Raw genomic sequence first — 63,944 nt, forward strand, 5'->3', positions numbered from 1 at the left:
TCGTTGATGAAAACCAGGAAGGGGCATGGTCCAAGGACCGATCCCTGTGGAACGCCTGATTTGACGTCAGTGAAGTTTGACTGAGCCCCCTCAACTACAACTGCTTGGCATCTGTTGGCAAGGAAGTCAGAGATCCATTTGTTGATCTTGCCTCTTACACTGTAGTTGTTCTGTTTGTGCAGCAGTAGTGAGTGATTTACCTTGTCAAATGCCTTCGCAAAGTCTAGCACAAGGACGTCTGTTCTTCACCCTGATGCCATGCTTGAGGTGAGCTCTTCCACTAACTCAATGAGCTGTGTTTCGCAGGACCTCTGCTGTCTGAAGCCATGCTGCTGGGGACACAGGATTTTACTCTGTTCCAGGTGCTTCATGGTGGCATGTACTATGATGTGCTCCAGCACTTTGCAGGCAATGCAGGTCAGTGAGACTGGGCGGTAATTTGCCGGGTCATAGTGTTCGCCTTTTTTGTAGAAAGGCGTCACCAGGGCTTTTTTTCCAATCTGCGGGGACGCAACCAGTGTCCAGGGAGGATCTGTAGATGGTGGTGAGGATGGGGGCAATCTCAGAGGACAGCTCTTTCAAGAGCCTGGCGCTGATGTTGTCAGGTCCACTCGCTTTTGCTGGGTCTAGTTTCATCAGCAGTCGCCTAACACCCTCTTCCGTGATGTCTACAGAGTTCAGCACTGGGTAGTCTCCCTCAGCCATCTCGCACTTCTCTTGGAATTCTTCCCGCGAGTAGGTTTTTCCCTCGCTGAATGCGGACTGGAACTGGTTGTTGAGTGCGTCTGCTTTTTCTCTGGGCTCCATTGTCAGTTGTCCGTTCACCTTCAGAGGGGCTACACCGACGTTGGCAGCTTTCTGGTTCTTAATATAGCTCCAGAATCGCTTGTACTTTGGTGCATGTTCTGTGGGCTCCTCTGTCAGAGTGGCGTTGATGTAGTCCCAGTATGCTCGGCGCAGATGTCGTTGGGCTTCGCGCCTTCTTGCTTTAGCCTCAGCTTTGAGATCTTCGCCTTCTCCCTTTTCCCACTTTTTGTAGGCTCTGTTGCGGCGGTTAATTAGTCGGCGGAGCTCAGGAGTGATCCAAGGTTGGCTGTAGTTGGGCCTGGATTTCTTGGAGGGTATGTGGGTCTGGACTGCTTCGAGTAGCTCTGTTTTAAAGTGAGTCCACAGGCTCTCAGTGCTCGCAGTGTCCTTCATTCCACCAACTTCTTCCCTTATTTTCTCTACAGCTTCCTTCATGCTGTTCCAGTCTGCCTTGTTGTACAGGGTGATCGTTCTCTCCACTGTTTTCTTCCGCGGAGGGGCAATATTCAGCTCTGCGTAGACTACTTCATGGTCTGAAAAGGGTGGCATAGTTTCGACTCGCGAGATAAGTTGAGGAGTGTTAGGCATGATGATATCCAGTGTGTTCTCCCCTCTTGTGGGGACTGTCACCATCTGCTCCAGTCCATTTTCATCGATGATTCTGAGGAGTTGGTTGTGCAGGTCAACATATTTGGTATGGGGCTGTAGGGTCATTGTTGAGATCCCCTCCGATGAGAAGCATCGCGTTGGGAATGCTGGAAGCTCTCTGAACTGAAGTTTCAAACTCCTGTAGACTGGCCTTGTGGGAGACATCGGGTTTGTAATATGCACAGATATACAGAGTGCGTCGACCTTACAGTCTTAGTTTCGCCCATACTACTTCACAGTTTGTCTCCAGCTCTTTCACTCGGGTGCTATTGTAGCAGTCTTTGAGAAGAATCATGACACCTCCTCCATCCTTATTCCTATCGTTCCGATGCACTTTGTACCCATGTCTACTTGGCAGGAATTCAGAGTTCTTAATTTCTTCGGACAGGTGGGTCTCAGTTCCAATAACAATGTCTGGCTTGGTGCTATCTAACAGATATCCAAATTCAGCCTTCTTGCCTGTTACTGATTGGAAGTTAATGTTTAGTACTCTTAAGGGTTTGTTGAGTCTTTTGTCTCGCTGTGTAGCTCTTGTAGGAGTGGAAGCATGTTGAGGTCTGAAATCTACCTCTGCTGAGCTACTACATGAACCTGTTCTGGAAGGATCTGGTAGGGTGGAGAAAGACCAGTCTAGGCTGTTTGCGTTAGAATGAAGATCAAACACTAGCAGGTTGTTTTGGTGTCCACAAAAGTTGCAGAACCACTGGACATTTGGAGTTAGATTTGCGTACGTCTCAGAGTGGATATCTTCACAGCGTGCATGGTACCACAGTCCGCATGCCTCACAAGCAACACCTCTATCTTCCCATGTTACTGTGGCATCACATACACCACAGAGCCAATCAGTACTAGAATGCTCTGATGAATCAGCACTCGGGCCTGGGTTTGGTTCTGGTGCATATGACTGACTGAGGAGTAGCAAGGCCAGACACAAGAGGACAAGCTTTTGGCGATAGAGTGTGTGGTAACCTCGCTGTCTTGCTAAAGTTAGTGCATGAACCAACAGGGAGTAGCCGGTACAGTGTGTTCTACAAACTTCTTTCACTCGAAAACCTTGAATGTGCACATCTTGAGTAGTGCATGGTTTATCGCTACACACACACTTGTGAAGGAAAAGAGTGATCACAAGAATCCGGAGTGTGATGTTACACCGCATCATGTTTGGACTATCATCATTCTCAGTGTTTCAATGCAGTCAGATATTGAGATAGGGAAGTAGCTTTAAACTACCAACACTAAAAGTAAAACAGTGAAGTGTGACAATTCTAGGCTGGCTACATGAGGTTTAGCCCTTTAGGTTCTCCAGGTTCACAATGTTTCATCAACAACTAATCAACAACAACAACAACTAATAACGAACAACCAGTGTACTCCCTGATAGTTGGCAAGAGAGGTAAGCAGTGTATTCACAGTACCCACAATACAGAAGCAGGAACAAACATTACTGAAGCTTTTTCGTTCTCACGGTGCTCGTTCATTGTAACAATAACATGGCGGCCATTTTGACTCGTCACTGCTCACAACAAAAGTATCACGGATAGCTATTTTATGCTATAAAACAGTATTTTGAGACAGTCTAAGCACGAATTTGGATTTAAACAGACTTATCCAACATTCTACATCTATTATAGTAACCTAGGGGCTTAGACCCAACCCAAAAACTAATTAATTTTCATTACAGCAGAACACAAACACGTCTTCGTCAAGCACCAGCGCAGCTCCAACTCTGGTGTCGCACCTCTGAAAGTGGATGGTAAGCTTGTGACGGATCCCACCGCCAAGGCTGAGGCTCTCAACAAGCAGTTCCAGTCAGTGTTCAGCGAGGGGCGTGAGTACACAGATGTAGAGTTTCGCGCTAAATGCAAGATGTCTGACATCTCTCCCAGCTCAGCCCTCTCTGACATCTTGATTACTGAAGAAGGCATTCGCAAACTCCTCTCTAAACTTAACCCCCATAAAGCCTGCGGCCCTGACAAAATCAGTCCTCTCATCCTGAAAAACCTTGCCCCTGAAATATCTCCAGTCCTTACGATGATCTATCAGTCCTCTCTTGACACTGGTTATGTCCCTTCTGACTGGAGATATGCAAACGTTGCACCAATATACAAGAAAGGAGAACACTGCAACCCAGCTAATTACCGCCCAGTCTCTCTGACCTCTATCCCCTGCAAAATTCTGAAACATGTCATCGTCAGTGCTCTCATGTCTCACCTAGATTCCAACGAAATCTTATGTCAAGAACAACACGGCTTTCGCAAGCTTCAGTCCTGCGAGACACAACTACTCAATTTTACAGAAGAACTGTTTGGTACTGTAGAGAAAGGAAATCAGGCGGACGTCATCATTATGGACTTTGCGAAGGCCTTCGATAAAGTAAACCACAGCCTCCTCATCCACAAACTGAAACATTACGGCGTCCAAGGAAAGATCAACAAATGGATAGGAGCTTTCTTGAAAGACCGGCAACAATCAGTGGTAGTGGAGGGCACAGCTTCCAGCCAGGTCAGCGTGAAGTCTGGGGTCCCACAAGGCTCTGTTTTAGGGCCGGCGCTATTTTTGGCGTACATCAATGACTTGCCAGAAGAACTCTCCTCACTGACACGCATGTTTGCTGATGACACAGCTGTCTACCGTTTAAAGGCCTCCAAAACTGACCAAAATTTACTTCAGGAAGACCTCAAGAAGCTAGAAGCATGGGAGCACAGCTGGGACATGGCTTTCCATCCTGGAAAATGTACTATTCTTCCAGTTACAAAATCATCCTGTCCTGCAAAATCCGACTATACCCTCCACAACCCTATCCTAGAAACTGTCTCTACCTCAAAATACCTAGGCGTTACCATCACAAGTGATCTCAGCTGGGACCTGCACATCAACACCATTTGTGCAAAAGCCAATAAGACCCTCGGCTTCCTCAGAAGAAACCTGAAGATCCCAGCAGTGCGCCTCAAAGAAACAGCATATAAGACTTTCGTCAGACCAATCTAGGGGTACGCGTGCACCGTATGGGACCCGCATACCCAAGACAACATCAAGAAGATCGAAGCTGTCAAGAGACGAGCTGCACGGTTTGTGGTCAACCGGTACCACAACACATCTAGTGTCACCGCGATGATCGACAGACTGCAATGGCCGACTCTGCAGCACAGACGGAAGGTAGCTAGGCTTGCCATGCAGCACAGACGGAAGGTAGCTAGGCTTGCCATGCTACGAAAAATAATGGACGGAGAGGCGATCGTCGACAAAAGCTGCATCGTGCCAGCCCCACTCAGACAGAGAAGGAAACATTCCCGCCAGCTCAACCAGATCCGGTGTAAAACCCAATACAGGCAATATTCCTTCTTCCCCAGAACGATACGTGACTGGAACAACCTGCCTGAAACAGCTATAGCAGCAGACACCTTGGACACCTTTAAGTTTAGGGTGCCCCCCAGTCAGTAGTTAATTAGATAATAGGTCCCCTACCCCCCCTCCTCCCCACCCCCTCTCTTACCCCAATACTTTTGGTTGTTTTTTTTATAATTTATTTTTGGGGTCCTGCTGTCTTCGATCAGCAAGGGACCGGCTAGCTCGGAAGGGCGAAAAGTGAAGTGATAGTAGCCTGCCGGAGAACCCACTTAGAGTAGGACTAGGTTTTCATCCTCACTAATAGGTCTGTCGCTTTCTGTAGTTTGTTTTTCTTTCATCGCAACCCAACAAAAACGGCGTAAAAATCAAATTGATGATTGTGGCCGTCAACGCAGTGAAAGTGAAAGTGAAAGTCTTGCTATACCGGAAGCGGAACCCCTCGAACGCACGCATGATCATTTTGGTTTTTGGTAAAAATGTGTATTTAGACATAACAGCTTACTGCTTCCGGAGCACAGACATCACTGCCATGCCTGAAGAATATAACTCCACACGCGCGTAAACGTTGAAGGAGAGTGGAGTTTGGTGACAGGTTACTGGGTTTCTTTAACATCTGCGCCAGGTTTATCATCGGTAAGAGAAAATATTGTTTTCATTTTTTAATTATTATTGTAATTTTTATTGGTTTATTGCCGAAAGTGGAACTGAAAGGATCACTGCTGTCGGTAGATGAAAGTAGTGGTAGTACCAGTTGTGTTGTACGATCTGCTTCGGATCCACTAAGTCTGTGTTAATGCATACCCAGATTGTCTCTGGTTCTTGCATTTGGAATGAACTTGCACTTTCGCTTCGTCAGGTCTCCTCACTCGGCTCTTTCAAGTCTGACCTTTAAAACCCACCTCTTCCCAATATACTTAATTATATAGCCTCTCTCCCCCGCATCTTCCTTGTCTTCAGTTTTAGAGTTATGCATGTGTGTGAATGACTGGTGTGAAAGCGCTTTGATTTCTCTCTGCACAAGATTCAGCACTTTATGAATACTACCATTATTTTTATTATTTATTATGTTGGGACTGGCATTTGACTGCCAAGGCCTCACGGCCTTTTTTTTTTTAAATGACCCCTTCAATATCTGTCTACTTTTATTTGTGGGATACACATATGTTTTCTTTTACATGTGCTGTAATTCACTCGTCAAAGTCCAGTTTGACTGAGTTTAATCTCTGTAGGCTTCGAGATGCTTGCCCTGTCTTATTTTAAGTAACTGTATTTACAAAGTAATGTCACTGCACCATTGCTGGATGACCTTATCCCCTCAGCTGTTTTCCTTGATTGTCTTGATATCCTGCTTCACTTATGTTCTTAATGATTCACTTCTGACGTTCTGTCTGGTTGCTTTCCGTTTGGTTTTAAACATGCTGTTGTTCGTCCACTCATAAAGAAGCCTTCCTTAGAATTAGATCAGAACAATCTGGAAAACAAATTTCAGACCTGTCTCAAATGTGTCCTTCCTTTCCAAAATTTCAGAGAAAGTCATCCTCTCCTAGCTTCTTAAACACCAAGAGCAGAATGATCTTTTCGACCACCATCAGTCTGCTTACCAACAATGCAATAGTATCGAAACAGTGTTGCTGAAGATTGTAAACGACATTCTCTGTGATTTTGTTGAAGACAAAATTTCAGTTCTTGGTCTTTTAGGTCATACTGCAGCATTTGATACAATTGATCATACACATCTCATTGAAAAACTTGGATGTTCTTTTGGCATCCACAATCTTGCTCTTTCCTGGTTTCAGTCCTAATTAATGAATCAAACCCAGACTCTGTGTAAATCACTACTAAATAAATGGCAAAAAATTCTAACAAAACTGCTTTATAATGGTCATAGTGTCCCACAGGGATCATTCCTTGGCCCTAATCTGTTTGTTCTGTATGCTACCCCACTGTCTTATGTTACAAACACTAAAACAGTCACTGTCTCTCGAACAAGAGCTTCGCTGATGACACACAACTCTATCAGTTGACTTCTATTGCTGAAACTGATAAGCTGATGACACACATGCAAAAGTGTATAACAGACTTTGATGACCTTCAGCAAACTACAGCTAAATGATGAAAAGACTGAACTGATTCTGCTTGCCCCAAGAAATTTATGAACCACCAGTCTTTCCCTCATTCTCTCCTGGTAACTTGTAAGCAACATTGTTATTCCTGTCTCCCAATCAGTGCAGAGCCTCGGTGTGAGTCTTGACTTCAGCTACACATTTCAAACATTTGCAAATCAGCTGATCTTGAGTTGTGAATAATTAGTTCTGTTTGCCATTACCTGTCTATGGAAGCAACCAAAACATGAGTCTGTGAATTTGTTTAGTCTAGGATTGATTACTGCAACTCTGTTCGTGTCGGCATTCCAAAAACTTCATTTGATAAACTTCAAAGAGTTCAGAACAATGCTGCTCAGCTAATTTTCAGGTCCTCCAGATTTGAACATGTTACTCCTCTCTTCCACTTAATTCACAATTTCATATAGAATTTAATGCAAGCTTTCTGCTCTGACATTTTCTGCCCTCTCAAGCTGTGGTCCTCCCTACCTCACTGACCTCCTTGAAGTGTACATTTCAACTTATCACCTTCGTTCTGCTTCTGATACCACTGCCAGGCTTTTGAAACTCCCTGTTGTAAAGAAGAAGCAACAGGGTCAGAGATCTTTTTCTTTCCAGGTTTCATCAGTGTGGAACAAACTACCAGAAAATTTATGTCATTCTCTCTGATTGAAATCTTTTAAGTCTGCTCCGAAAACACATCTTTTCCAACAGCAGTAATTCTTCTTCTTTTTCTTTCTTTTTTTCCCCCCTGGTCTTTGTGTGCTCTGGTTTGGGGTACATGTTTTGCTTTGGAGAGGCTGTTTGTTGTTTGTGTATGGCACAATGCTGACAAGTGTCCATGCATTCGTGTGTGTATGCGTGCCTGAGTGTGTGTTACATTTACAAGGATGCGTTTTCTGGAGGGCACCATGGGTGGGGGGTGGTTCTGCATGACTGATTAACATCCAGTACTCAGCTTATCTCATCTGTTACTGTACTGATTGTGATCATGCCAGTCCTGCCATCTGGTAACAGTAACTTCTTGTTGAGTTTACACACTGAGTTGTGTTTTCATTACTTTGGTTGTGGTCTTTCCTGGTCACATTGTCTCTCAAAAATGTGACATTCATGAGAATGATTAACATTTATGAATGCTTTTGCCATTGCAAAATCACCATTTATTTTTTGTCATCACCATTTACTATTTGTCATTGACTTTTACCGACTGTGGTGTTGGACTTGTCTTGCCTAAACCAACAGCTTTATGCCCTGTCCCTGTATCCCTGCTATTGTTGCTATCCATAACTCATTGTTCTGTTAGAACTTTACAAGAGTCACTCGTGTAATTGGTGTTTATTGTCTCCTTCAGTAACGGGCTTTGGCCTAATCTGAATAAAACATTTTGCATTCACATTCCCTGCTGCAGTGACAATAATACATCATGTATTCAATGTATGCATAAATAAAACATTACCACCTATTGTAATCTATGTGTGCAGGCGATAGCCAGTTCAGAAGGACATGTATGCAACACACAGCCCCTACACCCATATGCTTTATGGACCCATGACAGCCAAACACAGAAGGCTGGACACATCATCAGCATATTCAGGGAGTCCAGTCATCAGTGGAGGGTACCTGAACTCACAGCAGCCACATGATGTGAGCTGTTTCGGACCCTCTGCTGCCAAACAGCTGAAGCTGAGAGATGCAAACAACGGCTTACAGTGCCAAAGGATTGATGCCAACCTGGAAAACATCAGGAAAAAAGCTTCTTGTTCTTGGGGAGCTGGACTTCTACCCTCTGCACCACATTGTCAGCCTGGAATTTTTCAAGCTCCACTTCCATACCTGCCGGTAAATGGTCCACTGCCGGCTGGTGGTAAAGGTTTTCTTGGGTCAGATGGAAAATCAAGTTACAATGAGTCAACCTCTTTAAAAAACCAGCTTTCTGCTTCCAAAACTGAGGTTATTTCAAATGATCATATGAAGCAAACAGCCAATGTATGTGAAAAACCAGTTGTTGTCTTGCCAGAACAGGAGGTAGATAGAATAACTTCGGAGTTGGATGCTGTGAAGAAAAAATTCTACATGTTGATGAATGATACAAAGCTTGACTCAAAGCATAGAAACAGACAAAAAACCATTGAAGAGCTTAAAAAAGAACGTGGTCGGTTACAGAATGAACTGAAAAGGGAAAAAGAACGTCAGCGTTTGGAGAATCTGCAGTTAAGTAAACAGCTAGAGCAGCAGTACAAAGTTTCTCTTGGGTCCAGCACAACTGATGTTGAAAAGAAACAGAGCCAGGTTTCTGCTAAAAGGAAAAGAAGTGACGGTTCTGTTCAAGGAGATGAAAGTGAACAAGCAAGGGTTGAAGAAGTCTTAGTTTCATTTTTACATGAATTTCAAAGAATAACTTGTCAAATAACACACCTGGATCGTAGAATTGATGAACTGGAAGAGAAGTCAGAAAACGAACAGTTAGCGGAGCAAGAACAACAAAAGGTGAATGTTTTGAAAAGCGAAAAAGCATCACTTGAGAAAAAACTTGACTCGGCTTTACACTCACGAAACAAACTACTGAAGGAGGCTGCAGAGCAAAGATTTGGCGTGGACCCATTTGTTGTATTGAACAAACTAGCTAAAAATATGAAAATGTGGAGAGAGGCAAGGCATACTGAACTGAACACTGCTCAAGATGAACCTCATGAAACGGATTCTTGTTTGCCATTGGGGTCCAAGCCAAAAGAATCTGATGTGATTATGATAAGTGATGATGATGGTGACGTGGAAATAGTAAGAGTCACTGACAACAAGAGCAGCAAACTCCCACTACATCAAGGACAGACAGCACCTCGTGAAAGCCGTCATCACCACAAGCAAAGAGCGGTCCGACACATTGGCCGGAGTGTGACCGAGAGTGGCCTGACTGCTCAGGCTGACCAGTCCTACTTCCTGCTGTCTGGACTGGCCAGTGTTCTCTTCGCTCGACAGCACCGAAAGAAGCTGAGCGTGCCTTGCACCGTCACAGAGACACAACCCACACCACCCACGCCACAGCCTGGACATGCGTGTGCCGTGAGTCATCTGATCGGACAGCTGAACAGCAAACTGAACCTGAGCGCGCAGCAGGAGGCCAGGGTGCAAAAGGCCTTGGAACAAAAGCAAGGTCACCCGACTCAGAAACGAGCAAGGATAAACATGTATGTGAAAGTGCATGGAGAGCAAAGATGAGGATCCGTAGGCTGGTGTCTGGGTCCTGACAAAACATGCAAAAGATTGAAGAATGTGATGCTATTTTCTGAAAGTTTTTTTGTTTTGTTATTGTTTAGTTGCGGGGGAGGGAGGTGAGGGGAGGGGAGTGCATGTTCCACTCTTTGGATGCAGGTTTTGATTTCTGGGGTTTTTTCATCATCACATTGCGGAAAGAGTACACTGAACTGTACTGCTGCGATTTTGGCAGTTTTGTAAAAGTTATTACTGATATTAGTTATTAGGTACACTGATATTAGTTATTAGGTACACTGATATTAGTTATTAGGTACACTGATTATGCACAAAATGGAGAACAAAGAATGTTTTGATATTCTAATTGCCTGAAGCAGACAAGAGAGTGTTTTGAATTGAATTTCTCACAATAAAGACTAAATTATTGTGTTTTTTTCCTTTGATCTTTTCCCATACTTGCCTCTTCTTTATTTACCACTCCCAGATTTTTAAAAATATTTTCCACATTCTTTATTCTTGCCAGTTACTAGTCCATACAACCTCTGAATGAAGAGTGTTTTGAAATGAATTAGCTTGATAAGGATATTGCCTTTTTCTTCTTTCGGCAGTCCAGTTTTGATTTTCATGTAAATATGGCACTTGCAATTGATTTGCTTGGGGATACAAATTAATTTAAGATTTTGGTTCCACCTACTGCTACTGTGGACTTGTATATATCAGTATGTTACATTTTTCTTCCACAGTCTTTTCCTTTTTTTGGAGGGGGGTGGGGTTATTTTAGGGTCATTGCTGATTTTTTAAATCTTCCATTTGTCTTTTTTTTTGGGGGGGGGGTGACCCAGACCGTCAGGGAAAGCCGTATTGGCAGATAAGCATTTTAATCATCCTGCCACCTTGCTCCTGGCACCACCCATATTTTATTTTATCATTTTTCTGTCTGCAAGTGCATTTGTTTTACTATCAAAGTGGATTTTTCTACAGAATTTAGCCAGGAACAACCCTTTTGTTGTCATGGGTTCTTTTTTGTGTGCTGAGTGTCATAAGTTATCTGTGTAGATATTATTTCATGACACTCACTGTTTGTTACTTTCTGTTAGTTTGTCGTACTGAAAGTGAACTTGTTAAATTGTGCATTTTAAATAAAGGTCACTGAGATAGATCAGTCAGTCAATCAGATGGTGGGATAGGAAAGAGAAAATGTTATATAATCCGTTCCTTCATGGCAGATCAGATCATCTTGATTCTGACTTGTAGAGAGAATCATTTATTATTGGCTTTACTCCATTTTGGAGTTCAACTCCTGTTAGAGTCATGTCAAAAGACATGACAGCAGAATAATATTGGTAAGGCGACAGAAGTAGTTATGTCATTGCCTTTAACAACAGTGTGGTTACCCCATTATCATTAACAATAGTAGATACCCCCTGTATCAGTAAGTTAAAAACAATGGTAGTAACCCATATAATTCCATTCCCAATGATAACTAGCCCTCCATCTCCCTCCCTTGATGAAAATCCAGAATAATATGAACTGATCTGGAGTTATAAACAAAATGGAACTGCTGCTTGATGCGTGTTTTCTTCATATAATTGGAAATGGTGTGGATTGAGATAATGTATATATGTGTGTATACAACATAACTGTTCATAGAACAGTGTTCCATATCGTTCAAATCCATAGGGAAGATTACTTTGTTCAGATTGTACAGCTCAAGTGCGAGTGTGACAAACTACCCATTGCCTTCAATAAGCACTATACCTCCAGGATGTGTGTGTGTGTGTGTGCGCACGCGCGCGCAGGGATGCGTGATAATGGTGTTTGTGAATATGATGTTTTATGTTCATTTTTGGGCACTTGAAGTACATGCATGACTGCATGTGGCACATCAGTTGGGAGATTAGGTGGGTTTTTTTGTGTTTTTTTTCTTTTTTTTATGCAATAGGCTTTTTCTTTCAAAAACCAGGTGGATTGCAACAATATTTTTTTATGGTACATTTTTTGTTGTAATGGATTCTTTCCCAAAAAATTCTGCATAGCTTTATCACTTACATTGCCTTTTTTTTAATTCTGTCTAGAAGCCTAAGAACAGAAATGCAGAGCAGCAGAATGAACACCGTGAGAGACATGCCTGACAGACATGAGGAAGATCAACCAAGTACAGAGCCACAGGAAAAACTAAGTACAGAGCCACAGGCTTCCATGGTTCTGTACTTGGTGTGTTGGTTTTCTTCATGTCTGTCAGGCACGTCTCTCACTGTTGTGGTGAAAGCTTTTACTCAAAAAATGTATTACATGATGTTCATTTTGGTTTGGTGCTCTGCAGGTTTCTGTCTTTAGACCCATCCTCTTCATCTCGTATATATAGATAGAAAGAAAGATAAATAAATAGATTTGAAGCCACTTCATCTCTTATAATGAAACAACAATGAGGCCAGGACAGCAAGGGATTAAACAACTGTAAAGAGTGGCAATACAAACCCAGTGTACCTTTTATTTACCTGTGTGCTAGCTGAATCAGTAGCATAAGCAGCATTGACTTGAAGTTGTGTACCTCATAAATGGAGAGTTACTACTCTTCATTGTTGTTTCATCTCTCATAGGTTGTCTGTCAGTCTCCAGAAATCATTTTACATAATATGCAAATGTATTGCCCTTGAGGCTCAGAAACATGTGATATATGCCTTTGTACTCTCTAAACAAGACCTTTGTACTTCATTCAAAGTTAGCTTTCCCAAATTAGAATACATTCTTGGCAGATTTTTCGAACGGTACAGAAGCCTGCTGCCAGGTTCATTCCAATGGCCAAAAAGCGAGATCATGTTACCCCACTCCTTCAGTCCCAGCACTGGCTTTCTGTCTGTTCTGGAATCAAAATACAGACTTTCCACTGCTTGTCATGCATTCCACTGTCATGCATTCCTGTCTGAGTCATCCTCAGTATGCATATTATTATGTCTGATCTGGTTCACATCTTGAGCTGAGGCAGACACCGTCCTTCATGGGAATGCCTGGGGCTTTCTCAGTACAAGTAGTATCCGACCTGGAAATTCTGTTCAACAAATTCCTCTTTTCTGTCACTGTTTTTGGCTTTTTCTTTCTTTCTTTCTTTTTTATTGCCTCTTCCTGTCTTATTTTCTGCCTTCCCAGTTCCTTTCAGTAATTTTTTTCCCAAGAAAGCCTTGAATGTTTGGTTTTTTGGCAGTTTTTTGTGGACATAATAATTGGGCATTCTTACAGTGTTGTATGATGCCTCTTTGTGCCTGGGAAGTGTGAGGTGCCCATTGCCAGTTTTGGGTTTTATATGCCTGTTCTTGTACATATTGTTTGTATCATGGTTATCATGGATAACCATGTTTGTGGTCGGGCTACTTTTTTCAATCCCCTGTTGAAAAGTGGACAGAATGGACTTGGTAGAGTCATGTCCTAGGTTCTCTGCATGAATGTGATTGTACTTGTGCCTAATTATCTTTACCAAGTTGATTTGTTGTTGTTTTATCCAGGCCCTGTGTGATCCTTTTTTTTTTCTTTCTTTCTTTTTCTGCCCCATCATCAGCACCATTTCAGTGGCGTTACTCCCACACAGCTCATTCCATGTCCCTATACACAGCCACACCCAGGATCATCTGTCACAGTTCCAGCATTGGCAGTCTGTGCAGTACTATCAGTGTTAGGTTGCCAAGAGGCCACACACCAGAGGAGAACCTGCTGAGTCACTTCAGTGGTGTTCAGTAGTGCCTGTTCTGATTTAACTTGCTTAGGACACTACCTACTACTAGTACTAGGCACCCAACTGACGACAATAATTGCTTTGTTGTGGAGCCAGATTTAGTGAGCATCCCCAGTTCAGGATCAATATTTCCAGTTTGTCAGCCTTAATTAGTTGATATGTCCCTTTCAGATTAGCTGCTAAGCAAAAAGCAACAGAGGCAGACACCTTTGCTCATCTGCCAACACAAGATATCTGGTTGAGCCACTCATAAAAGAGCCATTTGGAAAGAGACTATTTTGCTTTGCTGCTCCACATGTATGGCACTGACTGCCTGTCAACATGCACACTATTCATTTACCTTTTGCTTTCAAAAGATGTTGACAGAAGTTGTTTTCAAAGCTGTGTATCCTTAGTCCTTGCATTCTCCTTGATTAGTCGTTTGCTGCCTTTGACATTTGTGTGGGTATATACTTAAAGTTTGTACATTTGTGAAATGGTGTTTTGTTGTTGTTTCTTTCCATTTTGGGGAGGTGGGGTAGGGTGGAAGGAGTAGGGTTGAGAACAATTACATTGGGGTTTTTGTTTTTTCTTTTTTTGAGAGGGTTGGGGGGATAACCTTTGTATTTGCAAATTTTTGTTCTAATGCAGTGTGGAGAGTTTACCAAGTTAGTTTGTGTGTGAGGTGCTGTGCTTTCTTTTCTAAAGTATTATCATTATTATTATAGAATAACTATGTACACCACCACCCTTTTGCACCCCTAATTCCACGCCCCTCTCTACCCAATTTCCCCCAACCCCATGTCCATTCAGCAACTGCCATTTTGTTGCAGAGTGTTGATGTGTGTAAAACTGAGAGTGTCCTGTGTGTTTCAGTTTGTGTACAGTTTTTGAACCCATTTGGTGATACATACCAAATGTGAGCATGTGGTTTGTGTTAGTTTGAGACATGATATAAATCATGAGGATGATTACATTGGTTTTGTTTTTCCTTATTTATTCACAAAAACTTTGCCAATGAAAAAGAATAAACTTGACATGGAAAATAACTGTTTATTTGGATTTTTGAGTGATTTCCTTCCATTTGTGTGAGTGTATATAGGCTTAGATTTGCTGAGTTTTAACACATGATTCTCCACAGGCATGTTTGATCTATTTTATTCAGAAGATGCAAAATAATGTCTCCGACAGGCATGAAGAACTGGACACTGTTCACTATGTTGGTTCCTAGTTTTCCATTACAGCAAACATGGACAATAGATAAAACAAAAATAGTAATGCAAAAACATTACATAGTCACAAATTGTATCGCATCAATGTCTTCATTTACAATGAATATAAACAAGAATAAGAATTGTAGTACCATAAAAATGCATTGTGCACACACACACACACACACACACACACACACACACACACAATGCAACACCTCTCCCAACAATAAATGAAGTCTGGGAAGAATTAAATTCAATGTCAATTACAATGGATAGGCCAACCAGTCAGTGGGATTAAGTAAAACACTTAAGATTCATGCCTAGATCACCTTTCTTATTAAAGTCAGACCAATCACTGTTCCCAGGATCAGGCATAGTGACCATTTCCAAATATTAGTAAATCACAACTCTCAAAGGCTAAGAGTTTATAAAAAAAGAAAAGAAAAAAAGAAAAAAAAATTTTTTTAAAGTACAATTACCAATCACTTAATCCCACCACATAATTACAGCTGACGTTTATGCATTTACACACTATCTACCATACCATACGATTTGTGAGGAAAGTTATTGTTTTTAATGGGCTAAACATTCGGCTTATATCAAAGATTAACATGAGCTTTAGTTTGACCAACAGCAGAGTGAGAGCTGTATGATCAATGGTTTCTGCACTGCAGGAGGAATTCATTTACAGCTTAGTCTTTGTGTGAAGGACTATGGCTTTCAAACCAGAAGGCAAGATTGCAGTGGCTCTTTGTGCTGCAGCTTTAGGGGCTACTTTGCATTTGGAGACCATTTCAATGCTAGGAAGCAGGGGAAGACACTCTCCATTTTAGTCAAATTCTTGCCCAAAGAGTCCTCACAGCAGTTGCCTCCTCTGCTGTTCTGATAGTCTTAGACGCAGCTGACTATCATGCATCTGTTATTGTTGTAGTCAAGTATTGAGTTGCTATTTTTCTGAGGGACCTTGCAGGTGACTTGTCAGCAATTATAGCAGGTTCACACACCATGGTCATCATGACATGACCCCCTTGTCAAATTTCACACAGAGGAATCTGTCATGTCAAAAAATGATATGATACTGACACAATGCTGCAATGTGCAAGATCATCTTGCAGTGCAGCACATCATTATCATCATCATCGTCATCACTTTTATTCAGAGCAAAGAACTATGTAAGTATAAAACAGGCAGTTTCAGTTTCTCAAGGAGGCGTCACTGCGCTTGGACAAATCTACATACGCTGCACCACATCTGCTAGGCAGATGCCTGGCCAGCAGCATAACCTAATGCCCTTTGTCAGGTCTTGAGTGCATGAACATACATTTGTGTACCTATCAGTGTGGATTTTTTTCTGCAGAATTTTGTCAGAGGACAACTCTCGTTGCCATGGGTTCTTTATCAGTGCACTAAGTGCATGCTGCACACGGGACATCAGTTTATAGTCTCATCCAAACGACTAGATGCTCAGTTCGATTTTCCAGTCAAACTTGGGGAAAAAGGGCAAAGCAGGATTCAAACCCAGGCGCTCACAGACTCTGTATTCATAAAAATAAAATGATAACCAGTACATCAAAAGTGCACGATTATGCTCACATATTCCTTTTGTAAAATACCCATGTGTAAACAAAAAAAAATGCATGCATATGCACAAGTACACTTGTATATGATCCTTTCAGTCAACTAAAGACATACATTAAAGAGGACCACATACACAGCAAGTAAATTACCAGCATCTATTGTGCTAATATGAAGATATAAAACGTTTGACACAGGACACAATATAAAGAAAAAGAAAAGAAAAACATTTTAAAAATCCTTGTGAATTTGGAAAAATTCAACCTACACTCATGCTCCCGTTCAAAATCTACGAACAGAACATTGTGTGTTCCCCACCCCACCCGCCACCCCTCGAACTTTCCTTAGGATTTGTGGAAAAAGACACTCTCCTCTTCAACGAGAAAGACGCGTTTGTTATTCAAAATGGTGGCACCCATGCAAGAACTGCACATGACATCTAGTCGAATGTCGTCGAAGTAGAAATTGACAGCACTACGATATTAGCAATTCTACAAAATGAGTGGCTATTTCCGACGTGTTATCGCCCAAAGGGTACATCATGATTTAAGCTTGCTTGATAATAATGATTCTCTCTCTCTCTCTCTCTCTCTCTCTCTCTCTCTCTCTCTCTCTCTCTCCCCCTCTCTCTCTCTCTCTCTCTCTCTCTCAGGTAACACTTTATTAACGCCTGTAAAGTTCTGCAACAGGGGTAAGGGGACTGCGCACATGAGTAGGACTAGTGGTGTTGTCTCCGGGCCGTCGGCGTCAGACAGGTTGTTTCACCACACAGTTCTAAAAATGGAGTTTATATTGTTCAGTGCTGGATGGTGGCACTACAAAACATCTGCTGTTGCAGATTGTACAACGATGTTTTGCATGATACAGTCTCTGTAGTGTTTATAGGCTGTACACAGTGCTTTTTTTTCTTTTTTTGTGTGTGGTTGTTGATACCCAGCTATCGGCAGTGCCGCCTCCGATCCCTCAACCACTAAACTGAAGAAGACCTGAGGTCTCGCCGTCAGTCTTGTAGGCTCTAGAGCTGGAGACCCAGCATTCTGGTTGCCATAATGCCCTCCTCCCTTCAGCGACAGTCCCCTGTTATGAAGCCAGCAGCACAATATTAGACATGCTTCAGTTTGTCAATTTGTATTTGTATTTCTCTCTTTGTCACAACAGATTTGTCTGTGTGAAATTTGGGCTGCAACAATTGCCCCAGGGTGTCTTGCGGCATCTAGGAATGTTTGATGACTGTATACTGTTGTCTGGGTTTATTGTTGCTCTAGTGTGTTGCTGCATGCATTCCAGAGTATAACAGGTAGTGATTTCTGTCTGGGTATATCATTGCTCTAGTGTGAGTTGCAGTGTTAATTTTTTCCTTTCTTTTCTTCATAGCCCTTCATTCTCACCCACAACATCCATCCACACATCTCACCCCCCGCCTCCGCACCCCCACGCCCCATCCCACCCCCATCCCTCTCCACCCCACCCCGTCCCTCTCCCATCCCACTCTTGTGTGAGTTGTGGTGTGTATGTGTGCACGAGTGTTCATTACCGCATGTGAGCGTGTATGAGCGTGTGTGCCTGAGCTCATGCATGGTAGGCTCACTGCAAAGTTTAAACAGTCAACTAATTCAGGTCTAATACATTTCACATAATTGTAAATGATGATCGAAAATGATTTCTAATGCTGATATCAATTTAGTTTTAGGTACTATGCTAATACACATTTTTCCAATCAATATTACATGATTAGCGGTGTTTTTCTTGTCTTTAGTCATTACATTCCTTTGCACACCAAAGAGTACTTCTGTTAAAGCAAGTTTTAATGTTTTCTCCATCTAGCTGATAATAATCTATCCCTTGTGCATGTTCTTGGTGTTAACCATACCTTTTCGTCAATTTCAAAATTGAGTTTCCTGCACCACAGATCTCTGCCTCAATGACTTACATGTGGCAGAGACCTTTCTTCAAGTATTTTCTTAATATATTTTAGTTTGATGCTGAACAGATTGGCTTAACAGTATGTTGGCTGAAGTTCATTTGTATCAGTTTCATTTCTTAATCTGAATTCTGTTGTTCCTTTGATAACGTGGGAGAACTTGTGGAACAGTTCCTTGGTTGGGACAGTATCATACCTGTGCACCGTTGGCAAAGGACTGTGAGGTCATGGATGGTGGTGAGCTGCTGCATCACATGAGAAACCTCCTTTGAAGCATAGACACTGTCTACAAAGTACTTGTCTGCACTGTATGCTATGCATGCATGCACATGATAAATCAATAGCCCCAGTATCCTTTGAGCCACACACCCTGTTCAGAATGTTCTCTCATGGTATTTGATGATGCCACACCCCTCCCTCATCCCTCCTTGTCTTCTCTCTCTCCCTCTCTCTCTCTCTCTCTCCCTCCCTCCTCCCCCCTCCTCTGTCTCTGGTAATGTGGTATCTTAAACCAGATTTACTCTCTTCCTCCATTAGCTTTCTCTTTGTTAATATTGGAATTGATACAGAAGCATGGTTATGTTGAGACCCTTCAGTTAGATATAGTATACATATGAATATTATGTCACTTGCTATGTGTATGAAACTGCCAGCGTGTACTCGTGTTTTGAAGTAGCATTTGAAACTAGTGATATGTACTTTTGTTTTCAGCGTTAGAACTAGTGGAAGTTAGTATAATAATAATAGTTCTATTTTTGTTATTGCTAAGTTCTGCTTGCATTGTCTCTGTGTTTCCCTCTCTCAGTCCTGTCTCTGTCCCCATCAGACTTGAACTCTTGATTTTGGTTCTCTCTGAGTGTCTCTACACCTGTATTGTTTGCCACTCCTGGTGTCTCACCACGTCAGTATGTGTATACATAGATAACATCATAAAATTTATATGTAAACTATCCCTTTCCCATCTGTCACCTGTGGCTGTAGCAACTGGAACCTACACAGTAAGCTTGCAGATGTACGGGCACAACGGACAAGTGGTTAAAGCATTTGATTTTTAATCTGAGGGTCCCAGTGTTCAATCCCTATCATGGCACTTGGTGGGTAAAGGGTGGAGATTTTTCCAATCTCCTAGGTCAGCATATGTGCAGACCTACTTGTGCCTGAACCCTTTCATGTGTGTATGCACGCAGAAGATCAAATATGCACGTTAAAGATCCCATACTCTATGTCAGCGTTTGGTGGTTTATGGAAACAAGAATTTTTTTTTTCTTTGAAAAAATCATTTCATATGATGCTGTATATCATACTTGTGTGTCACATCATGATTTGCATTGATTTATAATGGTTTGTGTGATTGTTTCAGATTTTACGAACATTGTCAAAGCATGGAAAGCTGGGTGCTGCAGAGGTGGATCGTCTGGAACGAAATGTGGCACGTCTGGTCAGAACACAGGACATCAGGAGAAAGGCAAAGTCAGTCTGCCAGTGTGCTCTCCATAGATAATAATAATAATAATAATAATGGATACTTATATAGCACACTATCCAGAAATCTGCTCTAGGTGCTTTACAAACATTACATCAATTTTACCTACACACACCAAAATGTGACTACACACACACACACACACACACACACACACACACACACACACACACACACACTGCATAATACATTTTAACATACATGTGTATCTAACAGCTACACTAACACATACGCACACATAGGCAGGCACAAACTTACATAAACACACACACACACACAATACACATTCATATACATGCATGTAGTTATGTACACATACATATGTATACACACATAGTCAAGCACAGCTAACGCAAAGGAAGTGGACCTGCCACAATTGAACTTACTGCTGAGGGAAAAGGTGAGTTTTGAGACGAGATTTAAAAGATGTGAGGGAATCAGAATGACGGAGGTTATCAGGGAGCTTGTTCACATCTTTGGCGATTGAAAAGAAAACAATCTGTGTCCATAGGTCTGTCTTCTGACGTGAGGTATCCTGAGAAGTTGAGTATCAGAGGAAGAACGGAGATGACATTGATGTTTAAGTGTAACAATTTAGACAAAGAATACTTGATATCAGTGTTGACATAATTTTGTACTTTTTTTTTTCGTTTAGAAACCAATGGGTTTTTTTTCAGAAATTATTAGTTTATGATACAGTTACATCAGAAGTAAGCTGAAGAACAAGATTGTTCGTGAAAAATGAATGCTCTGTGTGAGCCTGGTGTAGTGATTTTCACCAATTAAAAGTAGTGAAGCAGGTTGTAAAGAAGAGAAGGCTACATCTTTATTTGACTGTTTAATTTCTTCTTTCTTTAATAGTAATTTGCAGAGTCAGGAGACATGAAAAATGAACATTTTCCTACTTTTATGTTAACTGTTAATGTTGTAGAATAGTTTTGACCTTGTGGCCTTTTGCCAGAAAAATTGTCTTCATAAGCCTGTTGCTGGACTTGTGGCGTCTACAAAATAGAACCGAACCTTGGAAAAATTAGGACTGAAAAAAGAAATATTATGCATATATATATACACACAAGAAAAGAACTGGTGTCCTGCAGGATCCATTCCAGTAATTCTCAGCAGCTTTCATTATCAATTTTATTTTTCATTTCTCTTCCAAGCTAAATTGCTTCTTTCTAACTTTCCTTTTCAATTTTATTGTTACTCCTTGATGTTTTTGGTGACAGAAAGAGCTCTAATAAATAATGTGTACTTGACTGCTGGCAAGAATTACTGGAAATGAAACACTATAGAGGATTTTTTTAGAATTCTTTTTAAGTTTTCAGAAAGCTCTTTTCACTCACACAATTTTTGTGTTTCAGAGAAGGAGATGCACAGTACAGACTGGATGTTTCACAGCTGGCTCAGACACTGGGGGAATCCAGCAGTCAAGGCCTGGCCCCCCTCCTACCCAGCATCACTGTATGTTGCTTTCTTAGCACATAATTAATTAGGATCTTTTTTTTTCCTTTTCTTTCTCTTTCTGTTATTTGTTGTTGTCAGGACGACTGTCTGGAATATTTGCTTTTGATTCCTTCACTGGAGTTCTGGCACTTTTATGATATTGACTTGATGATTTTTGATAAATTTCCATTCATTCATCTGACCTGAGCAAAGTGCTGCTTGTCATAAAGCTTTCAAAGAACGGAAATTGAAATGGATTGAATAGACATATATAGGTGGTACAGAAAGAAAAGCAAACTGATCCAAGAATAGATTTGCTTGAGATGTTTATATATGGTAGCTAAGTTTGTGTGTGTGATTTTGATATTTAGTTTTATTTAGGTTCATCTCATGGGCATTATCTCTACCACTTATTTTTGGTTTCCTCGATCCTTTGTGAAATTCATGGTGTGTGTGTGTATTTTCTTATGAGTTACAAACTTTTGATATATAATATAGTATGATGTAATATAATTTAATATAATATGATATAAGAAATATGATTTAATGTATAGTAACAGTGTAATAAGGTAACGCAGGTCTTTTGACAAGTGGTTTTGTTTTTGTTTTTTATTAAATTCATCCATACTTAATCAACAGTTCTCATGGCTGGATCTCCATGGATTGTGCAGGGAGATGTCATTGAAGACTGTAAACAAGAGAAAAATGCCATGACGGTGACCATCAGGTCTGAAGCATTTTACCAGGTAAGTGTGATATCACAGACAGGTAAGTGTGAAACATATATTTCATCACATACCATCAGGTCTGAAGCATTTTACCAGGTAAGTGTGAAACATATATTACATCACACACGATCAGGTCTGAAGCATTTTACCAGGTAGATATTTTTTAATATATATATATATATATATATATATATATATATATACATATATGTGTGTGTATGTATATATAGATATAGATATATAATTATATACATTATGGACACAAATTTCAGCTGTGTGGGGAAATATTTTCATAAGTGTTTACTCTGATATAGTTGTTATTTTGAATGAATTATCGTTTGTGTGTTTACCTCTCTCCAGGCAAACACTGCTGTGTTCTCCAGTAAACAGTGCTTTTAAACATTGGAACACTATATAGTGTTGTGTGTTCATTATACATGTTAGTGTCTTGTAAATATGGCGACAATTTTAGACTAACTCTACAAGACTGAATTTTTTTAAATGAGGATTAGTATTTGTAGATCTAAGTACTAACTGAATAAATCATCAATTCTGTAAAGTCCATTTTCAAATTTCGTATTGTGTTTCTTCATATCACTGTGATTGTAGGTTTAGTCTCACTGGTTCATCTTTGTATTCTGTGACAGTTGTCCTATGCTAACTGTTGTGATTGAATTTGTTTGTGAATGTTTATCTCTTCTGTAATGTGTGAGCAAATGTTTCATGTTTATTTGTTTGTTTTTTAATTGTGTTGGTTTTTTGTTATTGTTGTTTGTTTGGGGTTGGTTTGGGGGTTGGTTTCTTTTTTACTGATATTTAGATTTGTGCCATTTTTGTACCGTTGTACATGTTCCAGCACCTCCTGAGCACTATCCAGAGAGCAGGCTCAGAGTTTGGTTCATCAACAGAAACAGGTGCTGTGGATGATGAATCGCCACAAACTGTTCTGGTGGAATACAGGTGAGTTCTGTTCCTGGCTGCTGTTGGTATGTATGCTCATCAATGAAGGGCTGTCCTCTCACTGTGATAACATTAGCCCTACAGGTCAGGCTGTCAGTGAAGGGCTGTCCTCTCACTGTGATAATATTAGCCTTACAGGTCAGGCTGTCAGTGAAGGGCTGTCCTCTCACTGTGATAATATTAGCCTTACATGTCAGGCTGTCAGTGAAGGGCTGTCCTCTCACTGTGATAATATTAGCCTTACAGGTCAGGCTGTCAGTGAAGGGCTGTCCTCTCACTGTGATAATATTAGCCTTACAGGTCAGGCTGTCAGTGAAGGGCTGTCCTCTCACTGTGACAATATTAGCCTTACAGGTCAGGCTGTCAGTGAAGGGCTGTCCTCTCACTGTGATAATATTAGCCCTACAGGTCAGGCTGTCAGTGAAGGGCTGTCCTCTCACTGTGATAATATTAGCCTTACAGGTCAGGCTGTCAGTCATTGTTCCTTATTTAGACTTCTTTTCTTGGGATTGCATTACACCAGTTGAAAGTAGACAAAAAGTAGTAATTGTTCTTTAGATTCACTGACACAAATCTGACTTCACCAGGGTGCAGTGCTTAAGGTGTTAAAGCATTGTATGTTAGTTCAGAACTCTACACATACATTGTAAATATTTCTAATCTTCCATCCATATTGTAACAATATTTATGAAAACATCATGATTATACTGACTACAGCAGTCAAACCAGTTGATTAATGTATTAAAAGTAATTACAAATAAATATTTCTTTCTGTATTGAAAAAATAACTGAAACTGTAGGTTTTAGTTCTTGTTTGTTTTAGTGTGTTGTAGGAACATAATGCTATTGATGGGGAGGGGAAAACCCACTAAGATCCTGGTTATTTTTGCAAGCTTTCTGTTTCATAGACAAAAACTCTTCTTTGGGAAACAAAAGCTGATTCTCAGTAAAGACAGTCTTGTACACACACAGGAACATAGTATACATTTTCCAAAGATTTCTTTTTCATTCATAAAACTCTTCAGGAAACAAAAGCTTACTCTAGCTCAATAAAGACACTCTCGACTGAAGATAGGCAGCTTATGCCAGGCACAAGGGGTGAAAAAAAGATTAAAAAAAAAGATAAGTACAGCCATTTCATTGTCATTGTTTATGTGTGTAGCTTTAGAATAATTTAGCACATTTTACAGTTCAGACAAGTAAGACCCGTTCAGTTTGACAGTATTGCTATTTGCAGTTGTGTTTTTCACCTTTGGTAATCAAGTTTCACAAACTAATACCTTTATCAATCCACATGGAAATTAGAATGTGCAATCACATGCTTGTTGTAATACAGCAACATAAATGATCATGCACACCATAAAAAGAGATAAGAATTAGTCAAAAAAGAATTCCCAGTAGCTTACAATAGACTAAAACAAACCTTTCCCCTCCCCAGCCCCCACACCCCACACACACAGGATGAGACACATCAAGTCGTTGGTTGTTGTTGGGGTTCTTTGTGCTTATGTTTTTAAAGCAGATGTGTTATAGGCTATATAGATCAGTCTACATGATTTGATCTTCAGCGGGTGCAATAGCCGAGCGGTTAAAGCGTTGGACTTTAATCTGAGGGTCCCGGGTTCGAATTGCAGTAACCGCGCCTGGTGGGTAAAGGGTGAGATTTTTCTGATCTCCCAGGTCAACATATGTGCAGACCTGCTTGTGGCCTGAACCCCCTTCTTGTGTATATGCAAACAGAAGATCAAATACGCACGTTAAAGATCCTGTAATTCATGTCAGTGTTTGGTGGGTTATGAAGACAAGAACATACCCAGCATGCACACCCCTGAAAACGGAGTATGGCTGCCTACATGGTGGGGTAAAAACGGTCATACACGTAAAAGCCCACTCATGTACATACAAGTGAACGTGGGATTTGCAGCCCACGAACGAAGAAGATAGTCCTTGGAACTGAAACTTGAACTGTGTCTTTGTGCAATTTTCAGCTCCCCCAACATTGCGAAGCCGTTCCACGCGGGCCATCTACGATCCACTATCATCGGTAACTTCATCGCCAACCTCTATCAGTGTGTGGGGCACACTGTACACAGGGTCAACTACCTGGGGGACTGGGGCACTCAGTTTGGTTAGTGTGTGTGTGTGTGAGAGACTGGGTGTGTGTGTGTGGATGTGTGTGTGTGTGTGTGACTGAGAGAAAGTGTGTGTATGTATGTGTGTGTGTGTGTGAGAGTGTGTGTATGTGTGTGAGACTGAGAGTGTGTGTGTGTGGATGTGTGTGTGTGTGGGTGACGGAGAGAAAGTGTGTGTATGTATGTGTGTGTGTGAGACTGAGAGTGTGTGTGTGTGTATGTGTGTGTGTGTGAGAGTGTGTGTGTGTGTATGTGTGTGTGTGTGAGACTGAGAGTGTGTGTGTGTATGTATGTGTGTGTATGTGAGACTGAGAGTGTGTGTGTATGCATGTGTGTGTGACTGAGAGAGAGTGTGTGTATGTGACCGAGAGAGAGTGTGTGTGTATGTATGTGTGTGTGAGAGTGTGTGTATACGTATGTGTGAATATATATGTATGTGTTTGTCAGACTCTGTGTGTGTGAGTGTCTCTGTGTGTGTATGTGTGAATGTATGTCTTCTATGGACATATAACTGTTGGTGTATGTTGTAGTAGTATCTGGTAGTTGTAATCTACCTAGTGATTTTAGAAGAAGGAAAGGAAAACAAAGCTGATGGCATGAAGTGGGTACAGGGTTAAGATGATAATGTTCTCCCAGGTCAGCACATGAGCAGTTCTGCCAGCACCTTAACCGCCGGACTGCCGAACCTTGTGAAATGAGATCAGTGTAGCATCAGTTTGAACAGCAGTTACTACTTTGTGTGTGCTTTCCAGAGCTGTCATTGATTTTGCTGAACAGAAGTAATGCCATCCATAGAGGAAGAGGTCTCAATAAATAATGGTGACTGACATGCGGACCTGTACACTCTCTCTGTCTTACCTAAGTGAGGTGACAGCCCTTCACTGACACCCTGACCTGTCAGCTCTGTCTTACCTCAGTGAGGTGACAGCCCTTCACTGACACCCTGACCTGTCAGCTCTGTCTTACCTCAGTGAGGTGACAGCCCTTCACTGACATCCTGACCTGTCAGCTCTGTTATGTCTCAGTGAGGTGACAGCCCTTCACTGACATCCTGACCTGTAAACTCTGTCTTACCTCATTGAGGTGACAGCCCTTCACTGACATCCTGACCTGTAAGCTCTGTCATGTCTCAGTGAGGTGACAGCCCTTCACTGACATCCTGACCTGTAAGCTCTGTCATGTCTCAGTGAGGTGACAGCCCTTCACTGACACCCTGACCTGTCAGCTCTGTCTTACCTCAGTGAGGTGACAGCCCTTCACGTCACAAGTATACTCACCAGCAGCAGTCAGGAGGTCAAGCTCTACTTACTGTACATCAGATGTACACATCATCAGATCCTTTATTCCATGTCTGTCTGTTGTAGGTTGTGGGAACATAAACACACTTCCATAAATGCACTCCCCTTACCCCATTCCTGTCCTGCTAGAAACAGTGTGACTTCTTGAATGGCAGGTTTTAAAGTCCATGAGTGTTAAAACCCCCTGATGGAAACAGATGAACACCCCCAAAAGCGGAGTATGGCTGCCTGCATGGTGGGGTAAATTTAACTAAAATGCAAGCAGTCTTTTTGTTGTTGTTTTTTTGTTTGTTTGTTTTGCTTTTTTACAAGATGTGTGTGAATTTGAGTGTGTGTTGGATTGGGGGAGGGAGGAGCTGTCATAACTTTGATTGGATAAATGCCTGTACCGTTTACCTTTCAGGTCTTGAATGTTAGTTGAATGTCAGTTAGAAATGCTTGTGAATGAAACCAAGTGTCTTTAGGTTTATTAATAGAACTGTTTGAGGCTATTTTGTTTTGTTTATCACTTAATGTTTTCCTTATTTTGTTTTGTAATTTTTTTAGTTTTAGTTGTTTTTTTCCTTAATTTTCTATTTCTTTATTGATCCTTTTATTGGGGAAAAGGCTGACTCTTTGGTTTTTTGTTTGTTTGTTTTGTTTGTTGACAGGATTGCTTGCTTTAGGTTTCCAGCGCTATGGTGATGAGAAACTGTTGAGTGAGGACCCTCTGTTACAGCTGTTCAAGGTAATTCTCATGGACTTTGCTGGTACATCCTGATTTTTTAATATGGACGGTTCTTGTAGCGCTAGTCCACAGAATTTGTTGTAATAATGATAATAATAACTGGACATTTATCATTGCACAAAGCGCTTTACAATCCACACAGACACGCATATGAAACACGCTCAGTCCTCAACTCACAATCATGCACAAGAAACATATATGTACGAATACAAATTCATACATACAATACAAACGTACATACATACATGCATGCATCCATCCATCCATCCATACATTTGACGCGCACACAGTACAGCGTTACAAATATACCTACACAATCAACTAACTACTTTCATGCATGAGAGAGGGTCTAGAGGTAATGCTGCTGGAAGAGGAAAGTCTTGAGGTTAGATTTAAAGGAAGGCAGTGAGGGGCTGTGACGGATGTGGTGAGGCAAAGAGTTCCATAGACAAATATTAGTGGAGTACTAAGTTTTAAGATATTTGTTTTCTTTTGTTTGGTTGGTTTTGGAGGGTGCGGGGCGGAAGGGGGGGGGTTGTTGGTTTGTTTTTTTTATTACATTTTTGCATCAGGGTTTGTACAGAGTCACGGAAGTCTGGAAAAGTCTTGGAAAAATGACAGAGCATTTCCAGGCTGGAATAGTCTTAGAATGATATGTTTTGCCCTTCAGAGTGTGGAAAAGTCTTGGAGTTTTGGTGAAGCATTGTCCAGTACAATTCAGCAAAGAACTTAATGCATCGAATGAAGTAAAAACTGAGAAATACTTATAAAGTGATGGAAACTGAAAATTGATACATACAAAAAGTGATGAAAATTTAACATTGATTCTGGGACATCTGATCTCTTTAATCAGTGGTATAACAAATTTCGTATCCAACTATGTGTTTGGTTTGAAAAATTTTCAGTCTAGTCTGGAAAAGGTCTAAAAAAAATTTTTTTAAATGTATGGAATATAGTTTACATTCAGATCATCCAGGGCGTTGAACAGGATGTGTTTTTGCAGGTTTACGTTCAGATCATCCAGGGCGTTGAACAGGATGTGTTTTTGCAGGTTTACGTTCAGATCATCCAGGGCGTTGAACAGGATGTGTTTTTGCAGGTTTACGTTCAGATCATCCAGGGCGTTGAACAGGATGTGTTTTTGCAGGTTTACGTTCAGATCATCCAGGCGTTGAACAGGATGTGTTTTTGCAGGTTTACGTTCAGATCATCCAGGGCGTTGAACAGGATGTGTTTTTGCAGGTTTACGTTCAGATCAACCAGGGCGTTGAACAGGATGTGTTTTTGCAGGTTTACGTTCAGATCAACCAGGACGTTGAACGGGAGAAGAAGAGGAAAGAAGGCAACACATACGCAGCAGGCTTGGAACTTTTCAGCAGACTTGAACGTGGTGGGTTCTGTGGACAGTTAGGATTCATTTTTCTTGGTTTGGTTTTTCTGATACAAGACATGGTTTTGAAGAAAGTGCGGAATCAGCTTGTTGAGAGCAGTACTGATGAAAGGAGGCAGGTGGCAGAATGGTTAAGACACTTATCTGCCAATACAGTGTCCGTGAGGGTCTGGGTTCAATTCCCACTCTCGCCCTTTCTCCCAGGCTTGACTGGAAATCAAACTGAGCGTCTAGTCGAAATTAACAAATAATGAGGCCAGGAGACGATATGATTAACAAATAGTAAAGAGTGGTAACTCTCTCCATTACACAAGGTACACAACTTCAAGTCAGTGATGCTTACGCTACCGATTCAGCTAGCACACAGGTAAATAAAGGGTACATTGGAACAAACCCAGGCACTTCCTCAAAAAGGAAGCGCCGGGCCTGTCCTTATACCAATCATTTGACATGTGCACACAGCAGCAAAGACAGAAGAAATGTGCAAACACAAATTAGCTTTTATTCAAGACTGGCATAGCCTCTTTAATCCTGAATAAGCCACACAGAACACATGGACAAGACAGAACAAATACATGGTTGCCTCGGTGGTTTATCAACTGGAAATTAACAAATAATGAGGCCAGGAGACGATATGATTAGCAAATTGTAAAGAGTGGACAGGCCCGACGCTTCCTTTTTGAGGAAGTATCTGGGTTTGTTCCAATGTACCCTTTATTTACCTGTGTGCTAGCTGAATCGGTAACGTAAGCATCACTGACTTGAAGTTGTGTACCTTGTGTAATGGAGAGAGTTAACACTCTTTACTATTTGTTAATCATGAGCATCTAGTCATTCAGATTATATGATAAACTGAGGTCCTGTGTGCAGCACAAACATGGTGCACTGAAAAGAACCTATAGCAACTAGAGTGTTGTCCTCTGGCAAATTCTGCAGAAGAAATCCACTCTGATAGGTACACATATATGTATGCATGCACTCAAGGCCTGACTAGGGCATTGGGTTGTGCGGCTGTTGGGCATATGCCGAGCAGATGTGGTGTAGCGTATATGGATGTGTCTAACGCATTGATGCCTCCTTGAGAAACTGAAATTAATGAAAAGTCTTGTTTTATTGCACAGGTAAGGAATATACACATCTAAAAGATATAAAGGTCGAACAGTTTTAGCCCTAATAATTCTTCAGATCCGATGAATGTTTCGAACATCTGTTCATATGATTCTGTAACTCCATTTAACTTGAAAGTTGTGTCATCAGCAAACTGACTAACTTCAAACACAGTGTTTGATATAATACAGCATTTAATGCTGTCGTCTGCCCTAATCTTGCAAGTCTGAATTTTGAAACACAGTGCAAATGGATAGGGTGAAAGTGGGTCTTCCTGACAACAACCCTTTTGTATTTTAAAACTTGGGAATACTTTACCATTTACTCCAACATACGATTTTATATCTTTGTAGAACGTGCATATCCATTGGCGTAAATCCTGCCAAAACAGAGAGCATGTGTAAGACGTCTACAACTTTGTTCATATATTCCAGTTTACTGAATCGAAGGCTTTTTCAAAGTCCATTGAGACTAACAGAGTAAGAGATGTTTGTTTTTGAATCAGTGCATCATATCATACAAGATTCTCAAGTTATCAAATCTTTGTGGATTAATTTTGGCAGAACTTACTTTATTTCATTAGCTATGCATGCTGATCAGATCTTATAAACAATGTTTTACAAAGATATTGGACTCCATTTCTGTAAGTATTCTTTTGGTTTATCTCTTTTTGGTTGACATGTTATTTCTCCTCTCTTTGCCTTGTTGATATTTCAAACTTATATTTCAAACTTTCATTCAGTGATCAAACAACAAAGTCACCTACATCATTGTAGAAAAAAAATTGAAAAAGTTTTAATGCCTTATGTGTCGAGACTCTTGTCGTTTGATGTAAAGCTTTTTGTTCCATTACCCGTGCTTGAAAAAGCTGAATCTCAGAAAAAAACAATAAATATACATTTTTTTAAAGATACGAAATGACTGTTGTTTTAATTTCTTACACACACACACGCACACACACAATCATGTGTAACAATGAATGATAATGTTGGTTATATGACTCCGTTATGGTTTGAGGTGACGTTTTCTTCACATGACAGGTGAACCAGAGGTGCTCAGCCTATGGGAGAACTTCAGACAACTCAGCATGGAGGAATACACAAAAATGTATCAGGTAACTCATTGTACTGTGGTGGGCGGGGGTTGGGGGGGGGGGGCGCTGAGGGACCACTGTCATGCATGGCTTTTCACACACACACACACACACACACACACAGTCACACACACACACACACACACACACACACACACACACACACACACCCAAGCATGTAATGATGTATACATGTGCACAAGCATTGTAAGTACTAATACATTTAAATAAATAGTGTATTGAATAAGTGTCTTTAATGCCAAAATTGAGGGGGGAAAAAATTTCTGGTGATGAGATTTGACTGTTCCTGCAAGCAGTTAACAGACATATTTCACACAATGAGCTCAGTTTGAGCTGGTAAGTGCACCAGATAGATGTTTGCATAATGAACCGTCAATGAACACAGACACAAAAAAAGTTTATTTTAAAAAATAGATATATATATTATTAATGAACACACTGAGGCCTTAGAATACACACATTAAAGTATGATAATAAGTGTACTTGAATGTGGACAACAGAAAGTATTGTACGAAATGATGAATCTGATTACCAGTGAAGATGCATAAGTTACGGATGTGTCTGTTTGGAGCTTTTCAAATTCCGCTTGATCTTATATATATATATAAAAATAATAATAATAATAGAAATCTCCAAGTTGTATTCAAAATCTTGGTTATTGTTTCTGTGGAAAGGGAAGGACAGTCACTCTAATGTTGTTGTTTTTTGTTTTGTGATAGAGAGAGAGAGAGAGTGTGTTAGAATTTAGATTTGGTTAATGGATAGAAAAATTATTTCTGAACCCCAAAAATTTATGAATTTAAAATGATAATGAAAAAGATGGACAGACCCTTGGCGAAAAGTGGTTTCTTTGTGTTTTGTTTTGTTTTGTTTTTTAATAAAAATTTACAGTGTCAGTTCAGAACATGTGTACATCATTGTTATATTTATATTCAGAAACAGTATTTATATTTCATTTTTATAAAGCACACTAAAGTTTTTGTTTGTGGATATTTCTTTCCATTACAATTTTGATTTTTTGTATATATAATGTTGGCTATTATTTTGTTGTTGTATTTATTAGATATTTCTATCTGTCTTCTTCTTTCACATTTTCTTCTCTGTGTTTAGCTGAAAGACATTCACATCTTTGATTCATACAGCGTCTAGGAGTGAACTTCACAGAAACACAGTGTGAGTCAGACTACAGTGAGAAGACACGACACTTAGTGACATCACTTCACCAGAAGGGCTGGCTCAGAACGGAGTAAGTTCATCACGGTGTTGGCTCTCATCAGTCACATGGTTTACGATGACATTTTTCTCACTTTGCCATCTGTTGTGTGTGTGTGTGTGTGTGTGTAAGGGGTTTGTATGTGTGGACTGTGGGAGCTAGGTGGGAGTGTAGCTGCACAAATGCATGCCTGTTCCTTACTTGTTTGTGTTTGTTTGTGGGATTTTCGCAGTATGTTTGTGTGTATATGTATGTGAAAGGCGGGGTCTGGGTATATACATTTGTCAGTTGAGGCTTGGGCATGTATGTCTATGAGACTGCAAATTGTTGCATGTTTGTTTTGTCTGTATGTGTGTGTGTGTGAATGTGTGTTTGTGTGTGTGTGTGTGTGTGTGCGGATTTGCAACCGTGTGTGGGTGTGCATATGTTCACTGAATACTTTATTTCAAGCATTTGCCACATACATATCTATCATATTTCTTATATCTAAATAGATTTGCTTACTTATTTGTTTATTATCCAGTTTCATTTTATGTTAATGTTTTATACAAACCTAGGGCAGGCTCATGAAGGCCTGAACAGTGTGTAGGATTTATGCGAAGGTCGGGTATGTGCTCCTTTTTTTTTTTCTTTTTTTTTTCTTTTTGAGTGGATGTTGTGTGGAGTGTATGTGTGTGTTCACTGAATGGTAGGTCTCATAGAGGTTCATTACAGTGTGGTGACATTTTTCTCGTTTTTCCCTCTAAATTGAGGGATTAGGGATGTAAATAAAATACTTCCAGATATTCCGTAAATGTTTTTTTAAAGTCTTTTGCTGCAAAAGTATTTTTTGTAGTGTTTTCTGGTTTGCGCTTTAAGGGAACACACGGTGTTGGATTGATACCTTGTCATTTAGAAACACCTATCCTTATGTTTACAAAAAGATATTTGTTAACAATTATTTTTCTGTAAACATAGGGATAGCTATTTCTAGTAGACCAGGTATTATTTCAACACCATGTGTCCCCTTAACTTTTTTTTTTTTTTAATTGGCAGATAAACATCATCATTATCACAATAAAGAAAAACAAAAAACAACAACAAAACAATACTACTACTGGCAGAATGAGTTCCCAGTTCAGGCTCAACTAGTCAGATACAGAGCCGTATTGTAAATCTAAGTTGTGATCTGTGCATTTGTCTGTTCCTATTGCATTGTACCAGACTGATGATTACATTTGGCTTTTTATTTCATTTTATTTTCTCCCCATTTGTATTGTCCCCCCTTTTGTTTCTTCTTTCAAATTATCTTCGCTCTTCCTCTGTGGCCGTCATCCTGTTATTGTCATGTTTCCTTGTTTCTCTATGACTCAAAAGAGTTAATGGGAATAAACAAACTCTGAACTCTGAACTGGGAACTCATTCTGCCACATTTCCCCTTAGTAGTAGTAGTATTGTTTTGTTGTTGTTTTTTGTTTTTCTTTATCGTGATAATGATGATGATTATGTAACGTAGTGGTGTGTGTTACTCAGTATACGAGATGTGCAATGAAGCATGGTGTGTGATGTGATGTGTCAGTGAGAAAGGCGTGATAATGATGATGTTTATGTAACGTAGTGGTGTGTGTTACTCAATAGATGTGCAATGAAGCATGGTGTGTGATGTGATGTGTCAGTGAGAAAGGCGTGATAATGATGATGATTATGTAACGTAGTGGTGTGTGTTACTCAATAGATGTGCAATGAAGCATGGTGTGTGATTAGTCATGAAAGCGGATAGATGTATGAACAGTGATGGCAACTCTGGATAAGAGTGATGGGCAATATCTTGCCAGGATGTGTTTATTTCAGTTTGTGTGTGAGTGAAGTGTGGTGGTGTGATTTGTGTGTGTGTGTACACTACATAGTGCTATGTTTGTGATGTGATGTGTCGTGTGCGTGTGTATGTGTTTGTAACGTGTGTGTGTGTGTGTTGGTATACAGTGCATGTTATTGTGTGTGATGTGTGTGCACAGTGATTGTGATAGCTTGCCTGGGTGGCTGTGTTTGTTCAGACATATGTGAGACTGTTTCATGTGTGTCTGTGTGTGTGTGCTCATGTACACGCTTTTCTTTTATGTCCATGTGTGTGTGTTTCATTGTCAACCACTAGTTTCCAACCTGAAAATACTCGGGATTTCTTTCAGCAATATGTGTTGAAATAAAATGACACCGTGACAGTGTGTAGGGACTACAACACCTGACTGATGTTGAATGTGCTGTTGGTTGGCTGTCTCCCGTCAGCAACTGTCATGTGGAGATAGTGTCGGCAAAAATGTTACAGTCTTACCAGGCTGACCTGGACACAAAACAAAAACGCCAAAGAATTGATAGGCAGATAGAAAATGCGAAAAAACTTAGCCGTATGAAGTGCACAGGAACAGGTGTTGAGATGGCTGCCGGAAAAAGAGAGGGCGCTAGCAAGGGGGACAAAGGGGACGTTACCTACTTCCGGGAGGTTATTGGCCGTAGTACTTTCGTTTTCTTCGCATAGGCGGATAGCAGTTTGCACAGGACAGGAATGTCAGACCCCTGCCGGAGTCTGCACTAGTTGGTCACAGGTAAGTATGTTATTTAAACGTGATTTTAGATAGAAAATTTCCTATTCCTGTGGCATTCATAGTAAATTAAAAAGAATCAGAAAGAAGGACTAATGATGAATAAACTAAATAAATGAATAAAGTAATGAGTAGATGAATGATTGAGTTAATGAATAGATAGATAAATGAAAAATTAAACAGATAAGTAAATGAAGAAATTATCGATAAATAAATGAAGAAAACGAAGAAATAATAAATAGATAAATGAAGAAACAGATGAATAAAAACAAAAAACAAACACAAGTACACTTTGTGGGGGATAACATAAAAAAAAAATGTAGCGTTCTGTTTCCAAATGTTTTAGACGGTTTTTCTTTCTTTTTTTGTCAGTATCATTTTTGTTTACAAAGTGTCATTCTATTGCTTTCATTGTGTTGTGCAGAGATGTTGCTGCTGCTCTTGACAGACAGGAGCACTTCCAGCCTGACCGTGTTCACTATGTTGTAAGTAGAGACAGCAGTTTGTTTGTTTTCTTATTGTTGTTGTTTTGTTTTTTGTTGCTGCTTTTTGCCTGCCTCATGTCACAGCAACTCAGTGAGGGAGGAATTATGTTTTATATGTTTTATGTCACACATACAAGGCTCAACAACAGGCTGTGGAACAACAAAGGCATCAGGCTCAGCACCAAAATCTAAACCTACAGAGCTGTTGTGCTGACCACCTTGTTGTACTGCTGTGAAACATGGATGACATATCACCGTCACATTCAACAACTTGAGCAGTTTCGCCAGAGATGCCTACAATCCTCGGCATAAAGTGGCAAGACAGGGTTTCCAACCTCCAGGTCCTAGAGAGGAGCAGCCTGCCCAGCATCGAAAGCCTGCTGATCCAGTGCCAGCTACGCTGGACAGGACACATTGTCTACATGACAGACAGCAGGATCCCGAAGATGCTTTTGTATGACCAGATGAAGGAAGGCCACCATGAACTTGGAAGACCCCTGCAAGCGCTTCAAGGACACCTTGAAGACAAACGTCAAAGCCTGTTACACAGACATCGCTTCCTGGGAAACTGATGCTCTTGACCGCTCTCGCTGGAGGATGCTGTGCTCTAGTTGCATAAAGACGTTTGAAAACAAGAGAACGCTGGCCATTAAGGAGAAGCATGAGCGAAGGAAGCAGGGCTCAACTTCTGGAGACGTTTTCCCTTGCAACACCAATAGGAAGTGTTGCGCATCCAGAATCAGCCTCTTCTTCCATATTAGGACACACACCGACAGATAAGCCTGCCTGCCTACTCCTCCACTGGTCTGACGGGAGACTCCATCACAAGTGGTTATAGACATCTTGTTAACCCATTCAACCCTGGGAAGCTTACAGCCTAGGAAGGCTTCCATGCCATATTAAATGTGGAAAAAAAGCAGAAAATATGCTGTTTTTCCTCCAGATTACATGTGGACACATCCAGAACTTTACTGCAGAGGTTACTTCCCTTCCTTTGCAGTTTAGTTCGTTCCCTTCTTTTGCAGTTTAAGCATATTGCAGGAAGGTGAAAACCGATCGATGAGACAGAGTTTGATGCCAGAGCAATGCTCAGATGCATGGCTCAGTGAATTAAAGAACTGATTTTCACATTTGAATGGTTTCATGCGAAGGTAAATGAACAAAAAGATAGGAGCAGGGGGTCAAGGTGGGGGCGGGGTGTGTGTGTGTATGTGTGTGTGTGTGTGTGGTGGGGGGGGAGGCTTATGATGAGTCGGGGGAAAGAGGGTACATGGAGGACAGGATCAAAGATGGTTATTTGAAAAAAAATAAATAAAAGATAAGTACAGTGAAAGAAAATTACTTAACCCATTCAACCCTATGAATATTACAGCCTTTAGGGTCCCCTGCAATACTGAAGTTGAAAAATGAAGAAAATATACTGAAATGAAACAGTTTTTCCTCCAGATTGACAGACGGGGACACAGGTAGAAACATGCAGAAGTTAGTTCTCTTTGTTTGTGGTGTGTGCATATGTGGCAATGTGTGCACCATTTTATTGTTGGGCTCAGGGCTGAATGGGTTAATGGACTCCATAAAAGGAAAGTCATTAAATCAATAAGAGAATCAGCTTATAATGAATAAACAGAGTCAACAATATCATTGTTCCTTGTGACTGTATATGATATGACACTTATTTTCTTAGTAAGGCTTCATTAACCCACAATAATTTTTTTTTTAATGATTTGCTTAACTAGAACATCATTCAAACAAATGCATTTGAAATTTGGGCAGTATTAGGCTGTAATGAATAAGATAACAATCTGAAAATTAAACTTGAAACTGGGCTGGGTTGCATGAGGAGATCTGTGCAGCAATAAGTTTGCTTTGAGTTAAGAATGTTCCTAAGTATTTGGAATTTACCGTGGAGTTAGGAATATTCTTAACGATATGCAAACTTAACGCTGCTGCATTCACTCATACAACCCACCCCTGGTCTGTGAATCAGAGCAAAGTCTGAGAGAGTCCATGAATGAGGCTTTAAAGTTGAATTAAGGCAACGTATGTGCCTTTCACATACAGAGAGTGAAACAGATATGTTGCAGTGATGTGCATTTGCCTTGTCTTTGAACAGTTGCACCCCTGAAAACGAAGTATGGGTGTCTAAACTGAACTGAAAAAATGGTCATACATGTTAAAAGCCCAGCAGTTGACACAAGTAAATGTGGGAGTGACCACCTACAAATGAGGAAGGACAGCAGTTTAGATGTGAGGTATACCCCCAAAAACAGAGTATGGCTGCGTACATGGTGGGGTAAAAACGGTCATACATGTAAAAGCCCACTCGTGTACATACAAGTGAACGTGGGAGTTGCAGTTCACGAACGAAGAAGATGTGAGGTATCTGTGTTGTATTTATCTGAAGCCGGATGAAATTGTTGTACTGTAAATTGTTCTGATATCTTTATGTGAAAATATTGAAGACATCAAACATTTACTATGCCATGCACTCATTTTGTGTATTTATGCAATCACAAAAACAAATGCACTTCATATTAGAGTAATATTTAGTCTGTACTGAATTAGATAGCAGTATAAATTAAGAGAAAGTTATAGTTTTAAGATGAATATTCTCTTTGTTTACAACTTGATTTCTTTGATATGCTGTACTTGAGTACAGAATATTCCAGTCATGAAAAAAACAAAAACAATGTATCTTTTTAAAAAATATAATGTTTCTTGGTGTGGTTTTTTGTTGTTGCTCTTGTATTTGTTGTTGTTGTTGAAAAAGCTGAAGAATACAGACATTTGATTTGCAGACAATGATTGATTGATGAATAGGTTTTTGTTTTGTTTTGTTTTGTTGTTTTTTTGTTTTTTTTAGTGTTCATTAATGTTATGGATGAAATTTAGATTATTTTGGGGTTTTTTGTTTTGTTTTTTGGTGGGTTTTTTTTGTTGTTGCTTTTTTCTTTTCTTTTTTTGTAAATAGAATTTGTGTTGTTTGGCTTTTTATTTCGTTTTTGTCATGTGTGTGTTTTGTGTGTGTGTGTGTGTGTGTGTGTGTGTGTGTGTGTGTTCTCTTATGTTTGTGTTTGAAAAATGAATTAGTATGTTTAAAAAAAAAAAAAGGATATATATATATATATATAATGATACTCATCATCATGATGATATTAACGTTTGTGGTCATCTCTGACAGGTGGAAGGGGGACAACTGTTGCACTTCAGACAACTTGTGGGCGTCCTGCAACAGCTTGGGGTACCATGGGCAGACAGGTTGATTCTGAGTTATTCTGTCCCTTTCTTTGTGACTGTTCTGGCTGTAGGTATGTGAGGATGATTTTGAGTCATTCTCTTTCTTTGTGACTGTTCTGGCTGTAGGTATGTGAGGAGGATTTTGAGTCATCGAAGTGTTAGTAGCCTGCCGGAGAACCCACTTAGAGTAGGACTACGTTTTCATCCTCACTAATAGGTCTGTCGCTTTCTGTAGTTTGTTTTTCTTTCATCGCAACCCAACAAAAATGGCGTAAAAATCAAATTGATGATTGTGGCCGTCAACGCAGTGAAAGTGAAAGTGAAAGAGTCATTCTCTTTCTTTGTGACTGTTCTGTCTGTAGGTATGTGAGAATGATTTTGAGTTATTATCTTTCTTTCTTTGTGACTGTTCTGACTTAAGGTTCATGAGGTTGATTTTGAGTTATTATCTTTCTTTGTGACTGTTCTGGCTGTAGGCACATGAGGTTGATTTTGAGTTATTCTCTTTCTTTCTTTGTGACTGTTCTGGCTTCAGATATGTGAGGTTGATATTGAATAATTCTCTTTTTAGATTCTTTGTGTCTGTGCTGACTTTATGTATGTGAAGCAGACAGTCTGATTTTAGATAATCCTTACGCTGCATTCTTCATTACTGTGCTTGGTTAAGGTATAGTGTGTGAGAGAAGTGAGTGCTTGCAGTATTCAGGGGGCGGGTGGATTTTTTTTCTTTCTGATAAACATCTTTCTCTCCATTTTTGTTACACATGAATTATTTTTTTAAACCAACAACAAATGGGATGTTATGTTAACTCACTCCGGACGAATAGTTTTCTCCCTTGCTTTCCCCTGCAGACGACCCATTTGTTAGGGTTAGAAAAAAAATCACAAAAAATACAAAACACAAAGTAACTGAATGAAACTCCCTGTACTTTACCCACTGACCCCTCTTCTAACGTTATGTGTACGCCCACCCCCCTCCCTCTCTTCACAGCCCTCAGAAGCTGAGTCACTGTCAGTATCTTCTTGCTGGTAGCTTTCTTCACTGCACATACTTTATTCAACGTCTTCATCATCCTCGTCGATGTTGAAACCTTCAGTTTGAAGCATTTCAATCTTTTCAGCAGCAGTAAAAAGTCGCTGTCATGATCTGGTTTGTTCCAAAATTTCCACTTGTATCGTTTGCAACGCCATTTTCGATACGTATGCAGATTAGCTTGTCATTTGGGGTGCCAAGGTCTTCTGCTGGCCAGCGAGTGTATAGGTATGGAAACCTCTCGAAGAAACTTTCCATTCAGCCCTTGACATGTTTACAATGCCTGGTGTAGCTGCGATTTTTATGCTACCCCATGAGGAAAACGTGGACAAATTTTTAATTGTCGAAACTACTACAGCGTTATGTCGTCCGGAACGCTACCTTACATCCGGAATGCTGTAGCGTTCCATCGTCTGGAGTTAGTTAATGAAACAAGGTTCATCTAAACTATCTATTGCAAGGATTATTTCAATATTTCTAAAGGCCAGAAAAAATTCACATCCATAATAATGATAATGGATACTTATATAGCACACTATCCAGAAATCTGCTCTAGGTGCTTTACAGTAACACATTTATTTACATAACACATTACATCAATGTTACATACACACACCAAAATGTGACTAACAAACTACACACACACACACACACACACACACACACACACACACACACACACACACACACACACACACACATACATACACACACACACATACACACTACACACACACACAAACATACAATTCACATGCATGTATTTATGTACACACACAATACATATGTATACACACATTGTCAAGCATAGAAGTATAGACAGACACATGACAGATATACATGCATGTGTACATATATTCTTGTATTATAACTTGTCACATTATACTGTGTTATATTTCACTGTGTTATCTCATGTAACATTACATCATAAAACCTTCACATTCATATAGATACATATCAAATGCAATTGTAACAGGTTGGGATTGTCAACTTACCATTGCTCTCATGTTTTTCTGATGTAAATTCCATTTTCAAACTCATTCTGTTCATCGTTATCATTCTCGCTGCCATTGTGATGAAACTCAGTACATCTACTTGATGTCATGTGGTTGCTGTTTCAAATATTATCTGTCTGCTTCAGGCCTGTGGAAGACATCCACATCAAATTTGGTAGAATCGAGGGCATGAGTTCTCGGCGTGGCACTGTGGTCTTTCTGAGAGACATTCTGGACGAGGCCAGGGGCAGAATACTCCAGTCCATGAAGGAGAAGGAAAGTAAGCCCTGCCTGGCGTATGTGTACTCTGTTTGGAATTTTTACCATTGGTATCATGAAAAATGCACACACACACACACACACACACACACACACACACAATGCTTTTTTTTATTTTTTATTCATATTCATCTAACTTTTCCTTACATCATTTTTTTCCCATTCTTTCTGCTTTACTTCATCTGTAATGCCGATGTATTGACATTATCTTGGCCAGATTCTAAAACCAGTAAAATAGAAACCAAAATAATGTTAAAAAATCAATCAAAGCAACTTGAAAGAGCCACAACCCATGGCGTAAGAACATGGACTAACCACAACACTGTAATGTTCTGACCTGCTGTGAAGTTGATTTGAAAGGCCACTTTCAGTATCATTTTCGAGGTATCAAAGTATGCCGACTGATCTATATGTGCTACACCACATCTGCTTTCACAAAAACTATATGATTGAGCAGATACCTGTTCTATACATAAACCCAACATACTGATCAGGCCTCTATACATAAACCCAACATACTGATCAGGCCTCTATACATAAACCCAACATACTGATCAGGCCTCTATACATAAACCCAACATACTCATCAGCTCTGTACATAAACCCAACATACTCATCAGGCCTCCATACATAAACCCAACATACTGATCAGGCCTCCATACATAAACCCAACATACTGATCAGGCCTCTGTTCATAAACCCAACATACTCATCAGGCCTCCATACATAAACCCAGCATACTGATCAGGCCTCTATACATAAACCCAACATACTCATCAGCTCTGTACATAAACCCAACATACTCATCAGGCCTCTATACATAAACCCAACATACTGATCAGGCTTCCATACATAAACCCAACATACTGATCAGGCCTCCATACATAAACCCAACATACTGATCAGGCCTTGAGAACCTAACCTAGGTTTATATAAACCATTGAACAAATAGATACATATGAAGTGATGAAATGATAATTGCCCTACAGATACATATGAAGTGATGAAATGATAATTGCCCTGCAGATACATATGAAGTGATGAAATGATAATTGCCCTGCAGATACATATGAAGTGATGAAATGATAATTGTCCTGCAGATACATATGAAGTGATGAAATGATAATTGCCCTGCTTGCATGATGCTTCACTCTGTCGTGTTATGGAATGACTTGGGAATGATGGAATAGAAACTGTGGGGACACAGTGGTCGTACGGCATATCAGTTGAAGATTGAAAAGTAAAATAAAAAAGTAATGAAATAAGCAAACAAATAAGTAAAGACATTAGAATGTGTTTGCGTTTGTTGTTTTTTTCATAAAAGATTCACAGAAGGCAAACAACTGAATATCCAGCCACACGGACACAGGAGCTGGATGAAATAGTAATTAAATAATTAAAGAAATAAACAATTAATAAAGACATCACAACATAACAAAAATGAAAGATTCACAGAAGGCAAATACCTGAATTTCCAGCCACACGGACACAGGAGCTGGATGAAATAGCGGACAAGTTAGCGGTGAGCGCCGTCATCGTTCAGGACTTGAAGGGTCGGCGGCAGAACAACTACACGTTTTCCTGGGACCGGATGCTGAGTTTCTCTGCAGATTCGGGCGTGTTCCTTCAGTACGCTCATGCTCGGCTCTGCAGGTAAAGTGCGATTGTTAACCCATTCCACACTAGGGAGTTTACAGCCGCCACAGACTTCCTTGCCATATTCATGCAGAAAAAGTGCAGAAGTTTTATAACCTGAATGTTTGGTTCAAGGACATGAGTGGAGTGATGGCCTAGAGGTAACGCGTCTGTCTAGGAAGCGAGAGAATCTGAGCGCGCTGGTTCGATTCATGGCCCAGTCGCCATTATTTTCTCCCTTTCCACTAGACCTTGAGTGGTGGTCTGACACAAGTCATTCAGATAAGGTGATAAACCAAGGTTCTGTGTGCAGCATGCACTTAGCGCACGTAAAAGAACCCACAGCAACAAAAGGGTTGTCCCTGGCAAAATTCTGTAGAAAAATCCACTTCAGTAGGAAAAACAAATAAAACTGCACGCAGAGAAAAAAAACATGGTGGTGCTCTCATTGTAGTGACGCACTCTCCCTGGGGAGAGCAGCCCGAATTTCACACAGAGAAATCTGTTGTGATAAAAAGAAATACAAATACAAATAAAAATAGAGGTAATGCGTCTGTCTAGGAAGCGAGAGAATCTGAGCACGCTGGCTCGAATCACAGCTCAGTCGCCAATATTTTCTCCCTCTCCACTAGACCTTAAGTGGTGCTCTGGACGCTAGTCATTCAGATGAGGTGATAAACCGAGGTCCAGTGTGCAGCATGTACTTAGCGCACATAAAAGAACCCACAGCAACAAAAGGGTTGTGTCTGGCATAATTCTGTGGAGTAAGATGGAAATGAACAGCGTTGTATCAGGGTATATGTAGTTAGATGGAAATGGACAGTGTTGTATCAGGGTACGTGTAGCAAGATGGAAATAGTGTTGTATCAGGGTATGTGTAGTTAGATGGAAATGGACAGTGTTGTATCAGGGTATATGTAGTTAGATGGAAATGGACAGTGTTGTATCAGGGTATATGTAGTTAGATGGAAATGGACAGTGTTGTATCAGGGTACATGTAGTTAGATGGGATTGGTCAGTGTTGTATCAGGGTATGTGTAGTAAGATGGAAATGGACAGTGTTGTATCAGGGTATGTGTATAGATGGAAATAGTGTTGTATCAGGGTATATGTAGTTAGATGGAAATGGACAGTGTTGTATCAGGGTATATGTAGTTAGATGGAAATGGACAGTGTTGTATCAGGGTATGTGTAGTTAGATGGAAATGGACAGTGTTGTATCAGGGTATGTGTAGTTAGATGGAAATGGACAGTGTTGTATCAGGGTATGTGTATAGATGGAAATGGTTAGTGTTGTATCAGGGTATGTGTAGTTAGATGGAAATGGACAGTGTTGTATCAGGGTATATATAGTTAGATGGAAATGGACAGTGTTGTATCAGGGTATTTGTAGTAAGATGGAAATGGACATTGTTATATCAGGGTATATATAGTTAGATGGAAATGGACAGTGTTGTATCAGGGTATGTGTATAGATGGAAATGGTTAGTGTTGTATCAGGGTATGTGTAGTTAGATGGAAATGGACAGTGTTGTATCAGGGTATGTGTAGTTAGATGAAAATGGACAGTGTTGTATCAGGGTATATGTAATTAAATGGAAATGGACAGTGTTGTATCAGTGTATATGTAGTTAGATGGAAGTGGACAGTGTTGTATCAGGGTATGTGTAGTATGATGGAAATGGACAGTGTTGTATCAGGGTATGTGTATAGATGGAAATGGACAGTGTTGTATCAGGGTATGTGTAGTTAGATGGAAATGGACAGTGTTGTATCAGGGTATATATAGTTAGATGGAAATGGACAGTGTTGTATCAGGGTATGTGTATAGATGGAAATGGTTAGTGTTGCATCAGGGTATGTTGTGTAGTAAAATGGAAATGGACAGTGTTGCATCAGGGTATGTGTAGTTAGATGGAAATGGAGAGTGTTGTATCAGGGTATGTGTTTCATGGCCTGGCTTCGCTGACGAAGATCTAGGAAGGGCGTTGTCCACGTCTGATGCAGGCACGCTCATGGCTGACAAGGCCAATGCGGGAAAAGCAGAGTCGGCCGCAGCGGTTGCAAGGGAAAGTCTGGTCTGGGTTCGCGGCTGCAGCGTCGTGGTTCTTCCTCCTTCTGCGTTTGTCCTCAAGGCTGGCCCTGCGGTTGTTTTCGAAGGAGGAGACAGCTTGGTGGATGGTGCGTCGCCAGGTCTCTCGATCAGCGGCTACTGCGGACCACTGGCGATGGTCAATGTGACAGGCACCGAGAGCTTTCTTCAAGGAGTCTTTGTATCTCTTCTTGGGTGCTCCTCTGTCACGGTGGCCAGTGGACAGTTCGCCATACAGCGCGATCTTGGGCAGGCGGTGGTCCTCCATCCTGGACACGTGCCCTGCCCAACGTAGCTGGGTCTTTAGCAGCACTGCCTCGATGCTGATAGTCTTTGCCTGCTCCAGGACCTCGACATTTGTGATGTAGTCACTCCAGTGGATGCTGAGGATGGTGCGAAGGCAGCGCTGGTGGAAGCGATCAAGTAGTCGTATGTGGTGCCGGTAGGTGACCCAGGTTTCGGAGCCATACAACAGGGTGGGCAGTACAACAGCTCTGTACACGCTGATCTTGGGTATGTGTAGTTAGATGGAAATGGACAGTTAATGTCTTTTCAGGGTATGTGTAGTAAGATAGGAATGGACAGTCAATGTTTTTTCAGGGTATCTGTGGTTAGATGGGAAATGTGGATGAGTTGATGTAACTTGGTGTTGTTTGTTTTTGTGTTTTTGGTTTGTTGTTGTTGTTTTTTTACTTGATTAGACAGTGGTGTTTGTTAGCACTTCCCGGTGCATGCGTGTGTGTTTGTGCACATGTGTGCGTGCGAGTCTTTTGTCAGTTGTTACATGTTTCTGTTTGGATGTATGTGTGTGTGTATGCAAGTGCGTGCTTACACCCTATGTCTTTCTGTCTTGAAACAACTTTGGTGAAGTTGCTCCCTAACACATGTTTGTATCATAAAGCTGGCTTTTTTGACAGCTATGTGTGTTTGTGTGTGTGTGTGTGCGCGTGTATGTGTGTGTGTGTGTGTGTGCGCGTGTATGAGAGTTTGTGTGTGTGTGTGTGTGTGTGTGTGTGTGTGTGTGCAGCTTGCTGTCATCCTGTGATGTGGAAAAGACAGACAGCGTGGACGTGAGGTGTTTACAGTGTGATGCCGTTCACCAGCTGATGACGACAATGGCAAGGTTGGCACTGTGACACAATCACTTCTGTATGTTGCTACAGTTAAAGGTTAAAGGTCCCATAGCCTTCTGATCCAGTGTTCACCAGTGACTGGGGTTCAGGCCCTGTTTGTTATGTTCTTTGGATAGGCACTTTACTCTGTTTTTCCTCACTCAATGCAGGTGTGAATGGGTACCTGACTTGGTTGCGGAAGGTTGAAGTGTCAGCAGGAGAGGATTGTGCCCTGCCTTCCGATGCCGAGCCCTGGACACTGGATATGAATTCACTGCCTTCCGATGCCAAGCCCTGGACACAGTGGAAATGAATTCCCTGCCTTCCTGTGCCGATCCCTTAACACACTGGATATGAATTCACTGCTTTCCTGTGCTGAGCCCTTAACACAGTGGATATGAATTCCCTGCCTTCCTGTGCCGAGCCCTGGACACAGTGGACATGAATTCACTGCCTTCCTGTGCCGAGCCCTGGACACAGTGGACATGAATTCACTGCCTTCCTATGCTGAGCCCTGGACACAGTGGACATGAATTCACTGCCTTCCTATGCTGAGCCCTGGACACAGTGGACATGAATTCACTGCCTTCCTGTGCCAAGCCCTGGACACAGTGGACATGAATTCACTGCCTTCCTGTGCCAAGCCCTGGACACAGTGGACATGAATTCACTGCCCTCATGGCTGTAAAAGTCCTTGAAACTTTCAACCTTTTTTAAAAGTCTGAATCAAAAGCAATATTGAGTTGCCTGAAAATTTCTGTATAATGCTGAGATGTGTGACGGATATTCAATGTTTAAGAAAAGTCTTCTTTTGTGTATTCAGATATTCACAGGTTGAAGACAAAGTGTTCTTTGTTTTCATAAATATCCAGAGCAATAAATATATTAAACATTGTATTGTGTCAATACATTCCCTTTTATTGATTTTTGCCAGTGTCAGGAGCATATGTATAGAGATATCTCATGAGTTGTGGTCATGTATGACTGGGTGGTCTGGACTGGATATTTTGTATGGTGTGTGTGTGTGTGTGTGTGTGTGTGTGTGTGTGTGTACTTTGTCACTGGCACATATTGCTTAAAAGTCTTTGATTGTAGTGACTTGTGTTCTTGATTTTTGTGACTAGCTCAATTATTGTTATTGTTGTCGTTGTTATTGTTATTGTTGTTGTTATCATCATTATTCTTATTATCATTGTTATTATTGTTAATATTATTATTGAATGTCTTGGTAGTATTATTATTGTCATTAGTAGCAGCAGTAGTAGTAGTAGTAGTAGTAGTGGTGGTATGTCAGTACTTAGAACTTACATGGAGAACGGCTGCTCATTGTTTGTGATGTACAGGTACATTGTTTGTGATGTACAGGTACATTGTTTGTGATGTACAGGTATCCAGAGCTTGTGGAAGAGACCTTGACCAGCCTGGAACCGTGCCATGTGGTGCAGTATCTCCTGAAACTGAGGTCAGATTTCTTTTGATGTTCGACTTTTCCTTATGTGTGTCTGTGTGTGTGTGTGTCTGTGTGTGTGTGTGTCGGTGTGTGTGTCTCTGTGTGTCTGTGTTGGTGTGCCTATGGCTGTGTGTGTGTCTGTGTGTGTGTGTGTCCCAGGCTTTGGGACTTTTTTTTTTTTTTACTGTATTTTGATGACGATGAACGATGTTGGTTATGACGTAGATGCTGCTGTGGGGTTCTGGTTAGGTTTGGGACTGCTTGACAAGGTTGTGTTCTCACGAAAGATCCTGGCATCATCCAGCCTGAGAGGTACAGACACCTGCTGTGTTGGTCTGAAAATCGGAGCGACACCTCCAAAGACGCAAGTGGATGACCCTCGACTGTGTGGTCTCAGTTTTCCCATTAGAGCCCATAGTTTTCTCTGCTGGCTACTAGCCACAAAAACTCACCTGTGATGGGGTTTGAACCTGTGTCCCTCCAGCCATCAGTCTGTCACGCCAGCCGCTTTGCCAGGGTGGCTCTTCTTTCCATCTGTGTCTTGATCACTGTGGCTGGAACACCAGACAATGACCTGCCATGTTCCACGGGCGCAATAGCCGAGTGGTTAAAGCGTTGGACTGTCAATCTGAGGGTCCCGGGTTTGAATCACGGTGACGGCGCCTGGTGGGTTAAGGGTGGAGATTTTTACGATCTCCCAGGTCAACATATGTGCAGACCTGCTAGTGCCTGAACCCCCTTCATGTGTATATGCAAGCAGAAGATCAAATACTTACGTTAAAGATCCTGTAATCCATGTCAGCGTTTGGTGGGTTATAGAAACAAGAACGTACCCAGCATGCACACCCCCGAAAACGGAGTATGGCTGCCTACATGGCGGGGTAAAAACGGTCATACACGTAAAAGCCCACTCGTATGCATATGAGTGAACGCAGAAGAAGAAGAAGAAGACCTGCCATGTTCCATAAGATACATAAGATACATTCCATGGGACTAAAAGACGGGATCGTGCTGTCCCCTTGGAAGCCATATGACAATTTTTTTGTTGGTGTTGTTGTAATTATTCAAAATATTGTAAAAGTGTCTGTGCAAAAGATTTTTGACCTGAATGTTTAGTACATGCAGAAGTATTGAATATTTTTACATTCAGATAGTAAAAGCATCAGCCTTGATTTTTATAACCTGAATGTTTGGTTCAAGGACAAGAATTGAATATTTCTACATGAAAATAACACCAACAACAACAACCAAAAAAGGGTGGGGGTCGGAAGTATTTGAACAAAAAGGAAAATAGCACCATTGGGAGCTGTCATGGTTCATGTGTCCACCCACCTTTTGATTTATTGTCCTGTTTTACGTTTTGAGTTCATGGTGCATGATATTGTATTTGTCTGTATGAATTCATAGAAAGGTTTTGAGATGTGGTCATTTGTTGCAGTCACCTGGTCAACTCGGCCTACTCCACTCTACCTGTAAAAGGAGAACCTGTGGCCATTGCTCAGGTGAGGCATGCCTCCTCCTTGACCCCGCTGTTTAGTTCTGATTCGTGTGTTGGAAATATTCATTGATTTATAGTATTGCATTGTGTTACTTTTTACCACGGTAGATTTCTCTGTGTGAAATTCTGGGTGTTGTCTCTTTATAGAGTGCTGTCCCTTTGCAGAGTGCAGTGCCAGCCTCTTTCTTTCTGCAAGCAAGTGTATTTATTTTACTATCATTTATTATTCATATATGGATATGACAGGCACAATAGTCGAGTGGTTAAAGTGTTGGACTTTCAATCTGAGGGTCCTGGGTTCGAATCTCGGTGACGGTGCCTGGTGGGTAAAGGGTGGAGATTTTTCCAATCTCCCAGGTCAACATATGTGCAGACCTGCCAGTGCCTGAACCCCCTTCATGTGTATACGCAAGCAGAAGATCAAATACACACGTTAAAGATCCTGAAATCTATGTCAGTGTTTGGTGGGTTATGGAAACAAGAATATATCCAGCATACACCTACCCCCCACCCCCGAAAGCGGAGTATGGTTGCCTACATGGCGGGGTAAAAACGGTCATACATGTAAAAGCCCACTCGTGTACATCAGAGTGAATGTGGGAGTTGCAGCCCACGAACGCAGAAGAAGAAGATATATGGATGATATTTTTTATTCATTTTCTTTATTTGTGATGTATATGGATAATCCTTTTTACATTTTGTTGATTTGTGATAATATATTCATTTGTGTTGTGGGGTTGCTGTTATTTTTCATTTATTACATGTACTTTATTTTGACAGACAGACAGACAGGCAGGCTGGCAGGCGAACAGACAGGTCGATCAAACATTTATAAGATGGACAGCTGGATGGGTAGATTAATGATTTATTGATTTGCTGTGCACAAGTTCCAATGCAGTATCCTCACATTTAGGATATATTAGGCAGTGGATCATCAGTGGAGGATATAGTGAATTATTGCTCTTTACCCAAGCCATCCAAAAGTGTACAGACATTGTGGCACTGTATGACACCCAGAGTATCCATTTTGTGAGTGAGAACATGCACAGAATCAATGGGTTGGTATTTTTCTCCTTTAGCCAAAGTGAGAAATCATGTTGTGATATTCTTCCATGGACTGCTCCAGAATAGGTGATTATACTAGACTACCATCTCCTACTTTTGAGTTTTTTTGTTTTTTTTATAAACTTTTTCGGTTGGAACATCACGATCTCAGATACTGAAAGACACTCTTTTTCATCTGTTGGCTTCAGGATACCTTCATTGCTAAAATGTGTAGAATTTTGCACTGTTTACCTTCTCCAGTAGATAATGACTAAGCAAAGCTTAAATGTTTCACAGCCTCTTACAGCACTGAAGGCAGTCAATTCCAACCCACTGTGTGTCCAGGGCTTGGCATTAGAAAGCAGGGCCCCAGTCTTCTCCTTCCCTGACCAAAGTCAGGTTCCCTTTCGCACCAGGTTGGAATGAGGAAAAATTGAGTAAAGCTCCTTTCCCAAAGACACAACATCACTGCCGAAACAGGTTCTCAAAGCCTGGCCACTTGTGAACAATGGGTCAAAAGACTAAACAAAGGGAGATAGGGACTAAACAAAGGTAGATGGTGATTTAACCAAGGTAGATAGAGACTAAACAAAGGTAGATGGTGATTTAACCAAGGTAGATAGAGACTAAACAAAGGTAGATGGTGATTTAACCAAGGTAGATAGAGACTAAACAAAGGTAGATGGTGATTTAACCAAGGTAGATAGAGACTAAACAAAGGTAGATGGTGATTTAACCAAGGTAGATAGAGACTAAACAAAGGTAGATGGTGATTTAACCAAGGTGGATGGAAACTAAACAAAGGTAGATGGTGATTAAGCACTGCTAGACAGAGACTAGACAAAGGAAGATGGTGATTTAACGAAGGTAGATAATGACTAAGATTGTGACGAAACAAAGGTAGTGATTAAATGAAGGTGCTACAACTAAACAAGGGTTTACAGTGACTGATCTGAGGTAGTTAGAAACTAAACAAAGGTACGTCAGAAACTAAAGAAAGATAGACAGTGACTGAACAAAGATAGATAGTTGCCAAACAAAGTCAGTGACTGAACAAAGGTAGATGATGACTGAACAAAGGTGGACAGAGACTGGACAAAGGTAGATGGTGACTGGACAAAGGTAGATAATGACTGAACAAAGGTAGATAATGACTGAACAAAGGTGGACATATAGTGAACAAAGGTAGATAGTGACTGGACAAAGGTGGACAGATAGTGAACAAAGGTAGATGGTGACTGGACAAAGGTAGATAATGACTGAACAAAGGTGGACAGATAGTGAACAAAGGTAGACGGTGACTGGACAAAGGTAGATGGTGACTGGACAAAGGTGTGTGTGTGTGTGTGTTCCAGGCCAGACTGTTGGTGTTTGACAGTGCTCGGCAAGTTCTGTCCAACGGGATGCGGATGGTGGGACTGCAGCCTCTGCGCCAGATGTGAAGAGCAAGGGGAGAACTGTATTGTGGCAAATTGCTTTCACCACTTTTCTGCCAGGAAGTGTCCACGACGGTCTGGGTTTGAATAATGCTTTCACCACTTATCTACCAGGACAGTGTCCACGACGGTCTGGGTTTGAATAATGCTTTCACCACTTATCTGCCAGGAAGTGTCCACGACGGTCTGGGTTTGAATAATGCTTTCACCACTTATCTACCAGGATAGTGTCCACGACGGTCTGGGTTTGAATAATGCTTTCACCACTTATCTGCCAGGAAGTGTCCACGACGGTCTGGGTTTGAATCCTGGTCTCGCCCTTTCTGCTATGTTTGAGTGGAAAATCAGATGACATGATAAACCGAGGTTCTGTGCGCAGCACGTAATCGATGCACTGAAAAAGAACCTTGTCCCATGGCAAAAATCAGTTCAAGAAATCCACTCTGATCTCTGATATGTACACAGATATATATGCATGCACACAAGGCCTGACAAAGTGTGTTGGGTTATGCTGCTGGTCAGGCATCATCCTAGCAGATGTGGTGTAGTGATACGGATTTGTCTGAACGTAGTGATGCCTCCTTCAGAAACTGAAACTGTATTACTCTTTGTCACTTCAGATTTCTCTTTGTGAAATTTGGGCTTCTCCTCCTGGGATGAATGTGTGGCCACAGTGCGGCACCACCATTTTCTTCTCTCTGCGTGCAGCTGTATTTGCGTTTCTGTCAAAGTGGACTTTTCTTTAGAATTTTACTGGGCATAACCCTTTTGTTGCCGTGGGTTGATGTTTTTTTCATGTGCACTAAGTGGATGCTACACATGGGACTTAGTTTATGGTCTCTTCAGAGAACCTTGTGTCCAGACCACCACTTAGGGTCAGGGCACTGGGGGAAAGTACAAGTGAGTGTGGGACTGGATCCCGCATCTTCAGATTCTCTCGCTTCTTCAGTGGACACGTTACCACCAGGCCACCATTCCACTTGTGGGCAGAAGAACTGAACGACAGTCACAGCCTGGAAGATGTAGAGTAGAGGGTGTGGGTTTGATTCTGCCAAAGACCCTGTACACAAGTAGGCTGTCAGATTCCATTGCACTGTGAATGATGTTTGAATAAAAATCAAATCCTTCTCCAGTGGGAAGGCCATTAGAACAATGACTTTGTGTGTGTGTGTGTTAGTGTATGCTAAAAAAGTCATTTTGAAACTGGGTAATAATTTGTGATGACAAGGACCTTGCTTGCTAGTTTGGGTGCCTTTTCTAGTACCTGCAGATATTGGTGATTTACTTCTGTAATATTTGCAGATATTGGTGGTTTTGTTGTTTTTTTTCAGTATATGCAGGTGATAGCAAATTTTGTAAATGCTAAATTTTGTAACACTCGCAGGCAGTGGTGAATTTTGTTGTGTCTCTTTAAGAAACATACGCTGGGATGTCTGCTTGCTTTCAAGTGACAGAAGCAGTAAGATCATGTTTACATAACACAAATCTTGCTTATCAGTAACAAAAGATTCATTTTCTGTGTCTCTCTGTCTTTTTTGTCAAGTTTCTATATTTTACTCCTTTCTGAATCTGTCACCAACACACATGCACACCTGTACACATACACGTGCACACACACACACACACACACACAGTGAAAAGGTTTCCAAAACTGTTGGTTACTTGATCCGTTTTTAAGTTTACAGTATTTATTTTGAGAATAACATTTGTAAAATGTGATGCGATTATTAAAGAATTATCAAACAATATAACTTTCTCATTACTGTTACTGTCAGGTGTGTCTGCAAGTGAACATGTACATTTGTGTGTGTATGTGCGCAGAAAAAAAGTTTGTCAGAAACATCATAGATTTGTGTTGTTACTAACACATTGGTGTATGTGTGGGTATGAATGTGTGTGTGTGTGTGTATAGAGAAAAAAAGTTTGTCAGAAAATAAAACCACAATGAATTTCAGACCCTCACACAGTATCTCACGACTTTCCTGTGGTGGTTGGTGTCAGCAGCCATTCATAACGACTACCAGATTCCACCCTTTGCCGTCAATGATAAAAACCATTTATATTCACCACTGTCCAGAACTGCTTTCAGCATGGAAGTAACTCTGACAGTTTCCCCAGCTGTCAGCATTTATCGCACATGTAGCTTGTTTCCCCATCCTTCCTTACATCTTTGCAGAAACGGCAGATTCTCAACTTGCAGCAGGCCTCTTTCACATACCCTCCCTCTCACCCCCACCCCCACCACACTTCACACATATACCCCCACCTCCATGGCCTCGGCAGCATTCCTCCGTCTGCCTCCTGCCCCATCCCCGCACCCCCACACCCACACACCCACCCCCTGGTCCCCTCTTCCCCACACCCCATTTTCCCTTTCATGAGAAGAACGATCGATGTTAAAAAAGATTCTCTCTCTCTCTCTCTATATATATATATATATACATACATATATATCAACGATGTAAGTTTGCTGTTGTGTGTTTGCATGTGTGTGTTCACCTTTTTAAGTAATTTTCACCTTTTAAAACGTCATAACAGTGAAAATGCACAGCGTGCATTTGTTACATTTGCATCAACACACACACACACACACACACACGTGCATGAGATTCACTGCTTGGCCCTTCAGTGCAAATTCCCACATCAAGTAACTGTAACAAAGCAGTGATGGGAATGGGACAAAAAGGGGGAAAAAAGACGTTGTTACTCCAGGGTCTCGTTGCCATCAGACTCCACTTTCAGAACAACAGTGAGAATGGGTCGTGGGGAGGGGGTACCCAATTACTACTCACTAACATTGACGTAAGTGTGACGTACCACATTGTGTCGGATGGAGAGCTGAGCGGGTTGACGCAATCAAAACTTTGGTCTTTGTAAATGCAGATCACGAGCGGAAAGTTTTAGACTTGTTATTCTTGCATGATGAAAAAAATAATAAACGGAAACAGAAGGATTAGGTTAAAGCTGTGAGGTGATCAGTCAAACCCTCGCACCATGCCGCAAAAGGAACAAGAAAAAAAAATGAACAGCACGACAAGTACGTGTTTTCTGCTGTGGCGATGAGCTGGACAGATTTGTAAGAAGTTTGAATGCTGAGCTTGTCTTTGTCATGTATATGGAAGGCTGGGGAAACATCTGATGGCAGAAGGGTCGAGGTGGAAGAAGACAACATCAGTCAGTTGCAAAGTTTCAGTTTCATGATGTCTGCAAAAGTGTCATGGCTGAACTTATTCATAAACGCTACACGATTCCTCCTGTGTAAAATAAAAAATAGATCAATAAAAGTAGATACCTGAGCTTTGCATAAACCGGTTGCAAAATAGTCCATCACAAAAAAATAAGAAAGTCTTTTGGTACTTCAGTAGTCGAGTGTAATATGAACGAAGCTGAATTATTGTATCTGAGTGACACTGTTCTGACCGCGATGAGCAGCAATAATAGTTGTTGCTTTTATCCAGTCGGTCCATGACAACGTTGAGGTAAAACATCCCGTAGTATTTTTACGACCATCGTGGTGACCGAACGTATCCATTGTTTCTTGGGCAATGCATAGGATGGCGGGACCAAATCCTCTCTTTCCGCCGTTTTAACTTTCCCCAACCGAAGTCAAGTACCCCCATTCACATCTGGGTGGAGTGAGGAAAACTGAAGGCACTGTGCCTTTACCAAAGACACAACACCTTGCCGAAACGGGGCCTCCAACTCCAGACGACTTTTCAGTGAACACTGACTGGATCAGAAATACAACGCTTCGCCGATTCTGCTCATTTCGCGAAGGACATGTTCTGCCACGGAGCCTTTGAGATTTTCTCTTTTCTTTTTTTTCTTTTCCAGAGCAGATGTGCGGCGTATATGGACCAGCCAGACGCTGTGACGCCTTGGAACCGAAACTGAAACTGACGTCCGGTCAGTGGCCTGCCGTAGGTGATAAATCAAGTGCAGCCTCTATTATCTGAGACACAAAACATGACAGGCAAGTGAAAAAAGTTGTGATCGCAGTGTACTGAGGCGACATTGTCCACATCCAGTTCAGCAAACTGGCTGAAAGGAGACGAGTAAAGAAATGGTCTACGCGTGGAAAGCAGAAAAAGGCAAGTGTTGCCCTTATTGCATTTGGAGTGTTATTCGTACAGAGCACGTGCAAAACCAAACGTTGCACGTGATGCAAGCACGGACTGTGACAGGCTATTGACGGCGGCACCTTTGAAAGGACTTCGAAAAACGACGTCCAGCATTTTGTATTTCTGCACCATATGAGTGCGATGGCTTGCAAATATGGCTATTTGTATTATTAGTGATGGTCTGAAAGTGTAGTGTGGAATTTATCGTTATTCACGGTTGTTTGTTTGTCAGTTGTTTTGTTTATGTTTTTGGGGTGGTGGTTATTAAATTAAGCCAGTACAGTGGACCTGACGTTGCCTGCTTCCCGAGACTGGGACTGCAACAAAGTGAGTCAGAATGTGTGTTTGTGAGGGGGTGGGGGAGGGTAGCGTGGCCTGTAAAGGGGAGGAGGGTAGAGCGGCCAGGGGAAATGCCAGTGGCCGTGGCTCTCCTTTGCTCTCGCGGAGGCCATGCAATGACAGCCGGACTGGCGCGAAAGTCTGGCCCAGGATAGCATATTGACCTGCGGGGGGAAAAAAAAGAAGAAAAAAAGTGTATGGTCAGATTCACTGAGAGACTATCATCGAGCTTTAAAGATGTGTTACAGGTCAATTGTCAGACTGGCGAGATTTCGGTTAGGGTAAACCGGCAATCTTCAGTCTGCTTACAGCATCTTTCAAATATTCTCAAAGAACACGTCTGTTCAACTGAGCAATGAGTAAGCATACAAATATGATATTTGACCACCACAGCCGGTTCCGCCCGAGCGTTTCATCTAAGATGGAGCTGTGTGTGTGTGTGTGTGTGTGTGTGTATCAGTGTGTGTGTGTTCGACGATGAGCGGTGCATGATGTCTGTTTCAACTTCAGAGTACAGAGGGCCAGAGTGTAAACTGATTATTAGGCTATTTCGTCATTTACAGTTAATGAGTTATGTGCATACCAGTTGAGCGCTTCAAGTTTTGTTTTCAGTATAATGTTGAAAGCGCTGAATAACTCCGTGTTTATGATTGAGTAGTCAGTAGTAGTAGTAGCAGCAGTCAGTAGTAGTAATTGTTGCTATATGGGCTGGAACAGCCGGTTTGAAGTTGTATTCGGGATTTGCTGTGGACGGAGGTTTGAGTGCCTTGCGACTCCGCGGTGCCGCCGGTTGTCCGATATGCAATTAACGATTCCGATGCCCTGCTTCAGTGGACAGTCTGAAGTGCGCTGACCGAGTGACGGTTCTAATGTAGCCATGTGCATGGTTCCAACTGAGTTTTGTTTGAAGTGTTGCAACTTTGACAATCCCGCCGGCAACTGATGTTTTGCCAGTCGTAAATACTATGTTTCCGACGTTGTGATAGTACAACCGATGTAGCACTAATTAATGTCCGACAGCAGCAATTGCTCCGCCCTGCAGTCCCTCTCTCCAGCTCAGTCTCGTTCTCTCCGGTCCTTGTGGCTTGCTCTCTCTTTCTTGCTGTGTGTCACGTGTAGTGTGTGTGTGTGTGTGTGTGTGTGTGTGTGTGTGTGTGACGGTGTGGAGGAGGAATTTTTTTTAAATGTCCCATCACACATATCGGTGATTGAAGACATTTTGTTAAAGTATTTATGAATACAAATGTATTATCGGTTAGAAGGGGTGGGAGATGTGAATGAATGGAGGGTTGCTGGAAACAGGGCAAATGAGGGTGAAATGTGGGTGAAATTTGAAAAAAACAAAAAAATTTAAATCTAAGACAATTACAGGAAATTACTTAAAGGACTTCGTAAAAGAGAAGTCGTTAAACTGACAAGCGAAACAACTGATAATGAATGCAAAAAGTCAAAAACATCAACGTTCTCAGCCACCGCTGAAGACACTTTCGTGTACATAAGGCTTCATCAAGCTAGCTACAGTCAAAAATTATATGCTCAATTGTCAGGTTACTAAAGCATATGCACTTGACATTAGAACAATACTTGGTCCGTATGATGAATTTGATAATAGTCTGAGAGCTAAACTCAGAATTGGTCTGCGAATCGGACCAAAGTCTGAGAGAGTCAACTGCCGAGGTTTTAGACTTGAATTCAAGCACCTATAAAAGTCTCTTTCTAGTATATTGCTTATTTCCTTGTATGACAATGGGCAATATACTTTTGTACTATCTATATGATTTTTGCTTCCCATTTTGCTGCCCTGTCTGCTTGGTCGTTATAAAGGAATCCAGTGTGGGATGGTATCCAACAAAAATCAACATTTGTACCCTTCACAAATCGGGAGTGAAATAGATACCTAACTTGAATTTCAAACAATAAATCTTCTCTTTGATTATTCTCAAAAAGGAGCAAACTTTTAAAAACAGATTGAGAATCAACACAAAATAGGATATTACTTACTATGATTGGTATATCAACAAGATGATTTTAAGCCATAAGGATGGCCACCAATTCAGCTGTAAACATTGAATATCCCTTACCTAAATAATATGATTTTTCTGTTTTTAGGTCAGGAATGACAAAAGCAAATCCTGCACTGCTATCATCCAGGACCGAGCCATCAGTGTAAACTTTTAAATGATAATGAAAATTTTCTTCTAATTCATTGATTCTGACAGATGCTGCTATCATATGTGACGATTCTCCTCAGTTTTGTTGTGTCAGAAGCACATATATTGACGTTTGCTTTTGTTAACTCCCAGGGAGGGACAGGTGGCACCAGAACACGACTGAGGTGCCATATCATGCAAATCAATGTCTGAAAAATTTAACGGCCGTGTGTGTGTGTGTGTGCGCGCGCGCGCCGGTTAGTGCCGTGCCGTGTGTGTGTGTGTGTGTGTGTGTGTGTAGTGTCAGTGTGTGTGTGTGTAAACTGAGAATAAAAATGGATAAAAGAAAGAAATGGTGAACTTGAACAAAGCCCAGCCGGCGAGGACTGGAAGAACAAGTGATAAATAGACAGACAGACAACTGAGCAGTCACTGAGAAGAAAAAGAGAAAAGAAATAGAGATGGGGGGGGGGGGGGGGAGGGGGGGGGCGGACAAAAAAAAAAAAAAAAAAAACCCATCAGATACACAGACAAGAGAAATCAAGGCGCATTCAGAAATGACTCGAGAAAGAACAAAAAGAAAACGAGGCTAATAATATGAACTGAACCTTTCCGGACTGACTCAGTATTGACTAATTTGCATCGGACTACTAGTGCTGTGTTTTTGTTGTTTTGTTTTTTGTTGTTTTTCGGACCCTCACTTCCATCAGTCAGAGCGGACTCGTTGCCATACTGTGTAGGTATACTGACTGAAGTTTTTCATGACGGCCGGAAAAAGGTACCTTTGGTCACTGACACCATTTTCTGACTGGACTCAGTATCGCTACATGGGAGATTCAGAGGCCTTTCTACTGAGTCCTCCGACTGTACCTGCATGCTACTTTGGACAGTCTGCCGGTCCACTGACAATGTGCAAGTGTGCGCCCGGCCGGCGCGCGCGAACTGAAACACACACACACACACACACACACACACACACACACACACCGCGCGCACACACCGCGCGCACGCGCGCGCGCACACACACACACACACACACACACACACACACACACACTGACACACACACGGCCCGGGAGCCCGTCGTGACACTGCTTAACACTAGACTCTTTAATTTATGCCCGTTTTCTTCTTTTTGAGAACGGCCGGCGGCGGGCAGCTCGTCAGTTTTCGTCACCGCCACGTCACAGTGCAGCGGCCTGCGGTGCATGTCGATGATCAGTCGGCCGGTTAATGATAAAATGGTGAAGCACGTGGATCCTGCGATCGAAATTGTTCATTCATGTATGTCATATCAGAATTCAGATCACGGTGTTTATCAGCACGGCACTCAGTCTCACAATTGTACTGCATCATAGTGGAAAGGAAAACGACTCTAGATTATGATGTTGCTTTTCCGTCTGTCACGCATTCACTGAGTAGCTAGATACCTTCGTAGTCTTTATTTAAACTGGCGAAGTGAGTGTTCAAAGAGGAAGGGAGAATTTAAAAAATAAATAACTAAATTTATTTTTTTTTAAATAAATAAATTTAAAAAAAGCAGCCCCCAGGGAGGATCGAACTCCCGACCCCTGGTTTACAAGACCAGTGCTCTAACCACTGAGCTATGGAGGCGCTTGCTAAGCGGGCATAACACTTTGAATTTTAAGGTGGTCTGGTACAAACCCTCAATTAATTCAAAATAATGTCTTTCTGAAAGAAGCACCATTTCATTTTGATGTTTTTCGTTGCTTATGAAAGCTTTTCAATAGACGGCGCATGCAATTTGTCGCATTTGTTCACTTCTGTTTTCATGAAATGGGAAATAATAATTCATTATTTGTGAGTTACTTACCTTCGAAAGTGGCTTGCTGTACTAAAAGAAACACACAAACAAAAGACAACAATAAAAACAGCAACTGTCTTTGACAGTTAAGAAGCATGTTCATAGGAGAGTAAGAGAATAACATGTTTGAGCCTGAGTAGTAAATATTGCTTGCGAACAAATGGCTTCAACATAATGATCACCTGTCAGGATTTGATTTGCATTTTTAGTCACAGTGGTGGACTGGACGCTGTTCCTATTTCTTCATTGTCTTTTTCTTCATGTTTAAATCCAGGTTATGACTGATTTATCATCAACACCAAACAACCTTCAATTTCATTTTGTAGAAAACTGAACTCATCTTTTTTTTTCTTTTTGTTTTTCAGATTTTCTTCGTCAACTCTTAAAATGGGAACGTGGAAATGTTCCAAAAATATATATTGCACGACTTGAAATTCTACCGTTGATGAATTTTATGCAATATGTGAATTTTTTGTCAATCTAATGCCATGAAAATATAAGAAAAAAGTAAAAATCTGTATTCCACGAAGATTTCAAAGTACAGTATTTATATAGTGTAGATTTTATCGAAATACTTTGCATTTTGCTTTATTCTTTAAATAAACCTTTATATTTTGATGTATTGAAATCAGTGGGTCCATGATGAGTGCAGTTGATAGCATACTTACCTGGCACGGGAGAGACCCTGATCATCAAGGGGGTTCTCCCAGGGCGAGGCCTGTCCATTGCACTCCGGGCGGGTTGACCCCTGCGATCACCTCAAATGTAGGTGACTCGAGTGCGTAATTTTTTGGTGAGGGGGACTGCGTTCGCGCTATCCCCTGCAAAACCTAATCAATGAACAGTTAACCATTTCTTGAGCGTTTTCACCCTTTAAATGGCATCTGTTGGCAGGACTGCCATTTTAGAAGGAAACATCAGCACAGATGACTTTATCAATAGAAGCTTTGCTGTGGAACACTACGGCGTGCTACTGAAAGATTCTCTTCTCAAGAAGTGTTCTATTGTTGTGCCAATGCCAAACAATGTTGTGACACAACCTGTAATTGTAAGTTCAAACGACAACTATCAACAAGTTTGCATCACCTGCCACAACCACTGAATGTTACATATTTGATTATTTGTTTTCTCTTTCACTGTATGTTTGACCTGAGGCAATGTCTGGAGACACAGGGCTAGCGTGATGTAAGAGAAAGTCAGTATCTTTCCCAACGATAACAATGGGCAGTCTTTCTGCATACCGGACAGCAGTCAGATTATCCGCCACCCCATCTCAGTGGACTGTTCTCTGTTCCTGGCATTCTAACATGTTACTCACCATCTTTGTTGATACAGTACGTCATGTCAGCAGTGAAATTCACTGCCATGCCCATGCCTCCTGCCGTCTGGCGAAATCCATGTCCATCAGTGATGCCCCCTGGAATTTGAGCAATGCTGAATCATTTGTCCCTGGATGTATGCAGTGAACAATGCTGAATCTTTTGTCCCTGGATGTATGCAGTGAACAATGCTGAATCTTTTGTCCCTGGATGTATGCAGTGAACAATGCTGAATCATTTGTCCCTGGATGTATGCAATGAACAATGCTGAATCTTTTGTCCCTGGATGTATGCAGTGAACAATGCTGAATCTTTTGTCCCTGGATGTATGCAGTGAACAATGCTGAATCTTTTGTCCCTGAATGTATGCAGTGAACAATGCTGAATCTTTTGTCCCTGGCATGTGAGCAATGCTGAATCTTTTGTCCTTATCATGTGAGCAATGCTGAATCTTTTGTCCCTGGCTGGATGTATGCAGTGAACAATGCTGAATCTTTTGTCCCTGGATGTGTATGCAGTGAACAGTGCTGAATCTTTTGTCCCTGGCTGGATGTATGCAGTGAACAATGCTGAATCTTTTGTCCCTGGCTGGATGTATGCAGTGAACACTGCTGAATCTTTTGTCCCTGGCTGGATGTATGCAGTGAACACTGCTGAATCTTTTGTTCCTGGATGTGTATGCACTGAACAATGATGCTGAATTTTTTACATGATCCCTGGATGCATACAGTGAACAATGCTGAACTTTCGTGCCCATTTGCTTGCCTGGTGCATATGCGTGTGCAGCTGGCGCCGCACTGTATTCAGAAACAGACTGAGCGAAGGGAAGACTGGGATGGCGCGTGGTGGATTCCTGTGTCCTGACTAAACAGTCTTTCCGAATTGCGGATCACTCATTCATTCATTCCACTCTATAGTACGCGAAAGAAAGAAGTCCATTGACGTGAAAGACTGAACCACACAATAAACGCCATAGTCCATTCATTAAACAAAGCACTGGGACTGACTGAGTATAGCGACAGCCGCCCACGCGGGATCAGTCAGCGCAAAGACGGATCACAATCATCATCTTTTCCGGCCGCCTACGTTCCCGTGCTGGAAGGGTCAGACCGGGGGACAGGTCGTGCTTGAAAGGTCAGACGCCGAGGTGGTGTCAGGGACAGAGACCTACCAGTCCGTCATTGAACAATGGTCATTGACTGAGAGGTGGAGTGTTACGCTGCCACGCCCGGATATCGCTCTTCACACACTTGTGTTCGTCACAACGGTTCGGGTTCCCGGGGTCTGCAGCACGGTCCTGTCGCTTGCTTGCTTCACCTTCCTGCCGGCACACAACACCCACGCCATCAATTGACCCATATTAGTTGCGTCCCACTGACCCAGGCTCAGTGTTTTCCACCCCGGCCTTTATCCCCTCACCGGGCGGGCGCAATAGCCGAGTGATTGAAGCGTTGGACTTTCAATGCGAGGGTCCCGGCGTAACAATTATCAGAGGTACAAAATCATCAGAGGTACAAAATTATTGGAGGTATATAATGATCAGTTTCAAAGTTACTGGAGGTGCAAAACATCAGAGTTAAAAAATCATCGGTGGTACAAAATCATCAGTTACAAAATCATCAGTTGCAAAATCATCATAGATACAAAATCATCATAGATACAAAATCATCAGAGCTTCGAACATCATTGGAGTTACATGATCATCCAACTTACAAATAATCAGCAGTAGTTTGCATGCTGCAATTTCTTAAACAGTTATATCACCCTCCGTGACCAGAACCTCCCCTGGCAATGGTTGTCACTGAGCATTAAATAGGCTTGGAACTGAAAGGGTTAACTGTTTGTTTTGTCTTATTATTTCATTTCATTTTCATGCTAACGTTTCACACAAACCAAGGACATGCTCTCAAGGATGATCTGCGTATTGGGTGTATGCAAAGGTCAGGAATCAGAAGCCGCTTTCTTTTCTAAAATTATATATATATATATATATATATATATATATATATATATATATATATATATACACACATATATATGTATGTATGTATGTATGTGTACAGCAGATACTGTGTGGCGTATATGGACATGTCTGCATGCTCTGACACCACCTTGAAACTGAAAACTGAAAATGAAAAGCACTGACCAGGAGTTCCCCAACACCACCGTGAAACTGAAAGTGAAAGGACGGGCGCAATACCCGAGTGGTTAAAGTGTTGGACCGCATTTGATCTGAGGGTCCCCGGGTTCAAATCTCGGCAACGGCGCCTGGTGGGTAAAGGGTGGGGATTTTTCCGATCTCCCAGGTCAACATATTATGTGCAGACATGCCTCAGTGAACTCAATTCGTGTGTATACGCAAGCAGATCAAATACGCACGTTAAAAATACTGTAATCCATGTCAGTGTTCAGTAAGTTATGGAAACAAGAACATACCCAGCATGCACACCCCCGAAAACGGAGTATGGCTGCCTACATGGCTGGGTAAAAACAGTCGGTCTTGCGCGAAAAAGCCCACTCGTGTACAAAGAGTGAACGTGGGAGTTGCAGCCCACGAATAAGAAGAAGAATCCCCTCATCCTCCTCAGCCATACCCCCTTCCCCCCCACCTCTCTCTCCCCCCCCCCCCCCCCCCCCGCCCCCCCCCCCCCCCCCCCCCCTGCACCCCGCCCCCCCGGCTTCCCACGCCCTGTGCCTTTGACGTGAGCGCGTCATGGTTTATCAGGGTACTGGCCTTGAATCTCCACCTGTGACGTCAGTTGTCAAGATTTATTTCACCGCTTCCTATCTCTGTGTGTGGACACATGAGGTGTCGAAATGTCAGCTTCGAATTCTGGTGTGTGTGTGTGTGTGTGTGTGTGTGTGTGTGTTTGTTTGTTCAGTTGTGTGTGTGTTAGATGTATAGATATACAGATCAGCCGTGTAAATGTGTGTGTCTGTGTGTGTGTGTGTGTGTGTGTGTTAGACTACTTGTATAAATATACAGATCAACCGTGAAACTATGTGGTGTGTGTGTGTGTGTGTGTGGTGTGTGTGTGTGTGTGTGTGTGTGATTTGTCGGTGGTATATGTGTATGTGTGTGTGTGTGTGTGTGTGTGATATATGTATTCATATACAGGTGAGCGGTGTAAGTGAGTGTGCAGTGTGTGTGAGGGAGAGACTGAGAGAGTGCCGTGTGTATGAATGTGTACG

The 63,944-nt window shown here is 41.4% G+C and overlaps 1 protein-coding gene and 2 non-coding genes across 3 annotated transcripts; 2 read left to right on the forward strand and 1 right to left on the reverse strand.

Moving 5' to 3' along the window:
* Window positions 1-17,007: 17,007 nt before the first annotated feature.
* Window positions 17,008-51,399, forward strand: LOC143285654 (putative arginine--tRNA ligase, mitochondrial). The gene is made up of 19 exons (XM_076593051.1): window positions 17,008-17,144; window positions 19,892-20,001; window positions 21,376-21,475; window positions 22,129-22,203; window positions 23,042-23,145; window positions 25,134-25,273; window positions 27,226-27,302; window positions 28,593-28,692; window positions 30,840-30,913; window positions 32,056-32,159; window positions 33,685-33,714; window positions 35,127-35,187; window positions 38,369-38,445; window positions 40,599-40,732; window positions 42,210-42,384; window positions 45,486-45,581; window positions 46,958-47,032; window positions 48,459-48,522; window positions 50,918-51,399. Exons 1-19 carry the CDS (start codon window positions 17,109-17,111, stop codon window positions 51,002-51,004), a joined length of 1,719 nt encoding a protein of 572 aa, XP_076449166.1. The 5' UTR covers window positions 17,008-17,108; the 3' UTR covers window positions 51,005-51,399.
* Window positions 51,400-59,149: 7,750 nt separating this feature from the next.
* Trnat-ugu (transfer RNA threonine (anticodon UGU)) lies at window positions 59,150-59,222 on the reverse strand. Its single transcript has one exon. It is a non-coding gene; the product is annotated as a tRNA-Thr (tRNA).
* An 871-nt stretch (window positions 59,223-60,093) lies between these two features.
* On the forward strand, window positions 60,094-60,257 carry LOC143286197 (U1 spliceosomal RNA). Its single transcript, XR_013055763.1, has one exon. It is a non-coding gene; the product is annotated as a U1 spliceosomal RNA (small nuclear RNA).
* The last annotated feature ends 3,687 nt before the right edge of the window (window positions 60,258-63,944 follow it).

This window comes from Babylonia areolata, chromosome 9 (genome assembly GCF_041734735.1).
Source record: "Babylonia areolata isolate BAREFJ2019XMU chromosome 9, ASM4173473v1, whole genome shotgun sequence".
Taxonomy (NCBI): domain Eukaryota; kingdom Metazoa; phylum Mollusca; class Gastropoda; order Neogastropoda; family Buccinidae; genus Babylonia; species Babylonia areolata.

Bases quoted from the DNA above. Each gene is read 5' to 3' on its own strand.
- LOC143285654 (XM_076593051.1), top strand. From the start codon at position 17,109: ATGAGTGGCTATTTCCGACGTGTTATCGCCCAAAGG. The intron at 22,204-23,041 runs GTAAGTGTGATA...TACATGTTCCAG, and splicing joins GGTCTGAAGCATTTTACCAG to CACCTCCTGAGCACTATCCA. The intron at 42,385-45,485 runs GTAAAGTGCGAT...GTGTGTGTGCAG, and splicing joins GCTCATGCTCGGCTCTGCAG to CTTGCTGTCATCCTGTGATG.